This window comes from Electrophorus electricus, chromosome 18 (genome assembly GCF_041902795.1).
Source record: "Electrophorus electricus isolate QZ-2024a chromosome 18, ASM4190279v1, whole genome shotgun sequence".
In the NCBI taxonomy this organism is placed as follows: domain Eukaryota; kingdom Metazoa; phylum Chordata; class Actinopteri; order Gymnotiformes; family Gymnotidae; genus Electrophorus; species Electrophorus electricus.
In genome coordinates, this window is record NC_137514.1 from 16,950,450 (window position 1) to 17,022,538 (window position 72,089).

Sequence of the window (72,089 nt, forward strand, 5' to 3'; positions counted from 1 at the left end):
ACAATATTTCTTCCTCTGAAACTATGTATAAGCCAATTATAATGCGTGGAAACGTTGCCTCCTTGTGGTTAGAGGTGTAAAAACAGAGTTGCAGTTACTTTCAAGGGTCACATTAGAACCATGTTAAAACAACTTGTTCTCCTCTGGATAAACTCTTTTCACTTGAAATATGTGTTTTCTTAGGATATTGTAAGTTATTCAGTTTGGTTAAAAACAAGATGTCTTGCTCTGAAACGGTGTATAAGCTGATTACAATGCATGGAAGCCCTGTTTCTTTGTGGTTAGAGGTGTACAAACAGAGTTGCAATTACTTTAATTGGTCATATTACAAACAACTTGTTTCACCCCGTATCAACTCGTTTCACTTGAAATATGTGTTTTCTTCAGAGTTTGAAACAGAGTTTCAAAGTAAAGATTCTTCTTATAATGCATTCCATTTTAGTCTAAAACACAATCTCTTGCCCTGAAACAGTGTTTAGGGTGAATACAAAGCTGTTTCATAGTGTGAAAAAGGTAAAGAACAGTTTCAAAGTAAAGATTCTTCTTATAATGCATTCCCTTTTAGTCTAAAACACAATCTCTTGCCCTGAAACAGTGTTTAAGGTGAATACAAAGCTGTTTCACAGAGTGAAAAAGGTAAAGAACAGAGTTTCAAAGTAGATATTCTTCTTATAATGCATTCCCTTTTAGTCTAAAACACAATCTCTTGCCCTGAAACTGTGTTTAAGGCGAATACAAAGCTGTTTCATAGTGTGAAAAAGGTAAAGAACAGAGTTTCAAAGTAAAGATTCTTCTTATAATGCATTCCCTTTTAGTCTAAAACACAATCTCTTGCCCTGAAACTGTTTAAGGTGAATACAAAGCTGTTTTATAGTGTGAAAAAGGTGAAGAACAGAGTTACAAAGTAAAGATTCTTCTTATAATGCATTCCCTTTTAGTCTAAAACACAATCTCTTGCCCTGAAACAGTGTTGAAGGTGAATACAAAGCTGTTTCATAGTGTGAAAAAGGTAAAGAACAGAGTTTCAAAGTAAAGATTCTTCTTATAATGCATTCCCTTTTAGTCTAAAACACAATCTCTTGCCCTGAAACAGTGTTTAAGGTGAATACAAAGCTGTTTCATAGAGTGAAAAAGGTAAAGAACAGAGTTTCAAAGCAAAGATTCTTCTTATAATGCATTCCCTTTTAGTCTAAAACACAATATCTTGCCCTGAAAGAGTGTTTAAGGTGAATACAAAGCTGTTTCATAGTATGAAAAAGGTAAAGAACAGAGTTTCAAAGTAAAGATTCTTCTTATAATGGATTCCCTTTTAGTCTAAAACACAATCTCTTGCCTGAAACAGTGTTCAAGCTATTCAATTTGGTTAAATACAATATTTCTTCCTCTGAAACTATGTATAAGCCAATTATAATGCGTGGAAACGTTGCCTCCTTGTGGTTAGAGGTGTAAAAACAGAGTTGCAGTTACTTTCAAGGGTCACATTAGAACCATGTTAAAACAACTTGTTCTCCCCTGGATAAACTCTTTTCACTTGAAATATGTGTTTTCTTAGGATATTGTAAGTTATTCAGTTTGGTTAAAAACAAGATGTCTTGCTCTAAAACGGTGTATAAGCTGATTACAATGCATGGAAGCCCTGTTTCTTTGTGGTTAGAGGTGTACAAACAGAGTTGCAATTACTTTAATTGGTCATATTACAAACAACTTGTTTCACCCCGTATCAACTCGTTTCACTTGAAATATGTTTTTTCTTCAGAGTTTGAAACAGAGTTTCAAAGTAAAGATTCTTCTTATAATGCATTCCATTTTAGTCTAAAACACAATCTCTTGCCCTGAAACAGTGTTTAGGGTGAATACAAAGCTGTTTCATAGTGTGAAAAAGGTAAAGAACAGAGTTACAAAGTAAAGATTCTTCTTATAATGCATTCCGTTTTAGTCTAAAACACAATCTCTTGCCCTGAAACAGTGTTTAAGGTGAATACAAAGCTGTTTCATAGAGTGAAAAAGGTAAAGAACAGAGTTTCAAAGTAGATATTCTTCTTATAATGCATTCCCTTTTAGTCTAAAACACAATCTCTTGCCCTGAAACTGTGTTTAAGGTGAATACAAAGCTGTTTCATAGTGTGAAAAAGGTGAAGAACAGTTTCAAAGTAAAGATTCGTCTTATAATGCTTTCCGTTTTAGTCTAAAACACAATCTCTTGCCCTGAAACAGTGTTTAAGGTGAATACAAAGCTGTTTCATAGTGTAAAAAAGGTAAAGAACAGAGTTTCAAAGTAAAGATTCTTCTTATAATGCATTCCCTTTTAGTCTAAAACACAATCTCTTGCCCTGAAACTGTGTTTAAGGTGAATACAAAGCTGTTTTATAGTGTGAAAAAGGTGAAGAACAGAGTTACAAAGTAAAGATTCTTCTTATAATGCATTCCGTTTTAGTCTAAAACACAATCTCTTGCCCTGAAACAGTGTTGAAGGTGAATACAAAGCTGTTTCATAGTGTGAAAAAGGTAAAGAACAGAGTTTCAAAGTAAAGATTCTTCTTATAATGCATTCCCTTTTAGTCTAAAACACAATCTCTTGCCCTGAAACAGTGTTTAAGGTGAATACAAAGCTGTTTCATAGAGTGAAAAAGGTAAAGAACAGAGTTTCAAAGCAAAGATTCTTCTTATAATGCATTCCCTTTTAGTCTAAAACACAATATCTTGCCCTGAAAGAGTGTTTAAGGTGAATACAAAGCTGTTTCATAGTATGAAAAAGGTAAAGAACAGAGTTTCAAAGTAAAGATTCTTCTTATAATGGATTCCCTTTTAGTCTAAAACACAATCTCTTGCCTGAAACAGTGTTCAAGCTATTCAATTTGGTTAAATACAATATTTCTTCCTCTGAAACTATGTATAAGCCAATTATAATGCGTGGAAACGTTGCCTCCTTGTGGTTAGAGGTGTAAAAACAGAGTTGCAGTTACTTTCAAGGGTCACATTAGAACCATGTTAAAACAACTTGTTCTCCTCTGGATAAACTCTTTTCACTTGAAATATGTGTTTTCTTAGGATATTGTAAGTTATTCAGTTTGGTTAAAAACAAGATGTCTTGCTCTGAAACGGTGTATAAGCTGATTACAATGCATGGAAGCCCTGTTTCTTTGTGGTTAGAGGTGTACAAACAGAGTTGCAATTACTTTAATTGGTCATATTACAAACAACTTGTTTCACCCCTGTATAAACTCGTTTCACTTGAAATATGTGTTTTCTTCAGAGTTTGAAACAGAGTTTCAAAGTAAAGATCCTTCTTATAATGCATTCCCTTTTAGTCTAAAACACAATCTCTTGCCCTGAAACAGTGTTTAGGGTGAATACAAAGCTGTTTCATAGTGTGAAAAAGGTAAAGAACAGAGTTTCAAAGTAAAGATTCTTCTTATAATGCATTCCCTTTTAGTCTAAAACACAATCTCTTGCCCTGAAACAGTGTTTAAGGTGAATACAAAGCTGTTTCATAGAGTGAAAAAGGTAAAGAACAGAGTTTCAAAGTAGATATTCTTCTTATAATGCATTCCCTTTTAGTCTAAAACACAATCTCTTGCCCTGAAACTGTGTTTAAGGTGAATACAAAGCTGTTTCATATTGTGAAAAAGGTGAAGAACAGAGTTTCAAAGTAAAGATTCTTCTTATAATGCTTTCCCTTTTAGTCTAAAACACAATCTCTTGCCCTGAAACAGTGTTTAAGGTGAATACAAAGCTGTTTCATAGTGTGAAAAAGGTAAAGAACAGAGTTTCAAAGTAAAGATTCTTCTTATAATGCATTCCCTTTTAGTCTAAAACACAATCTCTTGCCCTGAAACAGTGTTTAAGGTGAATACAAAGCTGTTTCATAGTGTGAAAAAGGTAAAGAACAGAGTTTCAAAGTAAAGATTCTTCTTATAATGCATTCCCTTTTAGTCTAAAACACAATCTCTTGCCTGAAACAGTGTTTAAGCTATTCAATTTGGTTAAATACAATATTTCTTGCTCTGAAACTATGTATAAGCCAATTATAATGCGTGGAAACGTTGCCTCCTTGTGGTTAGAGGTGTAAAAACAGAGTTGCAGTTACTTTCAAGGGTCACATTAGAACCATGTTAAAACAACTTGTTCTCCCCTGGATAAACTCTTTTCACTTGAAATATGTGTTTTCTTAGGATATTGTAAGTTATTCAGTTTGGTTAAAAACAAGATGTCTTGCTCTAAAACGGTGTATAAGCTGATTACAATGCATGGAAGCCCTGTTTCTTTGTGGTTAGAGGTGTACAAACAGAGTTGCAATTACTTTAATTGGTCATATTACAAACAACTTGTTTCACCCCGTATCAACTCGTTTCACTTGAAATATGTTTTTTCTTCAGAGTTTGAAACAGAGTTTCAAAGTAAAGATTCTTCTTATAATGCATTCCATTTTAGTCTAAAACACAATCTCTTGCCCTGAAACAGTGTTTAGGGTGAATACAAAGCTGTTTCATAGTGTGAAAAAGGTAAAGAACAGTTTCAAAGTAAAGATTCTTCTTATAATGCATTCCCTTTTAGTCTAAAACACAATCTCTTGCCCTGAAACTGTGTTTAAGGTGAATACAAAGCGATTTTATAGTGTGAAAAAGGTGAAGAACAGAGTTACAAAGTAAAGATTCTTCTTATAATGCATTCCGTTTTAGTCTAAAACACAATCTCTTGCCCTGAAACAGTGTTTAAGGTGAATACAAAGCTGTTTCATAGAGTGAAAAAGGTAAAGAACAGAGTTTCAAAGTAGATATTCTTCTTATAATGCATTCCCTTTTAGTCTAAAACACAATCTCTTGCCCTGAAACTGTGTTTAAGGTGAATACAAAGCTGTTTCATAGTGTGAAAAAGGTGAAGAACAGTTTCAAAGTAAAGATTCGTCTTATAATGCTTTCCGTTTTAGTCTAAAACACAATCTCTTGCCCTGAAACAGTGTTTAAGGTGAATACAAAGCTGTTTCATAGTGTAAAAAAGGTAAAGAACAGAGTTTCAAAGTAAAGATTCTTCTTATAATGCATTCCGTTTTAGTCTAAAACACAATCTCTTGCCCTGAAACAGTGTTGAAGGTGAATACAAAGCTATTTCATAGTGTGAAAAAGGTAAAGAACAGAGTTTCAAAGTAAAGATTCTTCTTATAATGCATTCCCTTTTAGTCTAAAACACAATCTCTTGCCCTGAAACAGTGTTTAAGGTGAATACAAAGCTGTTTCATAGAGTGAAAAAGGTAAAGAACAGAGTTTCAAAGCAAAGATTCTTCTTATAATGCATTCCCTTTTAGTCTAAAACACAATATCTTGCCCTGAAAGAGTGTTTAAGGTGAATACAAACCTGTTTCATAGTATGAAAAAGGTAAAGAACAGAGTTTCAAAGTAAAGATTCTTCTTATAATGGATTCCCTTTTAGTCTAAAACACAATCTCTTGCCTGAAACAGTGTTCAAGCTATTCAATTTGGTTAAATACAATATTTCTTCCTCTGAAACTATGTATAAGCCAATTATAATGCGTGGAAACGTTGCCTCCTTGTGGTTAGAGGTGTAAAAACAGAGTTGCAGTTACTTTCAAGGGTCACATTAGAACCATGTTAAAACAACTTGTTCTCCCCTGGATAAACTCTTTTCACTTGAAATATGTGTTTTCTTAGGATATTGTAAGTTATTCAGTTTGGTTAAAAACAAGATGTCTTGCTCTAAAACGGTGTATAAGCTGATTACAATGCATGGAAGCCCTGTTTCTTTGTGGTTAGAGGTGTACAAACAGAGTTGCAATTACTTTAATTGGTCATATTACAAACAACTTGTTTCACCCCGTATCAACTCGTTTCACTTGAAATATGTTTTTTCTTCAGAGTTTGAAACAGAGTTTCAAAGTAAAGATTCTTCTTATAATGCATTCCATTTTAGTCTAAAACACAATCTCTTGCCCTGAAACAGTGTTTAGGGTGAATACAAAGCTGTTTCATAGTGTGAAAAAGGTAAAGAACAGTTTCAAAGTAAAGATTCTTCTTATAATGCATTCCCTTTTAGTCTAAAACACAATCTCTTGCCCTGAAACTGTGTTTAAGGTGAATACAAAGCGATTTTATAGTGTGAAAAAGGTGAAGAACAGAGTTACAAAGTAAAGATTCTTCTTATAATGCATTCCGTTTTAGTCTAAAACACAATCACTTGCCCTGAAACAGTGTTTAAGGTGAATACAAAGCTGTTTCATAGAGTGAAAAAGGTAAAGAACAGAGTTTCAAAGTAGATATTCTTCTTATAATGCATTCCCTTTTAGTCTAAAACACAATCTCTTGCCCTGAAACTGTGTTTAAGGTGAATACAAAGCTGTTTCATAGAGTGAAAAAGGTAAAGAACAGAGTTTCAAAGCAAAGATTCTTCTTATAATGCATTCCCTTTTAGTCTAAAACACAATATCTTGCCCTGAAAGAGTGTTTAAGGTGAATACAAAGCTGTTTCATAGTATGAAAAAGGTAAAGAACAGAGTTTCAAAGTAAAGATTCTTCTTATAATGGATTCCCTTTTAGTCTAAAACACAATCTCTTGCCTGAAACAGTGTTCAAGCTATTCAATTTGGTTAAATACAATATTTCTTCCTCTGAAACTATGTATAAGCCAATTGTAATGCGTGGAAACGTTGCCTCCTTGTGGTTAGAGGTGTAAAAACAGAGTTGCAGTTACTTTCAAGGGTCACATTAGAACCATGTTAAAACAACTTGTTCTCCTCTGGATAAACTCTTTTCACTTGAAATATGTGTTTTCTTAGGATATTGTAAGTTATTCAGTTTGGTTAAAAACAAGATGTCTTGCTCTGAAACGGTGTATAAGCTGATTACAATGCATGGAAGCCCTGTTTCTTTGTGGTTAGAGGTGTACAAACAGAGTTGCAATTACTTTAATTGGTCATATTACAAACAACTTGTTTCACCCCTGTATAAACTCGTTTCACTTGAAATATGTGTTTTCTTCAGAGTTTGAAACAGAGTTTCAAAGTAAAGATCCTTCTTATAATGCATTCCCTTTTAGTCTAAAACACAATCTCTTGCCCTGAAACAGTGTTTAGGGTGAATACAAAGCTGTTTCATAGTGTGAAAAAGGTAAAGAACAGAGTTTCAAAGTAAAGATTCTTCTTATAATGCATTCCCTTTTAGTCTAAAACACAATCTCTTGCCCTGAAACAGTGTTGAAGGTGAATACAAAGCTATTTCATAGTGTGAAAAAGGTAAAGAACAGAGTTTCAAAGTAAAGATTCTTCTTATAATGCTTTCCCTTTTAGTCTAAAACACAATCTCTTGCCCTGAAACAGTGTTTAAGGTGAATACAAAGCTGTTTCATAGAGTGAAAAAGGTAAAGAACAGAGTTTCAAAGTAAAGATTCTTCTTATAATGCATTCCCTTTTAGTCTAAAACACAATCTCTTGCCCTGAAACAGTGTTTAGGGTGAATACAAGCTGTTTCATAGTGTGAAAAAGGTAAAGAACAGAGTTTCAAAGTAAAGATTCTTCTTATAATGCATTCCCTTTTAGTCTAAAACACAATCTCTTGCCCTGAAACAGTGTTTAGGGTGAATACAAGCTGTTTCATAGTGTGAAAAAGGTAAAGAACAGAGTTTCAAAGTAAAGATTCTTCTTATAATGCATTCCCTTTTAGTCTAAAACACAATCCCTTGCCCTGAAACAGTGTTGAAGGTGAATACAAAGCTGTTTCATAGTGTGAAAAAGGTAAAGAACAGAGTTTCAAAGTAAAGATTCTTCTTATAATGCATTCCCTTTTAGTCTAAAACACAATCTCTTGCCCTGAAACAGTGTTGAAGGTGAATACAAAGCTGTTTCATAGTGTGAAAAAGGTAAAGAACAGAGTTTCAAAGTAAAGATTCTTCTTATAATGCATTCCCTTTTAGTCTAAAACACAATCTCTTGCCCTGAAACTGTGTTTAAGGTGAATACAAAGCTGTTTTATAGTGTGAAAAAGGTGAAGAACAGAGTTACAAAGTAAAGATTCTTCTTATAATGCATTCCGTTTTAGTCTAAAACACAATCTCTTGCCCTGAAACAGTGTTTAAGGTGAATACAAAGCTGTTTCATAGAGTGAAAAAGGTAAAGAACAGAGTTTCAAAGTAGATATTCTTCTTATAATGCATTCCCTTTTAGTCTAAAACACAATCTCTTGCCCTGAAACTGTGTTTAAGGTGAATACAAAGCTGTTTCATAGTGTGAAAAAGGTGAAGAACAGAGTTTCAAAGTAAAGATTCTTCTTATAATGCTTTCCCTTTTAGTCTAAAACACAATCTCTTGCCCTGAAACAGTGTTTAAGGTGAATACAAAGCTGTTTCATAGAGTGAAAAAGGTAAAGAACAGAGTTTCAAAGTAGAGATTCTTCTTATAATGCATTCCCTTTTAGTCTAAAACACAATCTCTTGCCCTGAAACAGTGTTTAAGCTATTCAATTTGGTTAAATACAATATTTCTTGCTCTGAAACTATGTATAAGCCAATTATAATGCGTGGAAACGTTGCCTCCTTGTGGTTAGAGGTGTAAAAACAGAGTTGCAGTTACTTTCAAGGGTCACATTAGAACCATGTTAAAACAACTTGTTCTCCCCTGGATAAACTCTTTTCACTTGAAATATGTGTTTTCTTAGGATATTGTAAGTTATTCAGTTTGGTTAAAAACAAGATGTCTTGCTCTGAAACGGTGTATAAGCTGATTACAATGCATGGAAGCCCTGTTTCTTTGTGGTTAGAGGTGTACAAACAGAGTTGCAATTACTTTAATTGGTCATATTACAAACAACTTGTTTCACCCCTGTATAAACTCGTTTCACTTGAAATATGTGTTTTCTTCAGAGTTTGAAACAGAGTTTCAAAGTAAAGATTCTTCTTATAATGCTTTCCCTTTTAGTCTAAAACACAATCTCTTGCCCTGAAACTGTGTTTAAGGTGAATACAAAGCTGTTTCATAGTGTGAAAAAGGTGAAGAACAGAGTTTCAAAGTAAAGATTCTTCTTATAATGCTTTCCCTTTTAGTCTAAAACACAATCTCTTACCCTGAAACAGTGTTTAGGGTGAATACAAAGCTGTTTCATAGTGTGAAAAAGGTAAAGAACAGAGTTTCAAAGTAAAGATTCTTCTTATAATGCATTCCCTTTTAGTCTAAAACACAATCTCTTGCCCTGAAACAGTGTTTAAGGTGAATACAAAGCTGTTTCATAGTGTGAAAAAGGTAAAGAACAGAGTTTCAAAGTAAAGATTCTTCTTATAATGCATTCCGTTTTAGTCTAAAACACAATCTCTTGCCCTGAAACAGTGTTTAAGGTGAATACAAAGCTGTTTCATAGAGTGAAAAAGGTAAAGAACAGAGTTTCAAAGTAAAGATTCTTCTTATAATGCTTTCCCTTTTAGTCTAAAACACAATCTCTTGCCCTGAAACAGTGTTGAAGTTGAATACAAAGCTGTTTCATAGTGTGAAAAAGGTAAAGAACAGAGTTTCAAAGTAAAGATTCTTCTTATAATGCATTCCCTTTTAGTCTAAAACACAATCTCTTGCCCTGAAACTGTGTTTAAGGTGAATACAAAGCTGTTTTATAGTGTGAAAAAGGTGAAGAACAGAGTTACAAAGTAAAGATTCTTCTTATAATGCATTCCGTTTTAGTCTAAAACACAATCTCTTGCCCTGAAACAGTGTTTAAGGTGAATACAAAGCTGTTTCATAGAGTGAAAAAGGTAAAGAACAGAGTTTCAAAGTAGATATTCTTCTTATAATGCATTCCCTTTTAGTCTAAAACACAATCTCTTGCCCTGAAACTGTGTTTAAGGTGAATACAAAGCTGTTTCATAGTGTGAAAAAGGTGAAGAACAGAGTTTCAAAGTAAAGATTCTTCTTATAATGCTTTCCCTTTTAGTCTAAAACACAATCTCTTGCCCTGAAACAGTGTTTAAGGTGAATACAAAGCTGTTTCATAGAGTGAAAAAGGTAAAGAACAGAGTTTCAAAGTAGAGATTCTTCTTATAATGCATTCCCTTTTAGTCTAAAACACAATCTCTTGCCCTGAAACAGTGTTTAAGCTATTCAATTTGGTTAAATACAATATTTCTTGCTCTGAAACTATGTATAAGCCAATTATAATGCGTGGAAACGTTGCCTCCTTGTGGTTAGAGGTGTAAAAACAGAGTTGCAGTTACTTTCAAGGGTCACATTAGAACCATGTTAAAACAACTTGTTCTCCCCTGGATAAACTCTTTTCACTTGAAATATGTGTTTTCTTAGGATATTGTAAGTTATTCAGTTTGGTTAAAAACAAGATGTCTTGCTCTGAAACGGTGTATAAGCTGATTACAATGCATGGAAGCCCTGTTTCTTTGTGGTTAGAGGTGTACAAACAGAGTTGCAATTACTTTAATTGGTCATATTACAAACAACTTGTTTCACCCCTGTATAAACTCGTTTCACTTGAAATATGTGTTTTCTTCAGAGTTTGAAACAGAGTTTCAAAGTAAAGATTCTTCTTATAATGCTTTCCCTTTTAGTCTAAAACACAATCTCTTGCCCTGAAACTGTGTTTAAGGTGAATACAAAGCTGTTTCATAGTGTGAAAAAGGTGAAGAACAGAGTTTCAAAGTAAAGATTCTTCTTATAATGCTTTCCCTTTTAGTCTAAAACACAATCTCTTACCCTGAAACAGTGTTTAGGGTGAATACAAAGCTGTTTCATAGTGTGAAAAAGGTAAAGAACAGAGTTTCAAAGTAAAGATTCTTCTTATAATGCATTCCCTTTTAGTCTAAAACACAATCTCTTGCCCTGAAACAGTGTTTAAGGTGAATACAAAGCTGTTTCATAGTGTGAAAAAGGTAAAGAACAGAGTTTCAAAGTAAAGATTCTTCTTATAATGCATTCCGTTTTAGTCTAAAACACAATCTCTTGCCCTGAAACAGTGTTTAAGGTGAATACAAAGCTGTTTCATAGAGTGAAAAAGGTAAAGAACAGAGTTTCAAAGTAAAGATTCTTCTTATAATGCTTTCCCTTTTAGTCTAAAACACAATCTCTTGCCCTGAAACAGTGTTGAAGGTGAATACAAAGCTGTTTCATAGTGTGAAAAAGGTAAAGAACAGAGTTTCAAAGTAAAGATTCTTCTTATAATGCATTCCCTTTTAGTCTAAAACACAATCTCTTGCCCTGAAACTGTGTTTAAGGTGAATACAAAGCTGTTTTATAGTGTGAAAAAGGTGAAGAACAGAGTTACAAAGTAAAGATTCTTCTTATAATGCATTCCGTTTTAGTCTAAAACACAATCTCTTGCCCTGAAACAGTGTTTAAGGTGAATACAAAGCTGTTTCATAGAGTGAAAAAGGTAAAGAACAGAGTTTCAAAGTAGATATTCTTCTTATAATGCATTCCCTTTTAGTCTAAAACACAATCTCTTGCCCTGAAACTGTGTTTAAGGTGAATACAAAGCTGTTTCATAGTGTGAAAAAGGTGAAGAACAGAGTTTCAAAGTAAAGATTCTTCTTATAATGCTTTCCCTTTTAGTCTAAAACACAATCTCTTGCCCTGAAACAGTGTTTAAGGTGAATACAAAGCTGTTTCATAGAGTGAAAAAGGTAAAGAACAGAGTTTCAAAGTAGAGATTCTTCTTATAATGCATTCCCTTTTAGTCTAAAACACAATCTCTTGCCCTGAAACAGTGTTTAAGCTATTCAATTTGGTTAAATACAATATTTCTTGCTCTGAAACTATGTATAAGCCAATTATAATGCGTGGAAACGTTGCCTCCTTGTGGTTAGAGGTGTAAAAACAGAGTTGCAGTTACTTTCAAGGGTCACATTAGAACCATGTTAAAACAACTTGTTCTCCCCTGGATAAACTCTTTTCACTTGAAATATGTGTTTTCTTAGGATATTGTAAGTTATTCAGTTTGGTTAAAAACAAGATGTCTTGCTCTGAAACGGTGTATAAGCTGATTACAATGCATGGAAGCCCTGTTTCTTTGTGGTTAGAGGTGTACAAACAGAGTTGCAATTACTTTAATTGGTCATATTACAAACAACTTGTTTCACCCCTGTATAAACTCGTTTCACTTGAAATATGTGTTTTCTTCAGAGTTTGAAACAGAGTTTCAAAGTAAAGATTCTTCTTATAATGCTTTCCCTTTTAGTCTAAAACACAATCTCTTGCCCTGAAACTGTGTTTAAGGTGAATACAAAGCTGTTTCATAGTGTGAAAAAGGTGAAGAACAGAGTTTCAAAGTAAAGATTCTTCTTATAATGCTTTCCCTTTTAGTCTAAAACACAATCTCTTACCCTGAAACAGTGTTTAGGGTGAATACAAAGCTGTTTCATAGTGTGAAAAAGGTAAAGAACAGAGTTTCAAAGTAAAGATTCTTCTTATAATGCATTCCCTTTTAGTCTAAAACACAATCTCTTGCCCTGAAACAGTGTTTAAGGTGAATACAAAGCTGTTTCATAGTGTGAAAAAGGTAAAGAACAGAGTTTCAAAGTAAAGATTCTTCTTATAATGCATTCCCTTTTAGTCTAAAACACAATCTCTTGCCTGAAACAGTGTTTAAGCTATTCACTTTGGTTAAATACAATATTTCTTGCTCTGAATCTATGTATAAGCCAATTATAATGCGTGGAAACGTTGCCTCCTTGTGGTTAGAGGTGTAAAAACAGAGTTGCAGTTACTTTCAAGGGTCACATTAGAACCATGTTAAAACAACTTGTTCTCCCCTGGATAAACTCTTTTCACTTGAAATATGTGTTTTCTTAGGATATTGTAAGTTATTCAGTTTGGTTAAAAACAAGATGTCTTGCTCTGAAACGGTGTATAAGCTGATTACAATGCATGGAAGCCCTGTTTCTTTGTGGTTAGAGGTGTACAAACAGAGTTGCAATTACTTTAATTGGTCATATTACAAACAACTTGTTTCACCCCTGTATAAACTCGTTTCACTTGAAATATGTGTTTTCTTCAGAGTTTGAAACAGAGTTTCAAAGTAAAGATTCTTCTTATAATGCATTCCCTTTTAGTCTAAAACACAATCTCTTGCCCTGAAACAGTGTTTAGGGTGAATACAAAGCTGTTTCATAGTGTGAAAAAGGTAAAGAACAGAGTTTCAAAGTACAGATTCTTCTTATAATGCATTCCCTTTTAGTCTAAAACACAATCTCTTGCCCTGAAACAGTGTTTAAGGTGAATACAAAGCTGTTTCATAGTGTGAAAAAGGTAAAGAACAGAGTTCCAAAGTAAAGATTCTTCTTATAATGCATTCCATTTTAGTCTAAAACACAATCTCTTGCCCTGAAACAGTGTTTAAGGTGAATACAAAGCTGTTTCATAGTGTGAAAAAGGTAAAGAACAGAGTTTCAAAGTAAAGATTCTTCTTATAATGCATTCCCTTTTAGTCTAAAACACAATCTCTTGCCTGAAACAGTGTTTAAGCTATTCAATTTGGTTAAATACAATATTTCTTGCTCTGAATCTATGTATAAGCCAATTATAATGCGTGGAAACGTTGCCTCCTTGTGGTTAGAGGTGTAAAAACAGAGTTGCAGTTACTTTCAAGGGTCACATTAGAACCATGTTAAAACAACTTGTTCTCCCCTGGATAAACTCTTTTCACTTGAAATATGTGTTTTCTTAGGATATTGTAAGTTATTCAGTTTGGTTAAAAACAAGATGTCTTGCTCTGAAACGGTGTATAAGCTGATTACAAAGCATGGAAGCCCTGTTTCTTTGTGGTTAGAGGTGTACAAACAGAGTTGCTATTACTTTAATTGGTCATATTACAAACAACTTGTTTCACCCCTGTATAAACTCGTTTCACTTGAAATATGTGTTTTCTTCAGAGTTTGAAACAGAGTTTCAAAGCAGATATTCTTCTTATAATGCATTCCCTTTTAGTCTAAAACACAATCTCTTGCCCTGAAACAGTGTTTAAGGTGAATACAAAGCTGTTTCATAGTGTGAAAAAGGTAAAGAACAGAGTTTCAAAGTAAAGATTCTTCTTATAATGCATTCCGTTTTAGTCTAAAACACAATCTCTAGCCCTGAAACAGTGTTTAAGCTATTCAATTTGGTTAAATACAATATTTCTTGCTCTGAAACTATGTATAAGCCAATTATAATGCGTGGAAACGTTGCCTCCTTGTGGTTAGAGGTGTAAAAACAGAGTTGCAGTTACTTTCAAGGGTCACATTAGAACCATGTTAAAACAACTTGTTCTCCCCTGGATAAACTCTTTTCACTTGAAATATGAGTTTTCTTAGGATATTGTAAGTTATTCAGTTTGGTTAAAAACAAGATGTCTTGCTCTGAAACGGTGTATAAGCTGATTACAATGCATGGAAGCCCTGTTTCTTTGTGGTTAGAGGTGTACAAACAGAGTTGCAATTACTTTAATTGGTCATATTACAAACAACTTGTTTCACCCCTGTATAAACTCGTTTCACTTGAAATATGTGTTTTCTTCAGAGTTTGAAACAGAGTTTCAAAGTAAAGATTCTTCTTATAATGCATTCCCTTTTAGTCTAAAACACAATCTCTTGCCCTGAAACAGTGTTTAAGGTGAATACAAAGCTGTTTATAGTGTGAAAAAGGTGAAGAACAGAGTTACAAAGTAAAGATTCTTCTTATAATGCATTCCGTTTTAGTCTAAAACACAATCTCTTGCCCTGAAACAGTGTTTAAGGTGAATACAAAGCTGTTTCATAGAGTGAAAAAGGTAAAGAACAGAGTTTCAAAGTAGATATTCTTCTTATAATGCATTCCCTTTTAGTCTAAAACACAATCTCTTGCCCTGAAACAGTGTTTAAGGTGAATACAAAGCTGTTTCATAGTGTGAAAAAGGTAAAGAACAGAGTTTCAAAGTAAAGATTCTTCTTATAATGCATTCCGTTTTAGTCTAAAACACAATCTCTTGCCCTGAAACAGTGTTTAAGCTATTCAATTTGGTTAAATACAATATTTCTTGCTCTGAAACTATGTATAAGCCAATTATAATGCGTGGAAACGTTGCCTCCTTGTGGTTAGAGGTGTAAAAACAGAGTTGCAGTTACTTTCAAGGGTCACATTAGAACCATGTTAAAACAACTTGTTCTCCCCTGGATAAACTCTTTTCACTTGAAATATGTGTTTTCTTAGGATATTGTAAGTTATTCAGTTTGGTTAAAAACAAGATGTCTTGCTCTGAAACGGTGTATAAGCTGATTACAATGCATGGAAGCCCTGTTTCTTTGTGGTTAGAGGTGTACAAACAGAGTTGCAATTACTTTAATTGGTCATATTACAAACAACTTGTTTCACCCCTGTATAAACTCGTTTCACTTGAAATATGTGTTTTCTTCAGAGTTTGAAACATAGTTTCAAAGTAAAGATTCTTCTTATAATGCATTCCCTATTAGTCTAAAACACAATCTCTTGCCCTGAAACTGTGTTTAAGGTGAATACAAAGCTGTTTCATAGTGTGAAAAAGGTGAAGAACAGAGTTTCAAAGTAAAGATTCTTCTTATAATGCTTTCCCTTTTAGTCTAAAACACAATCTCTTGCCCTGAAACAGTGTTTAAGGTGAATACAAAGCTGTTTCATAGAGTGAAAAAGGTAAAGAACAGAGTTTCAAAGTAGATATTCTTCTTATAATGCATTCCATTTTAGTCTAAAACACAATCTCTTGCCCTGAAACAGTGTTTAAGGTGAATACAAAGCTGTTTCATAGTGTGAAAAATGTAAAGAACAGAGTTTCAAAGTAAAGATTCTTCTTATAATGCATTCCGTTTTAGTCTAAAACACAATCTCTTGCCCTGAAACAGTGTTTAAGCTATTCAATTTGGTTAAATACAATATTTCTTGCTCTGAAACTATGTATAAGCCAATTATAATGCGTGGAAACGTTGCCTCCTTGTGGTTAGAGGTGTAAAAACAGAGTTGCAGTTACTTTCAAGGGTCACATTAGAACCATGTTAAAACAACTTGTTCTCCCCTGGATAAACTCTTTTCACTTGAAATATGTGTTTTCTTAGGATATTGTAAGTTATTCAGTTTGGTTAAAAACAAGATGTCTTGCTCTGAAACGGTGTATAAGCTGATTACAATGCATGGAAGCCCTGTTTCTTTGTGGTTAGAGGTGTACAAACAGAGTTGCAATTACTTTAATTGGTCATATTACAAACAACTTGTTTCACCCCTGTATAAACTCGTTTCACTTGAAATATGTGTTTTCTTCAGAGTTTGAAACATAGTTTCAAAGTAAAGATTCTTCTTATAATGCATTCCCTATTAGTCTAAAACACAATCTCTTGCCCTGAAACTGTGTTTAAGGTGAATACAAAGCTGTTTCATAGTGTGAAAAAGGTGAAGAACAGAGTTTCAAAGTAAAGATTCTTCTTATAATGCTTTCCCTTTTAGTCTAAAACACAATCTCTTACCCTGAAACAGTGTTTAAGGTGAATACAAAGCTGTTTCATAGTGTGAAAAAGGTAAAGAACAGAGTTTCAAAGTAAAGATTCTTCTTATAATGCATTCCCTTTTAGTCTAAAACACAATCTCTTGCCCTAAAACAGTGTTTAGGGTGAATACAAAGCTGTTTCATAGTGTGAAAAAGGTAAAGAACAGAGTATCAAAGTAAAGATTCTTCTTATAATGCATTCCCTTTTAGTCTAAAACACAATCTCTTGCCCTGAAACAGTGTTTAAGGTGAATACAAAGCTGTTTCATAGTGTGAAAAAGGTAAAGAACAGAGTTTCAAAGTAAAGATTCTTCTTATAATGCATTCCCTTTTAGTCTAAAACACAATCTCTTGCCCTGAAACAGTGTTTAAGGTGAATACAAAGCTGTTTCATAGTGTGAAAAAGGTAAAGAACAGAGTTTCAAAGTAAAGATTCTTCTTATAATGCATTCCCTTTTAGTCTAAAACACAATCTCTTGCCCTGAAACAGTGTTGAAGGTGAATACAAAGCTGTTTCATAGTGTGAAAAAGGTAAAGAACAGAGTTTCAAAGTAAAGATTCTTCTTATAATGCATTCCCTTTTAGTCTAAAACACAATCTCTTGCCCTGAAACAGTGTTGAAGGTGAATACAAAGCTGTTTCATAGTGTGAAAAAGGTAAAGAACAGAGTTTCAAAGTAAAGATTCTTCTTATAATGCATTCCCTTTTAGTCTAAAACACAATCTCTTGCCCTGAAACTGTGTTTAAGGTGAATACAAAGCTGTTTTATAGTGTGAAAAAGGTGAAGAACAGAGTTACAAAGTAAAGATTCTTCTTATAATGCATTCCGTTTTAGTCTAAAACACAATCTCTTGCCCTGAAACAGTGTTTAAGGTGAATACAAAGCTGTTTCATAGAGTGAAAAAGGTAAAGAACAGAGTTCAAAGTAGATATTCTTCTTATAATGCATTCCCTTTTAGTCTAAAACACAATCTCTTGCCCTGAAACAGTGTTTAAGGTGAATACAAAGCTGTTTCATAGTGTGAAAAAGGTGAAGAACAGAGTTTCAAAGTAAAGATTCTTCTTATAATGCATTCCCTTTTAGTCTAAAACACAATCTTTTGCCCTGAAACAGTGTTGAAGGTGAATACAAAGCTGTTTCATAGTGTGAAAAAGGTAAAGAACAGAGTTTCAAAGTAAAGATTCTTCTTATAATGCATTCCCTTTTAGTCTAAAACACAATCTCTTGCCCTGAAACAGTGTTGAAGGTGAATACAAAGCTGTTTCATAGTGTGAAAAAGGTAAAGAACAGAGTTTCAAAGTAAAGATTCTTCTTATAATGCTTTCCCTTTTAGTCTAAAACACAATCTCTTGCCCTGAAACAGTGTTTAAGGTGAATACAAAGCTGTTTCATAGAGTGAAAAAGGTAAAGAACAGAGTTTCAAAGTAAAGATTCTTCTTATAATGCATTCCCTTTTAGTCTAAAACACAATCTCTTGCCCTGAAACAGTGTTTAAGCTATTCAATTTGGTTAAATACAATATTTCTTGCTCTGAAACTATGTATAAGCCAATTATAATGCGTGGAAACGTTGCCTCCTTGTGGTTAGAGGTGTAAAAACAGAGTTGCAGTTACTTTCAAGGGTCACATTAGAACCATGTTAAAACAACTTGTTCTCCCCTGGATAAACTCTTTTCACTTGAAATATGTGTTTTCTTAGGATATTGTAAGTTATTCAGTTTGGTTAAAAACAAGATGTCTTGCTCTGAAACGGTGTATAAGCTGATTACAATGCATGGAAGCCCTGTTTCTTTGTGGTTAGAGGTGTACAAACAGAGTTGCAATTACTTTAATTGGTCATATTACAAACAACTTGTTTCACCCCTGTATAAACTCGTTTCACTTGATATATGTGTTTTCTTCAGAGTTTGAAACATAGTTTCAAAGTAAAGATTCTTCTTATAATGCATTCCCTATTAGTCTAAAACACAATCTCTTGCCCTGAAACTGTGTTTAAGGTGAATACAAAGCTGTTTCATAGTGTGAAAAAGGTGAAGAACAGAGTTTCAAAGTAAAGATTCTTCTTATAATGCTTTCCCTTTTAGTCTAAAACACAATCTCTTGCCCTGAAACTGTGTTTAAGGTGAATACAAAGCTGTTTCATAGTGTGAAAAAGGTGAAGAACAGAGTTTCAAAGTAAAGATTCTTCTTATAATGCTTTCCCTTTTAGTCTAAAACACAATCTCTTACCCTGAAACAGTGTTTAAGGTGAATACAAAGCTGTTTCATAGTGTGAAAAAGGTAAAGAACAGAGTTTCAAAGTAAAGATTCTTCTTATAATGCATTCCCTTTTAGTCTAAAACACAATCTCTTGCCCTAAAACAGTGTTTAGGGTGAATACAAAGCTGTTTCATAGTGTGAAAAAGGTAAAGAACAGAGTATCAAAGTAAAGATTCTTCTTATAATGCATTCCCTTTTAGTCTAAAACACAAATTCTTGCCCTGAAACAGTGTTTAAGGTGAATACAAAGCTGTTTCATAGTGTGAAAAAGGTAAAGAACAGAGTTTCAAAGTAAAGATTCTTCTTATAATGCATTCCCTTTTAGTCTAAAACACAATCTCTTGCCCTGAAACAGTGTTTAAGGTGAATACAAAGCTGTTTCATAGTGTGAAAAAGGTAAAGAACAGAGTTTCAAAGTAAAGATTCTTCTTATAATGCATTCCCTTTTAGTCTAAAACACAATCTCTTGCCCTGAAACAGTGTTGAAGGTGAATACAAAGCTGTTTCATAGTGTGAAAAAGGTAAAGAACAGAGTTTCAAAGTAAAGATTCTTCTTATAATGCATTCCCTTTTAGTCTAAAACACAATCTCTTGCCCTGAAACAGTGTTGAAGGTGAATACAAAGCTGTTTCATAGTGTGAAAAAGGTAAAGAACAGAGTTTCAAAGTAAAGATTCTTCTTATAATGCATTCCCTTTTAGTCTAAAACACAATCTCTTGCCCTGAAACTGTGTTTAAGGTGAATACAAAGCTGTTTTATAGTGTGAAAAAGGTGAAGAACAGAGTTACAAAGTAAAGATTCTTCTTATAATGCATTCCGTTTTAGTCTAAAACACAATCTCTTGCCCTGAAACAGTGTTTAAGGTGAATACAAAGCTGTTTCATAGAGTGAAAAAGGTAAAGAACAGAGTTCAAAGTAGATATTCTTCTTATAATGCATTCCCTTTTAGTCTAAAACACAATCTCTTGCCCTGAAACAGTGTTTAAGGTGAATACAAAGCTGTTTCATAGTGTGAAAAAGGTGAAGAACAGAGTTTCAAAGTAAAGATTCTTCTTATAATGCATTCCCTTTTAGTCTAAAACACAATCTCTTGCCCTGAAACAGTGTTGAAGGTGAATACAAAGCTGTTTCATAGTGTGAAAAAGGTAAAGAACAGAGTTTCAAAGTAAAGATTCTTCTTATAATGCATTCCCTTTTAGTCTAAAACACAATCTCTTGCCCTGAAACTGTGTTTAAGGTGAATACAAAGCTGTTTTATAGTGTGAAAAAGGTGAAGAACAGAGTTACAAAGTAAAGATTCTTCTTATAATGCATTCCATTTTAGTCTAAAACACAATCTCTTGCCCTGAAACAGTGTTTAAGGTGAATACAAAGCTGTTTCATAGAGTGAAAAAGGTAAAGAACAGAGTTTCAAAGTAAAGATTCTTCTTATAATGCATTCCCTTTTAGTCTAAAACACAATCTCTTGCCCTGAAACAGTGTTTAGGGTGAATACAAGCTGTTTCATAGTGTGAAAAAGGTAAAGAACAGAGTTTCAAAGTAAAGATTCTTCTTATAATGCATTCCCTTTTAGTCTAAAACACAATCTCTTGCCCTGAAACAGTGTTGAAGGTGAATACAAAGCTGTTTCATAGTGTGAAAAAGGTAAAGAACAGAGTTTCAAAGTAAAGATTCTTCTTATAATGCATTCCCTTTTAGTCTAAAACACAATCTCTTGCCCTGAAACAGTGTTGAAGGTGAATACAAAGCTGTTTCATAGTGTGAAAAAGGTAAAGAACAGAGTTTCAAAGTAAAGATTCTTCTTATAATGCAGTCCCTTTTAGTCTAAAACACAATCTCTTGCCCTGAAACTGTGTTTAAGGTGAATACAAAGCTGTTTTATAGTGTGAAAAAGGTGAAGAACAGAGTTACAAAGTAAAGATTCTTCTTATAATGCATTCCGTTTTAGTCTAAAACACAATCTCTTGCCCTGAAACAGTGTTTAAGGTGAATACAAAGCTGTTTCATAGAGTGAAAAAGGTAAAGAACAGAGTTTCAAAGTAGATATTCTTCTTATAATGCATTCCCTTTTAGTCTAAAACACAATCTCTTGCCCTGAAACAGTGTTTAAGGTGAATACAAAGCTGTTTCATAGTGTGAAAAAGGTAAAGAACAGAGTTTCAAAGTAAAGATTCTTCTTATAATGCATTCCGTTTTAGTCCAAAACACAATCTCTTGCCCTGAAACTGTGTTTAAGGTGAATACAAAGCTGTTTTATAGTGTGAAAAAGGTGAAGAACAGAGTTACAAAGTAAAGATTCTTCTTATAATGCATTCCGTTTTAGTCTAAAACACAATCTCTTGCCCTGAAACAGTGTTTAAGGTGAATACAAAGCAGTTTCATAGAGTGAAAAAGGTAAAGAACAGAGTTTCAAAGTAAAGATTCTTCTTATAATGCATTCCCTTTTAGTCTAAAACACAATCTCTTGCCCTGAAACAGTGTTGAAGGTGAATACAAAGCTGTTTCATAGTGTGAAAAAGGTAAAGAACAGAGTTTCAAAGTAAAGATTCTTCTTATAATGCATTCCCTTTTAGTCTAAAACACAATCTCTTGCCTGAAACAGTGTTTAAGCTATTCAATTTGGTTAAATACAATATTTCTTGCTCTGAAACTATGTATAAGCCAATTATAATGCGTGGAAACGTTGCCTCCTTGTGGTTAGAGGTGTAAAAACAGAGTTGCAGTTACTTTCAAGGGTCACATTAGAACCATGTTAAAACAACTTGTTCTCCCCTGGATAAACTCTTTTCACTTGAAATATGTGTTTTCTTAGGATATTGTAAGTTATTCAGTTTGGTTAAAAACAAGATGTCTTGCTCTGAAACGGTGTATAAGCTGATTACAAAGCATGGAAGCCCTGTTTCTTTGTGGTTAGAGGTGTACAAACAGAGTTGCAATTACTTTAATTGGTCATATTACAAACAACTTGTTTCACCCCTGTATAAACTCGTTTCACTTGAAATATGTGTTTTCTTCAGAGTTTGAAACATAGTTTCAAAGTAAAGATTCTTCTTATAATGCATTCCGTTTTAGTCTAAAACACTATCTCTTGCCCTGAAACAGTGTTTAAGGCGAATACAAAGCTGTTTCACAGTGTGAAAAAGGTAAAGAACAGAGTTTCAAAGTACAGATTCTTCTTATAATGCATTACCTTTTAGGCTAAAACACTATCTCTTGCCCTGAAACAGTGTTTAAGTTCAATACAAAGCTGTTTCATAGTGTGAAAAAGGTAAAGAACAGAGTTTCAAAGTAAAGATTCTTCTTATAATGCATTCCCTTTTAGTCTAAAACACAATCTCTTGCCCTGAAACAGTGTTTAAGGTGAATACAAAGCTGTTTCATAGTGTGAAAAAGGTAAAGAACAGAGTTTCAAAGTAGATATTCTTCTTATAATGCATTCCCTTTTAGTCTAAAACACAATCTCTTGCCCTGAAACTGTGTTTAAGGTGAATACAAAGCTGTTTCATAGTGTGAAAAAGGTGAAGAACAGAGTTTCAAAGTAAAGATTCTTCTTATAATGCTTTCCCTTTTAGTCTAAAACACAATCTCTTGCCCTGAAACAGTGTTTAAGGTGAATACAAAGCTGTTTCATAGAGTGAAAAAGGTAAAGAACAGAGTTTCAAAGTAAAGATTCTTCTTATAATGCATTCCCTTTTAGTCTAAAACACAATCTCTTGCCCTGAAACAGTGTTTAAGGTGAATACAAAGCTGTTTCATAGTGTGAAAAAGGTAAAGAACAGAGTTTCAAAGTAAAGATTCTTCTTATAATGCATTCCGTTTTAGTCCAAAACACAATCTCTTGCCCTGAAACTGTGTTTAAGGTGAATACAAAGCTGTTTTATAGTGTGAAAAAGGTGAAGAACAGAGTTACAAAGTAAAGATTCTTCTTATAATGCATTCCGTTTTAGTCTAAAACACAATCTCTTGCCCTGAAACAGTGTTTAAGGTGAATACAAAGCAGTTTCATAGAGTGAAAAAGGTAAAGAACAGAGTTTCAAAGTAAAGATTCTTCTTATAATGCATTCCCTTTTAGTCTAAAACACAATCTCTTGCCCTGAAACAGTGTTGAAGGTGAATACAAAGCTGTTTCATAGTGTGAAAAAGGTAAAGAACAGAGTTTCAAAGTAAAGATTCTTCTTATAATGCATTCCCTTTTAGTCTAAAACACAATCTCTTGCCTGAAACAGTGTTTAAGCTATTCAATTTGGTTAAATACAATATTTCTTGCTCTGAAACTATGTATAAGCCAATTATAATGCGTGGAAACGTTGCCTCCTTGTGGTTAGAGGTGTAAAAACAGAGTTGCAGTTACTTTCAAGGGTCACATTAGAACCATGTTAAAACAACTTGTTCTCCCCTGGATAAACTCTTTTCACTTGAAATATGTGTTTTCTTAGGATATTGTAAGTTATTCAGTTTGGTTAAAAACAAGATGTCTTGCTCTGAAACGGTGTATAAGCTGATTACAAAGCATGGAAGCCCTGTTTCTTTGTGGTTAGAGGTGTACAAACAGAGTTGCAATTACTTTAATTGGTCATATTACAAACAACTTGTTTCACCCCTGTATAAACTCGTTTCACTTGAAATATGTGTTTTCTTCAGAGTTTGAAACATAGTTTCAAAGTAAAGATTCTTCTTATAATGCATTCCGTTTTAGTCTAAAACACTATCTCTTGCCCTGAAACAGTGTTTAAGGCGAATACAAAGCTGTTTCACAGTGTGAAAAAGGTAAAGAACAGAGTTTCAAAGTACAGATTCTTCTTATAATGCATTACCTTTTAGGCTAAAACACTATCTCTTGCCCTGAAACAGTGTTTAAGTTCAATACAAAGCTGTTTCATAGTGTGAAAAAGGTAAAGAACAGAGTTTCAAAGTAAAGATTCTTCTTATAATGCATTCCCTTTTAGTCTAAAACACAATCTCTTGCCCTGAAACAGTGTTTAAGGTGAATACAAAGCTGTTTCATAGTGTGAAAAAGGTAAAGAACAGAGTTTCAAAGTAGATATTCTTCTTATAATGCATTCCCTTTTAGTCTAAAACACAATCTCTTGCCCTGAAACTGTGTTTAAGGTGAATACAAAGCTGTTTCATAGTGTGAAAAAGGTGAAGAACAGAGTTTCAAAGTAAAGATTCTTCTTATAATGCTTTCCCTTTTAGTCTAAAACACAATCTCTTGCCCTGAAACAGTGTTTAAGGTGAATACAAAGCTGTTTCATAGAGTGAAAAAGGTAAAGAACAGAGTTTCAAAGTAAAGATTCTTCTTATAATGCATTCCCTTTTAGTCTAAAACACAATCTCTTGCCCTGAAACAGTGTTTAAGGTGAATACAAAGCTGTTTCATAGAGTGAAAAAGGTAAAGAACAGAGTTTCAAAGTAGATATTCTTCTTATAATGCATTCCCTTTTAGTCTAAAACACAATCTCTTGCCCTGAAACAGTGTTTAAGGTGAATACAAAGCTGTTTCATAGAGTGAAAAAGGTAAAGAACAGAGTTTCAAAGTAGATATTCTTCTTATAATGCATTCCCTTTTAGTCTAAAACACAATCTCTTGCCCTGAAACAGTGTTTAAGGTGAATACAAAGCTGTTTCATAGAGTGAAAAAGGTAAAGAACAGAGTTTCAAAGTAGATATTCTTCTTATAATGCATTCCCTTTTAGTCTAAAACACAATCTCTTGCCCTGAAACAGTGTTTAAGGTGAATACAAAGCTGTTTCATAGAGTGAAAAAGGTAAAGAACAGAGTTTCAAAGTAGATATTCTTCTTATAATGCATTCCCTTTTAGTCTAAAACACAATCTCTTGCCCTGAAACTGTGTTTAAGGTGAATACAAAGCTGTTTCATAGTGTGAAAAAGGTGAAGAACAGAGTTTCAAAGTAAAGATTCTTCTTATAATGCTTTCCCTTTTAGTCTAAAACACAATCTCTTGCCCTGAAACAGTGTTTAAGGTGAATACAAAGCTGTTTCATAGAGTGAAAAAGGTAAAGAACAGAGTTTCAAAGTAAAGATTCTTCTTATAATGCATTCCCTTTTAGTCTAAAACACAATCTCTTGCCCTGAAACTGTGTTTAAGGTGAATACAAAGCTGTTTCATAGTGTGAAAAAGGTGAAGAACAGAGTTTCAAAGTAAAGATTCTTCTTATAATGCTTTCCCTTTTAGTCTAAAACACAATCTCTTGCCCTGAAACAGTGTTTAAGGTGAATACAAAGCTGTTTCATAGAGTGAAAAAGGTAAAGAACAGAGTTTCAAAGTAAAGATTCTTCTTATAATGCATTCCCTTTTAGTCTAAAACACAATCTCTTGCCCTGAAACAGTGTTTAAGCTATTCAATTTGGTTAAATACAATATTTCTTGCTCTGAAACTATGTATAAGCCAATTATAATGCGTGGAAACGTTGCCTCCTTGTGGTTAGAGGTGTAAAAACAGAGTTGCAGTTACTTTCAAGGGTCACATTAGAACCATGTTAAAACAACTTGTTCTCCCCTGGATAAACTCTTTTCACTTGAAATATGTGTTTTCTTAGGATATTGTAAGTTATTCAGTTTGGTTAAAAACAAGATGTCTTGCTCTGAAACAGTGTATAAGCTGATTACAAAGCATGGAAGCCCTGTTTCTTTGTGGTTAGAGGTGTACAAACAGAGTTGCAATTACTTTAATTGGTCATATTACAAACAACTTGTTTCACCCCTGTATAAACTCGTTTCACTTGAAATATGTGTTTTCTTCAGAGTTTGAAACATAGTTTCAAAGTAAAGATTCTTCTTATAATGCATTCCCTTTTAGTCTAAAACACAATCTCTTGCCCTGAAACTGTGTTTAAGGTGAATACAAAGCTGTTTTATAGTGTGAAAAAGGTGAAGAACAGAGTTACAAAGTAAAGATTCTTCTTATAATGCATTCCCTTTTAGTCTAAAACACAATCTCTTGCCCTAAAACAGTGTTTAGGGTGAATACAAAGCTGTTTCATAGTGTGAAAAAGGTAAAGAACAGAGTTTCAAAGTAAAGATTCTTCTTATAATGCATTCCCTTTTAGTCTAAAACACAATCTCTTGCCCTGAAACAGTGTTTAAGGTGAATACAAAGCTGTTTCATAGTGTGAAAAAGGTAAAGAACAGAGTTTCAAAGTAAAGATTCTTCTTATAATGCATTCCCTTTTAGTCTAAAACACAATCTCTTGCCCTGAAACAGTGTTTAAGGTGAATACAAAGCTGTTTCATAGTGTGAAAAAGGTAAAGAACAGAGTTTCAAAGTAAAGATTCTTCTTATAATGCATTCCCTTTTAGTCTAAAACACAATCTCTTGCCCTGAAACAGTGTTTAAGGTGAATAAAAAGCTGTTTCATAGAGTGAAAAAGGTAAAGAACAGAGTTTCAAAGTAGATATTCTTCTTATAATGCATTCCCTTTTAGTCTAAAACACAATCTCTTGCCCTGAAACTGTGTTTAAGGTGAATACAAAGCTGTTTCATAGTGTGAAAAAGGTGAAGAACAGAGTTTCAAAGTAAAGATTCTTCTTATAATGCTTTCCCTTTTAGTCTAAAACACAATCTCTTGCCCTGAAACAGTGTTTAAGGTGAATACAAAGCTGTTTCATAGAGTGAAAAAGGTAAAGAACAGAGTTTCAAAGTAAAGATTCTTCTCATAATGCATTCCCTTTTAGTCTAAAACACAATCTCTTGCCCTGAAACAGTGTTTAAGCTATTCAATTTGGTTAAATACAATATTTCTTGCTCTGAAACTATGTATAAGCCAATTATAATGCGTGGAAACGTTGCCTCCTTGTGGTTAGAGGTGTAAAAACAGAGTTGCAGTTACTTTCAAGGGTCACATTAGAACCATGTTAAAACAACTTGTTCTCCCCTGGATAAACTCTTTTCACTTGAAATATGTGTTTTCTTAGGATATTGTAAGTTATTCAGTTTGGTTAAAAACAAGATGTCTTGCTCTGAAACGGTGTATAAGCTGATTACAAAGCATGGAAGCCCTGTTTCTTTGTGGTTAGAGGTGTACAAACAGAGTTGCAATTACTTTAATTGGTCATATTACAAACAACTTGTTTCACCCCTGTATAAACTCGTTTCACTTGAAATATGTGTTTTCTTCAGAGTTTGAAACATAGTTTCAAAGTAAAGATTCTTCTTATAATGCATTCCCTTTTAGTCTAAAACACAATCTCTTGCCCTGAAACTGTGTTTAAGGTGAATACAAAGCTGTTTTATAGTGTGAAAAAGGTGAAGAACAGAGTTACAAAGTAAAGATTCTTCTTATAATGCATTCCCTTTTAGTCTAAAACACAATCTCTTGCCCTAAAACAGTGTTTAGGGTGAATACAAAGCTGTTTCATAGTGTGAAAAAGGTAAAGAACAGAGTTTCAAAGTAAAGATTCTTCTTATAATGCATTCCCTTTTAGTCTAAAACACAATCTCTTGCCCTGAAACAGTGTTTAAGGTGAATACAAAGCTGTTTCATAGTGTGAAAAAGGTAAAGAACAGAGTTTCAAAGTAAAGATTCTTCTTATAATGCATTCCCTTTTAGTCTAAAACACAATCTCTTGCCCTGAAACAGTGTTTAAGGTGAATACAAAGCTGTTTCATAGTGTGAAAAAGGTAAAGAACAGAGTTTCAAAGTAAAGATTCTTCTTATAATGCATTCCCTTTTAGTCTAAAACACAATCTCTTGCCCTGAAACAGTGTTTAAGGTGAATAAAAAGCTGTTTCATAGAGTGAAAAAGGTAAAGAACAGAGTTTCAAAGTAGATATTCTTCTTATAATGCATTCCCTTTTAGTCTAAAACACAATCTCTTGCCCTGAAACTGTGTTTAAGGTGAATACAAAGCTGTTTCATAGTGTGAAAAAGGTGAAGAACAGAGTTTCAAAGTAAAGATTCTTCTTATAATGCTTTCCCTTTTAGTCTAAAACACAATCTCTTGCCCTGAAACAGTGTTTAAGGTGAATACAAAGCTGTTTCATAGAGTGAAAAAGGTAAAGAACAGAGTTTCAAAGTAAAGATTCTTCTTATAATGCATTCCGTTTTAGTCTAAAACACTATCTCTTGCCCTGAAACAGTGTTTAAGGCGAATACAAAGCTGTTTCACAGTGTGAAAAAGGTAAAGAACAGAGTTTCAAAGTACAGATTCTTCTTATAATGCATTACCTTTTAGGCTAAAACACTATCTCTTGCCCTGAAACAGTGTTTAAGTTCAATACAAAGCTGTTTCATAGTGTGAAAAAGGTGAAGAACAGAGTTTCAAAGTAAAGATTCTTCTTATAATGCTTTCCCTTTTAGTCTAAAACACAATCTCTTGCCCTGAAACAGTGTTTAAGGTGAATAAAAAGCTGTTTCATAGAGTGAAAAAGGTAAAGAACAGAGTTTCAAAGTAGATATTCTTCTTATAATGCATTCCCTTTTAGTCTAAAACACAATCTCTTGCCCTGAAACTGTGTTTAAGGTGAATACAAAGCTGTTTCATAGTGTGAAAAAGGTGAAGAACAGAGTTTCAAAGTAAAGATTCTTCTTATAATGCTTTCCCTTTTAGTCTAAAACACAATCTCTTGCCCTGAAACAGTGTTTAAGGTGAATACAAAGCTGTTTCATAGAGTGAAAAAGGTAAAGAACAGAGTTTCAAAGTAAAGATTCTTCTCATAATGCATTCCCTTTTAGTCTAAAACACAATCTCTTGCCCTGAAACAGTGTTTAAGCTATTCAATTTGGTTAAATACAATATTTCTTGCTCTGAAACTATGTATAAGCCAATTATAATGCGTGGAAACGTTGCCTCCTTGTGGTTAGAGGTGTAAAAACAGAGTTGCAGTTACTTTCAAGGGTCACATTAGAACCATGTTAAAACAACTTGTTCTCCCCTGGATAAACTCTTTTCACTTGAAATATGTGTTTTCTTAGGATATTGTAAGTTATTCAGTTTGGTTAAAAACAAGATGTCTTGCTCTGAAACGGTGTATAAGCTGATTACAAAGCATGGAAGCCCTGTTTCTTTGTGGTTAGAGGTGTACAAACAGAGTTGCAATTACTTTAATTGGTCATATTACAAACAACTTGTTTCACCCCTGTATAAACTCGTTTCACTTGAAATATGTGTTTTCTTCAGAGTTTGAAACATAGTTTCAAAGTAAAGATTCTTCTTATAATGCATTCCCTTTTAGTCTAAAACACAATCTCTTGCCCTGAAACTGTGTTTAAGGTGAATACAAAGCTGTTTTATAGTGTGAAAAAGGTGAAGAACAGAGTTACAAAGTAAAGATTCTTCTTATAATGCATTCCCTTTTAGTCTAAAACACAATCTCTTGCCCTAAAACAGTGTTTAGGGTGAATACAAAGCTGTTTCATAGTGTGAAAAAGGTAAAGAACAGAGTTTCAAAGTAAAGATTCTTCTTATAATGCATTCCCTTTTAGTCTAAAACACAATCTCTTGCCCTGAAACAGTGTTTAAGGTGAATACAAAGCTGTTTCATAGTGTGAAAAAGGTAAAGAACAGAGTTTCAAAGTAAAGATTCTTCTTATAATGCATTCCCTTTTAGTCTAAAACACAATCTCTTGCCCTGAAACAGTGTTTAAGGTGAATACAAAGCTGTTTCATAGTGTGAAAAAGGTAAAGAACAGAGTTTCAAAGTAAAGATTCTTCTTATAATGCATTCCCTTTTAGTCTAAAACACAATCTCTTGCCCTGAAACAGTGTTTAAGGTGAATAAAAAGCTGTTTCATAGAGTGAAAAAGGTAAAGAACAGAGTTTCAAAGTAGATATTCTTCTTATAATGCATTCCCTTTTAGTCTAAAACACAATCTCTTGCCCTGAAACTGTGTTTAAGGTGAATACAAAGCTGTTTCATAGTGTGAAAAAGGTGAAGAACAGAGTTTCAAAGTAAAGATTCTTCTTATAATGCTTTCCCTTTTAGTCTAAAACACAATCTCTTGCCCTGAAACAGTGTTTAAGGTGAATACAAAGCTGTTTCATAGAGTGAAAAAGGTAAAGAACAGAGTTTCAAAGTAAAGATTCTTCTTATAATGCATTCCGTTTTAGTCTAAAACACTATCTCTTGCCCTGAAACAGTGTTTAAGGCGAATACAAAGCTGTTTCACAGTGTGAAAAAGGTAAAGAACAGAGTTTCAAAGTACAGATTCTTCTTATAATGCATTACCTTTTAGGCTAAAACACTATCTCTTGCCCTGAAACAGTGTTTAAGTTCAATACAAAGCTGTTTCATAGTGTGAAAAAGGTAAAGAACAGAGTTTCAAAGTAAAGATTCTTCTTATAATGCATTCCCTTTTAGTCTAAAACACAATCTCTTGCCCTGAAACAGTGTTTAAGGTGAATACAAAGCTGTTTCATAGAGTGAAAAAGGTAAAGAACAGAGTTTCAAAGTAAAGATTCTTCTTATAATGCATTCCCTTTTAGTCTAAAACACAATCTCTTGCCCTGAAACAGTGTTTAAGGTGAATACAAAGCTGTTTCATAGAGTGAAAAAGGTAAAGAACAGAGTTTCAAAGTAGATATTCTTCTTATAATGCATTCCCTTTTAGTCTAAAACACAATCTCTTGCCCTGAAACAGTGTTTAAGGTGAATACAAAGCTGTTTCATAGAGTGAAAAAGGTAAAGAACAGAGTTTCAAAGTAGATATTCTTCTTATAATGCATTCCCTTTTAGTCTAAAACACAATCTCTTGCCCTGAAACTGTGTTTAAGGTGAATACAAAGCTGTTTCATAGTGTGAAAAAGGTGAAGAACAGAGTTTCAAAGTAAAGATTCTTCTTATAATGCTTTCCCTTTTAGTCTAAAACACAATCTCTTGCCCTGAAACAGTGTTTAAGGTGAATACAAAGCTGTTTCATAGAGTGAAAAAGGTAAAGAACAGAGTTTCAAAGTAAAGATTCTTCTTATAATGCATTCCCTTTTAGTCTAAAACACAATCTCTTGCCCTGAAACAGTGTTTAAGGTGAATACAAAGCTGTTTCATAGAGTGAAAAAGGTAAAGAACAGAGTTTCAAAGTAGATATTCTTCTTATAATGCATTCCCTTTTAGTCTAAAACACAATCTCTTGCCCTGAAACAGTGTTTAAGGTGAATACAAAGCTGTTTCATAGAGTGAAAAAGGTAAAGAACAGAGTTTCAAAGTAGATATTCTTCTTATAATGCATTCCCTTTTAGTCTAAAACACAATCTCTTGCCCTGAAACAGTGTTTAAGGTGAATACAAAGCTGTTTCATAGAGTGAAAAAGGTAAAGAACAGAGTTTCAAAGTAGATATTCTTCTTATAATGCATTCCCTTTTAGTCTAAAACACAATCTCTTGCCCTGAAACAGTGTTTAAGGTGAATACAAAGCTGTTTCATAGAGTGAAAAAGGTAAAGAACAGAGTTTCAAAGTAGATATTCTTCTTATAATGCATTCCCTTTTAGTCTAAAACACAATCTCTTGCCCTGAAACTGTGTTTAAGGTGAATACAAAGCTGTTTCATAGTGTGAAAAAGGTGAAGAACAGAGTTTCAAAGTAAAGATTCTTCTTATAATGCTTTCCCTTTTAGTCTAAAACACAATCTCTTGCCCTGAAACAGTGTTTAAGGTGAATACAAAGCTGTTTCATAGAGTGAAAAAGGTAAAGAACAGAGTTTCAAAGTAAAGATTCTTCTTATAATGCATTCCCTTTTAGTCTAAAACACAATCTCTTGCCCTGAAACTGTGTTTAAGGTGAATACAAAGCTGTTTCATAGTGTGAAAAAGGTGAAGAACAGAGTTTCAAAGTAAAGATTCTTCTTATAATGCTTTCCCTTTTAGTCTAAAACACAATCTCTTGCCCTGAAACAGTGTTTAAGGTGAATACAAAGCTGTTTCATAGAGTGAAAAAGGTAAAGAACAGAGTTTCAAAGTAAAGATTCTTCTTATAATGCATTCCCTTTTAGTCTAAAACACAATCTCTTGCCCTGAAACAGTGTTTAAGCTATTCAATTTGGTTAAATACAATATTTCTTGCTCTGAAACTATGTATAAGCCAATTATAATGCGTGGAAACGTTGCCTCCTTGTGGTTAGAGGTGTAAAAACAGAGTTGCAGTTACTTTCAAGGGTCACATTAGAACCATGTTAAAACAACTTGTTCTCCCCTGGATAAACTCTTTTCACTTGAAATATGTGTTTTCTTAGGATATTGTAAGTTATTCAGTTTGCTTAAAAACAAGATGTCTTGCTCTGAAACAGTGTATAAGCTGATTACAAAGCATGGAAGCCCTGTTTCTTTGTGGTTAGAGGTGTACAAAAAGAGTTGCAATTACTTTAATTGGTCATATTACAAACAACTTGTTTCACCCCTGTATAAACTCGTTTCACTTGAAATATGTGTTTTCTTCAGAGTTTGAAACATAGTTTCAAAGTAAAGATTCTTCTTATAATGCATTCCCTTTTAGTCTAAAACACAATCTCTTGCCCTGAAACTGTGTTTAAGGTGAATACAAAGCTGTTTTATAGTGTGAAAAAGGTGAAGAACAGAGTTACAAAGTAAAGATTCTTCTTATAATGCATTCCCTTTTAGTCTAAAACACAATCTCTTGCCCTAAAACAGTGTTTAGGGTGAATACAAAGCTGTTTCATAGTGTGAAAAAGGTAAAGAACAGAGTTTCAAAGTAAAGATTCTTCTTATAATGCATTCCCTTTTAGTCTAAAACACAATCTCTTGCCCTGAAACAGTGTTTAAGGTGAATACAAAGCTGTTTCATAGTGTGAAAAAGGTAAAGAACAGTTTCAAAGTAAAGATTCTTCTTATAATGCATTCCCTTTTAGTCTAAAACACAATCTCTTGCCCTGAAACAGTGTTTAAGGTGAATACAAAGCTGTTTCATAGTGTGAAAAAGGTAAAGAACAGAGTTTCAAAGTAAAGATTCTTCTTATAATGCATTCCCTTTTAGTCTAAAACACAATCTCTTGCCCTGAAACAGTGTTTAAGGTGAATAAAAAGCTGTTTCATAGAGTGAAAAAGGTAAAGAACAGAGTTTCAAAGTAGATATTCTTCTTATAATGCATTCCCTTTTAGTCTAAAACACAATCTCTTGCCCTGAAACTGTGTTTAAGGTGAATACAAAGCTGTTTCATAGTGTGAAAAAGGTGAAGAACAGAGTTTCAAAGTAAAGATTCTTCTTATAATGCTTTCCCTTTTAGTCTAAAACACAATCTCTTGCCCTGAAACAGTGTTTAAGGTGAATACAAAGCTGTTTCATAGAGTGAAAAAGGTAAAGAACAGAGTTTCAAAGTAAAGATTCTTCTCATAATGCATTCCCTTTTAGTCTAAAACACAATCTCTTGCCCTGAAACAGTGTTTAAGCTATTCAATTTGGTTAAATACAATATTTCTTGCTCTGAAACTATGTATAAGCCAATTATAATGCGTGGAAACGTTGCCTCCTTGTGGTTAGAGGTGTAAAAACAGAGTTGCAGTTACTTTCAAGGGTCACATTAGAACCATGTTAAAACAACTTGTTCTCCCCTGGATAAACTCTTTTCACTTGAAATATGTGTTTTCTTAGGATATTGTAAGTTATTCAGTTTGGTTAAAAACAAGATGTCTTGCTCTGAAACGGTGTATAAGCTGATTACAAAGCATGGAAGCCCTGTTTCTTTGTGGTTAGAGGTGTACAAACAGAGTTGCAATTACTTTAATTGGTCATATTACAAACAACTTGTTTCACCCCTGTATAAACTCGTTTCACTTGAAATATGTGTTTTCTTCAGAGTTTGAAACATAGTTTCAAAGTAAAGATTCTTCTTATAATGCATTCCCTTTTAGTCTAAAACACAATCTCTTGCCCTGAAACTGTGTTTAAGGTGAATACAAAGCTGTTTTATAGTGTGAAAAAGGTGAAGAACAGAGTTACAAAGTAAAGATTCTTCTTATAATGCATTCCCTTTTAGTCTAAAACACAATCTCTTGCCCTAAAACAGTGTTTAGGGTGAATACAAAGCTGTTTCATAGTGTGAAAAAGGTAAAGAACAGAGTTTCAAAGTAAAGATTCTTCTTATAATGCATTCCCTTTTAGTCTAAAACACAATCTCTTGCCCTGAAACAGTGTTTAAGGTGAATACAAAGCTGTTTCATAGTGTGAAAAAGGTAAAGAACAGAGTTTCAAAGTAAAGATTCTTCTTATAATGCATTCCCTTTTAGTCTAAAACACAATCTCTTGCCCTGAAACAGTGTTTAAGGTGAATACAAAGCTGTTTCATAGTGTGAAAAAGGTAAAGAACAGAGTTTCAAAGTAAAGATTCTTCTTATAATGCATTCCCTTTTAGTCTAAAACACAATCTCTTGCCCTGAAACAGTGTTTAAGGTGAATAAAAAGCTGTTTCATAGAGTGAAAAAGGTAAAGAACAGAGTTTCAAAGTAGATATTCTTCTTATAATGCATTCCCTTTTAGTCTAAAACACAATCTCTTGCCCTGAAACTGTGTTTAAGGTGAATACAAAGCTGTTTCATAGTGTGAAAAAGGTGAAGAACAGAGTTTCAAAGTAAAGATTCTTCTTATAATGCTTTCCCTTTTAGTCTAAAACACAATCTCTTGCCCTGAAACAGTGTTTAAGGTGAATACAAAGCTGTTTCATAGAGTGAAAAAGGTAAAGAACAGAGTTTCAAAGTAAAGATTCTTCTTATAATGCATTCCGTTTTAGTCTAAAACACTATCTCTTGCCCTGAAACAGTGTTTAAGGCGAATACAAAGCTGTTTCACAGTGTGAAAAAGGTAAAGAACAGAGTTTCAAAGTACAGATTCTTCTTATAATGCATTACCTTTTAGGCTAAAACACTATCTCTTGCCCTGAAACAGTGTTTAAGTTCAATACAAAGCTGTTTCATAGTGTGAAAAAGGTAACGAACAGAGTTTCAAAGTAAAGATTCTTCTTATAATGCATTCCCTTTTAGTCTAAAACACAATCTCTTGCCCTGAAACAGTGTTTAAGGTGAATACAAAGCTGTTTCATAGAGTGAAAAAGGTAAAGAACAGAGTTTCAAAGTAAAGATTCTTCTTATAATGCATTCCCTTTTAGTCTAAAACACAATCTCTTGCCCTGAAACAGTGTTTAAGGTGAATACAAAGCTGTTTCATAGAGTGAAAAAGGTAAAGAACAGAGTTTCAAAGTAGATATTCTTCTTATAATGCATTCCCTTTTAGTCTAAAACACAATCTCTTGCCCTGAAACAGTGTTTAAGGTGAATACAAAGCTGTTTCATAGAGTGAAAAAGGTAAAGAACAGAGTTTCAAAGTAAAGATTCTTCTTATAATGCATTCCCTTTTAGTCTAAAACACAATCTCTTGCCCTGAAACAGTGTTTAAGCTATTCAATTTGGTTAAATACAATATTTCTTGCTCTGAAACTATGTATAAGCCAATTATAATGCGTGGAAACGTTGCCTCCTTGTGGTTAGAGGTGTAAAAACAGAGTTGCAGTTACTTTCAAGGGTCACATTAGAACCATGTTAAAACAACTTGTTCTCCCCTGGATAAACTCTTTTCACTTGAAATATGTGTTTTCTTAGGATATTGTAAGTTATTCAGTTTGGTTAAAAACAAGATGTCTTACTCTGAAACGGTGTATAAGCTGATTACAAAGCATGGAAGCCCTGTTTCTTTGTGGTTAGAGGTGTACAAACAGAGTTGCAATTACTTTAATTGGTCATATTACAAACAACTTGTTTCACCCCTGTATAAACTCGTTTCACTTGAAATATGTGTTTACTTCAGAGTTTGAAACATAGTTTCAAAGTAAAGATTCTTCTTATAATGCATTCCCTTTTAGTCTAAAACACAATCTCTTGCCCTGAAACTGTGTTTAAGGTGAATACAAAGCTGTTTTATAGTGTGAAAAAGGTGAAGAACAGAGTTACAAAGTAAAGATTCTTCTTATAATGCATTCCCTTTTAGTCTAAAACACAATCTCTTGCCCTAAAACAGTGTTTAGGGTGAATACAAAGCTGTTTCATAGTGTGAAAAAGGTAAAGAACAGAGTTTCAAAGTAAAGATTCTTCTTATAATGCATTCCCTTTTAGTCTAAAACACAATCTCTTGCCCTGAAACAGTGTTTAAGGTGAATACAAAGCTGTTTCATAGTGTGAAAAAGGTAAAGAACAGAGTTTCAAAGTAAAGATTCTTCTTATAATGCATTCCCTTTTAGTCTAAAACACAATCTCTTGCCCTGAAACAGTGTTTAAGGTGAATACAAAGCTGTTTCATAGTGTGAAAAAGGTGAAGAACAGAGTTTCAAAGTAAAGATTCTTCTTATAATGCTTTCCCTTTTAGTCTAAAACACAATCTCTTGCCCTGAAACAGTGTTTAAGGTGAATACAAAGCTGTTTCATAGAGTGAAAAAGGTAAAGAACAGAGTTTCAAAGTAAAGATTCTTCTTATAATGCATTCCCTTTTAGTCTAAAACACAATCTCTTGCCCTGAAACAGTGTTTAGGGTGAATACAAGCTGTTTCATAGTGTGAAAAAGGTAAAGAACAGAGTTTCAAAGTAAAGATTCTTCTTATAATGCATTCCCTTTTAGTCTAAAACACAATCTCTTGCCCTGAAACTGTGTTGAAGGTGAATACAAAGCTGTTTCATAGTGTGAAAAAGGTAAAGAACAGAGTTTCAAAGTAAAGATTCTTCTTATAATGCATTCCCTTTTAGTCTAAAACACAATCTCTTGCCCTGAAACAGTGTTTAAGGTGAATACAAAGCTGTTTCATAGTGTGAAAAAGGTAAAGAACAGAGTTTCAAAGTAAAGATTCTTCTTATAATGCATTCCCTTTTAGTCTAAAACACAATCTCTTGCCCTGAAACAGTGTTTAAGGTGAATACAAAGCTGTTTCAAAGTGTGAAAAAGGTAAAGAACAGAGTTTCAAAGTAAAGATTCTTCTTATAATGCATTCCCTTTTAGTCTAAAACACAATCTCTTGCCCTGAAACAGTGTTTAAGGTGAATACAAAGCTGTTTCATAGAGTGAAAAAGGTAAAGAACAGAGTTTCAAAGTAGATATTCTTCTTATAATGCATTCCCTTTTAGTCTAAAACACAATCTCTTGCCCTGAAACTGTGTTTAAGGTGAATACAAAGCTGTTTCATAGTGTGAAAAAGGTGAAGAACAGAGTTTCAAAGTAAAGATTCTTCTTATAATGCTTTCCCTTTTAGTCTAAAACACAATCTCTTGCCCTGAAACAGTGTTTAAGGTGAATACAAAGCTGTTTCATAGAGTGAAAAAGGTAAAGAACAGAGTTTCAAAGTAAAGATTCTTCTTATAATGCATTCCCTTTTAGTCTAAAACACAATCTCTTGCCCTGAAACAGTGTTTAGGGTGAATACAAGCTGTTTCATAGTGTGAAAAAGGTAAAGAACAGAGTTTCAAAGTAAAGATTCTTCTTATAATGCATTCCCTTTTAGTCTAAAACACAATCTCTTGCCCTGAAACTGTGTTGAAGGTGAATACAAAGCTGTTTCATAGTGTGAAAAAGGTAAAGAACAGAGTTTCAAAGTAAAGATTCTTCTTATAATGCATTCCCTTTTAGTCTAAAACACAATCTCTTGCCCTGAAACAGTGTTTAGGGTGAATACAAGCTGTTTCATAGTGTGAAAAAGGTAAAGAACAGAGTTTCAAAGTAAAGATTCTTCTTATAATGCATTCCCTTTTAGTCTAAAACACAATCTCTTGCCCTGAAACAGTGTTGAAGGTGAATACAAAGCTGTTTCATAGAGTGAAAAAGGTAAAGAACAGAGTTTCAAAGTAAAGATTCTTCTTATAATGCATTCCCTTTTAGTCTAAAACACAATCTCTTGCCCTGAAACAGTGTTGAAGGTGAATACAAAGCTGTTTCATAGTGTGAAAAAGGTAAAGAACAGAGTATCAAAGTAAAGATTCTTCTTATAATGCATTCCCTTTTAGTCTAAAACACAATCTCTTGCCCTGAAACTGTGTTTAAGGTGAATACAAAGCTGTTTTATAGTGTGAAAAAGGTGAAGAACAGAGTTACAAAGTAAAGATTCTTCTTATAATGCATTCCGTTTTAGTCTAAAACACAATCTCTTGCCCTGAAACAGTGTTTAAGGTGAATACAAAGCTGTTTCATAGAGTGAAAAAGGTAAAGAACAGAGTTTCAAAGTAGATATTCTTCTTATAATGCATTCCCTTTTAGTCTAAAACACAATCTCTTGCCCTGAAACAGTGTTTAAGGTGAATACAAAGCTGTTTCATAGTGTGAAAAAGGTAAAGAACAGAGTTTCAAAGTAAAGATTCTTCTTATAATGCATTCCCTTTTAGTCTAAAACACAATCTCTTGCCCTGAAACTGTGTTTAAGGTGAATACAAAGCTGTTTTATAGTGTGAAAAAGGTGAAGAACAGAGTTACAAAGTAAAGATTCTTCTTATAATGCATTCCGTTTTAGTCTAAAACACAATCTCTTGCCCTGAAACAGTGTTTAAGGTGAATACAAAGCAGTTTCATAGAGTGAAAAAGGTAAAGAACAGAGTTTCAAAGTATATATTCTTCTTATAATGCATTCCCTTTTAGTCTAAAACACAATCTCTTGCCCTGAAACAGTGTTGAAGGTGAATACAAAGCTGTTTCATAGTGTGAAAAAGGTAAAGAACAGAGTTTCAAAGTAAAGATTCTTCTTATAATGCATTCCCTTTTAGTCTAAAACACAATCTCTTGCCTGAAACAGTGTTTAAGCTATTCAATTTGGTTATATACAATATTTCTTGCTCTGAAACTATGTCTAAGCCAATTATAATGCGTGGAAACGTTGCCTCCTTGTGGTTAGAGGTGTAAAAACAGAGTTGCAGTTACTTTCAAGGGTCACATTAGAACCATGTTAAAACAACTTGTTCTCCCCTGGATAAACTCTTTTCACTTGAAATATGTGTTTTCTTAGGATATTGTAAGTTATTCAGTTTGGTTAAAAACAAGATGTCTTGCTCTGAAACGGTGTATAAGCTGATTACAAAGCATGGAAGCCCTGTTTCTTTGTGGTTAGAGGTGTACAAACAGAGTTGCAATTACTTTAATTGGTCATATTACAAACAACTTGTTTCACCCCTGTATAAACTCGTTTCACTTGAAATATGTGTTTTCTTCAGAGTTTGAAACATAGTTTCAAAGTAAAGATTCTTCTTATAATGCATTCCCTTTTAGTCTAAAACACAATCTCTTGCCCTGAAACAGTGTTTAAGGTGAATACAAAGCTGTTTCATAGAGTGAAAAAGGTAAAGAACAGAGTTTCAAAGTAGATATTCTTCTTATAATGCATTCCCTTTTAGTCTAAAACACAATCTCTTGCCCTGAAACAGTGTTTAAGGTGAATACAAAGCTGTTTCATAGAGTGAAAAAGGTAAAGAACAGAGTTTCAAAGTAGATATTCTTCTTATAATGCATTCCCTTTTAGTCTAAAACACAATCTCTTGCCCTGAAACAGTGTTTAAGGTGAATACAAAGCTGTTTCATAGAGTGAAAAAGGTAAAGAACAGAGTTTCAAAGTAGATATTCTTCTTATAATGCATTCCCTTTTAGTCTAAAACACAATCTCTTGCCCTGAAACTGTGTTTAAGGTGAATACAAAGCTGTTTCATAGTGTGAAAAAGGTGAAGAACAGAGTTTCAAAGTAAAGATTCTTCTTATAATGCTTTCCCTTTTAGTCTAAAACACAATCTCTTGCCCTGAAACAGTGTTTAAGGTGAATACAAAGCTGTTTCATAGAGTGAAAAAGGTAAAGAACAGAGTTTCAAAGTAAAGATTCTTCTTATAATGCATTCCCTTTTAGTCTAAAACACAATCTCTTGCCCTGAAACAGTGTTTAAGCTATTCAATTTGGTTAAATACAATATTTCTTGCTCTGAAACTATGTATAAGCCAATTATAATGCGTGGAAACGTTGCCTCCTTGTGGTTAGAGGTGTAAAAACAGAGTTGCAGTTACTTTCAAGGGTCACATTAGAACCATGTTAAAACAACTTGTTCTCCCCTGGATAAACTCTTTTCACTTGAAATATGTGTTTTCTTAGGATATTGTAAGTTATTCAGTTTGGTTAAAAACAAGATGTCTTGCTCTGAAACGGTGTATAAGCTGATTACAAAGCATGGAAGCCCTGTTTCTTTGTGGTTAGAGGTGTACAAACAGAGTTGCAATTACTTTAATTGGTCATATTACAAACAACTTGTTTCACCCCTGTATAAACTCGTTTCACTTGAAATATGTGTTTTCTTCAGAGTTTGAAACATAGTTTCAAAGTAAAGATTCTTCTTATAATGCATTCCGTTTTAGTCTAAAACACTATCTCTTGCCCTGAAACAGTGTTTAAGGTGAATACAAAGCTGTTTCATAGTGTGAAAAAGGTAAAGAACAGAGTTTCAAAGTAGATATTCTTCTTATAATGCATTCCCTTTTAGTCTAAAACACAATCTCTTGCCCTGAAACTGTGTTTAAGGTGAATACAAAGCTGTTTCATAGTGTGAAAAAGGTGAAGAACAGAGTTTCAAAGTAAAGATTCTTCTTATAATGCTTTCCCTTTTAGTCTAAAACACAATCTCTTGCCCTGAAACAGTGTTTAAGGTGAATACAAAGCTGTTTCATAGAGTGAAAAAGGTAAAGAACAGAGTTTCAAAGTAAAGATTCTTCTTATAATGCATTCCCTTTTAGTCTAAAACACAATCTCTTGCCCTGAAACAGTGTTTAAGGTGAATACAAAGCTGTTTCATAGAGTGAAAAAGGTAAAGAACAGAGTTTCAAAGTAGATATTCTTCTTATAATGCATTCCCTTTTAGTCTAAAACACAATCTCTTGCCCTGAAACAGTGTTTAAGGTGAATACAAAGCTGTTTCATAGAGTGAAAAAGGTAAAGAACAGAGTTTCAAAGTAGATATTCTTCTTATAATGCATTCCCTTTTAGTCTAAAACACAATCTCTTGCCCTGAAACAGTGTTTAAGGTGAATACAAAGCTGTTTCATAGAGTGAAAAAGGTAAAGAACAGAGTTTCAAAGTAGATATTCTTCTTATAATGCATTCCCTTTTAGTCTAAAACACAATCTCTTGCCCTGAAACTGTGTTTAAGGTGAATACAAAGCTGTTTCATAGTGTGAAAAAGGTGAAGAACAGAGTTTCAAAGTAAAGATTCTTCTTATAATGCTTTCCCTTTTAGTCTAAAACACAATCTCTTGCCCTGAAACAGTGTTTAAGGTGAATACAAAGCTGTTTCATAGAGTGAAAAAGGTAAAGAACAGAGTTTCAAAGTAAAGATTCTTCTCATAATGCATTCCCTTTTAGTCTAAAACACAATCTCTTGCCCTGAAACAGTGTTTAAGCTATTCAATTTGGTTAAATACAATATTTCTTGCTCTGAAACTATGTATAAGCCAATTATAATGCGTGGAAACGTTGCCTCCTTGTGGTTAGAGGTGTAAAAACAGAGTTGCAGTTACTTTCAAGGGTCACATTAGAACCATGTTAAAACAACTTGTTCTCCCCTGGATAAACTCTTTTCACTTGAAATATGTGTTTTCTTAGGATATTGTAAGTTATTCAGTTTGGTTAAAAACAAGATGTCTTGCTCTGAAACGGTGTATAAGCTGATTACAAAGCATGGAAGCCCTGTTTCTTTGTGGTTAGAGGTGTACAAACAGAGTTGCAATTACTTTAATTGGTCATATTACAAACAACTTGTTTCACCCCTGTATAAACTCGTTTCACTTGAAATATGTGTTTTCTTCAGAGTTTGAAACATAGTTTCAAAGTAAAGATTCTTCTTATAATGCATTCCCTTTTAGTCTAAAACACAATCTCTTGCCCTGAAACTGTGTTTAAGGTGAATACAAAGCTGTTTTATAGTGTGAAAAAGGTGAAGAACAGAGTTACAAAGTAAAGATTCTTCTTATAATGCATTCCCTTTTAGTCTAAAACACAATCTCTTGCCCTAAAACAGTGTTTAGGGTGAATACAAAGCTGTTTCATAGTGTGAAAAAGGTAAAGAACAGAGTTTCAAAGTAAAGATTCTTCTTATAATGCATTCCCTTTTAGTCTAAAACACAATCTCTTGCCCTGAAACAGTGTTTAAGGTGAATACAAAGCTGTTTCATAGTGTGAAAAAGGTAAAGAACAGAGTTTCAAAGTAAAGATTCTTCTTATAATGCATTCCCTTTTAGTCTAAAACACAATCTCTTGCCCTGAAACAGTGTTTAAGGTGAATACAAAGCTGTTTCATAGTGTGAAAAAGGTAAAGAACAGAGTTTCAAAGTAAAGATTCTTCTTATAATGCATTCCCTTTTAGTCTAAAACACAATCTCTTGCCCTGAAACAGTGTTTAAGGTGAATAAAAAGCTGTTTCATAGAGTGAAAAAGGTAAAGAACAGAGTTTCAAAGTAGATATTCTTCTTATAATGCATTCCCTTTTAGTCTAAAACACAATCTCTTGCCCTGAAACTGTGTTTAAGGTGAATACAAAGCTGTTTCATAGTGTGAAAAAGGTGAAGAACAGAGTTTCAAAGTAAAGATTCTTCTTATAATGCTTTCCCTTTTAGTCTAAAACACAATCTCTTGCCCTGAAACAGTGTTTAAGGTGAATACAAAGCTGTTTCATAGAGTGAAAAAGGTAAAGAACAGAGTTTCAAAGTAAAGATTCTTCTTATAATGCATTCCGTTTTAGTCTAAAACACTATCTCTTGCCCTGAAACAGTGTTTAAGGCGAATACAAAGCTGTTTCACAGTGTGAAAAAGGTAAAGAACAGAGTTTCAAAGTACAGATTCTTCTTATAATGCATTACCTTTTAGGCTAAAACACTATCTCTTGCCCTGAAACAGTGTTTAAGTTCAATACAAAGCTGTTTCATAGTGTGAAAAAGGTAACGAACAGAGTTTCAAAGTAAAGATTCTTCTTATAATGCATTCCCTTTTAGTCTAAAACACAATCTCTTGCCCTGAAACAGTGTTTAAGGTGAATACAAAGCTGTTTCATAGAGTGAAAAAGGTAAAGAACAGAGTTTCAAAGTAAAGATTCTTCTTATAATGCATTCCCTTTTAGTCTAAAACACAATCTCTTGCCCTGAAACAGTGTTTAAGGTGAATACAAAGCTGTTTCATAGAGTGAAAAAGGTAAAGAACAGAGTTTCAAAGTAGATATTCTTCTTATAATGCATTCCCTTTTAGTCTAAAACACAATCTCTTGCCCTGAAACAGTGTTTAAGGTGAATACAAAGCTGTTTCATAGAGTGAAAAAGGTAAAGAACAGAGTTTCAAAGTAAAGATTCTTCTTATAATGCATTCCCTTTTAGTCTAAAACACAATCTCTTGCCCTGAAACAGTGTTTAAGCTATTCAATTTGGTTAAATACAATATTTCTTGCTCTGAAACTATGTATAAGCCAATTATAATGCGTGGAAACGTTGCCTCCTTGTGGTTAGAGGTGTAAAAACAGAGTTGCAGTTACTTTCAAGGGTCACATTAGAACCATGTTAAAACAACTTGTTCTCCCCTGGATAAACTCTTTTCACTTGAAATATGTGTTTTCTTAGGATATTGTAAGTTATTCAGTTTGGTTAAAAACAAGATGTCTTACTCTGAAACGGTGTATAAGCTGATTACAAAGCATGGAAGCCCTGTTTCTTTGTGGTTAGAGGTGTACAAACAGAGTTGCAATTACTTTAATTGGTCATATTACAAACAACTTGTTTCACCCCTGTATAAACTCGTTTCACTTGAAATATGTGTTTACTTCAGAGTTTGAAACATAGTTTCAAAGTAAAGATTCTTCTTATAATGCATTCCCTTTTAGTCTAAAACACAATCTCTTGCCCTGAAACTGTGTTTAAGGTGAATACAAAGCTGTTTTATAGTGTGAAAAAGGTGAAGAACAGAGTTACAAAGTAAAGATTCTTCTTATAATGCATTCCCTTTTAGTCTAAAACACAATCTCTTGCCCTAAAACAGTGTTTAGGGTGAATACAAAGCTGTTTCATAGTGTGAAAAAGGTAAAGAACAGAGTTTCAAAGTAAAGATTCTTCTTATAATGCATTCCCTTTTAGTCTAAAACACAATCTCTTGCCCTGAAACAGTGTTTAAGGTGAATACAAAGCTGTTTCATAGTGTGAAAAAGGTAAAGAACAGAGTTTCAAAGTAAAGATTCTTCTTATAATGCATTCCCTTTTAGTCTAAAACACAATCTCTTGCCCTGAAACAGTGTTTAAGGTGAATACAAAGCTGTTTCATAGTGTGAAAAAGGTGAAGAACAGAGTTTCAAAGTAAAGATTCTTCTTATAATGCTTTCCCTTTTAGTCTAAAACACAATCTCTTGCCCTGAAACAGTGTTTAAGGTGAATACAAAGCTGTTTCATAGAGTGAAAAAGGTAAAGAACAGAGTTTCAAAGTAAAGATTCTTCTTATAATGCATTCCCTTTTAGTCTAAAACACAATCTCTTGCCCTGAAACAGTGTTTAGGGTGAATACAAGCTGTTTCATAGTGTGAAAAAGGTAAAGAACAGAGTTTCAAAGTAAAGATTCTTCTTATAATGCATTCCCTTTTAGTCTAAAACACAATCTCTTGCCCTGAAACTGTGTTGAAGGTGAATACAAAGCTGTTTCATAGTGTGAAAAAGGTAAAGAACAGAGTTTCAAAGTAAAGATTCTTCTTATAATGCATTCCCTTTTAGTCTAAAACACAATCTCTTGCCCTGAAACAGTGTTTAAGGTGAATACAAAGCTGTTTCATAGTGTGAAAAAGGTAAAGAACAGAGTTTCAAAGTAAAGATTCTTCTTATAATGCATTCCCTTTTAGTCTAAAACACAATCTCTTGCCCTGAAACAGTGTTTAAGGTGAATACAAAGCTGTTTCAAAGTGTGAAAAAGGTAAAGAACAGAGTTTCAAAGTAAAGATTCTTCTTATAATGCATTCCCTTTTAGTCTAAAACACAATCTCTTGCCCTGAAACAGTGTTTAAGGTGAATACAAAGCTGTTTCATAGAGTGAAAAAGGTAAAGAACAGAGTTTCAAAGTAGATATTCTTCTTATAATGCATTCCCTTTTAGTCTAAAACACAATCTCTTGCCCTGAAACTGTGTTTAAGGTGAATACAAAGCTGTTTCATAGTGTGAAAAAGGTGAAGAACAGAGTTTCAAAGTAAAGATTCTTCTTATAATGCTTTCCCTTTTAGTCTAAAACACAATCTCTTGCCCTGAAACAGTGTTTAAGGTGAATACAAAGCTGTTTCATAGAGTGAAAAAGGTAAAGAACAGAGTTTCAAAGTAAAGATTCTTCTTATAATGCATTCCCTTTTAGTCTAAAACACAATCTCTTGCCCTGAAACAGTGTTTAGGGTGAATACAAGCTGTTTCATAGTGTGAAAAAGGTAAAGAACAGAGTTTCAAAGTAAAGATTCTTCTTATAATGCATTCCCTTTTAGTCTAAAACACAATCTCTTGCCCTGAAACTGTGTTGAAGGTGAATACAAAGCTGTTTCATAGTGTGAAAAAGGTAAAGAACAGAGTTTCAAAGTAAAGATTCTTCTTATAATGCATTCCCTTTTAGTCTAAAACACAATCTCTTGCCCTGAAACAGTGTTTAAGCTATTCAATTTGGTTAAATACAATATTTCTTGCTCTGAAACTATGTATAAGCCAATTATAATGCGTGGAAACGTTGCCTCCTTGTGGTTAGAGGTGTAAAAACAGAGTTGCAGTTACTTTCAAGGGTCACATTAGAACCATGTTAAAACAACTTGTTCTCCCCTGGATAAACTCTTTTCACTTGAAATATGTGTTTTCTTAGGATATTGTAAGTTATTCAGTTTGGTTAAAAACAAGATGTCTTACTCTGAAACGGTGTATAAGCTGATTACAAAGCATGGAAGCCCTGTTTCTTTGTGGTTAGAGGTGTACAAACAGAGTTGCAATTACTTTAATTGGTCATATTACAAACAACTTGTTTCACCCCTGTATAAACTCGTTTCACTTGAAATATGTGTTTACTTCAGAGTTTGAAACATAGTTTCAAAGTAAAGATTCTTCTTATAATGCATTCCCTTTTAGTCTAAAACACAATCTCTTGCCCTGAAACTGTGTTTAAGGTGAATACAAAGCTGTTTTATAGTGTGAAAAAGGTGAAGAACAGAGTTACAAAGTAAAGATTCTTCTTATAATGCATTCCCTTTTAGTCTAAAACACAATCTCTTGCCCTAAAACAGTGTTTAGGGTGAATACAAAGCTGTTTCATAGTGTGAAAAAGGTAAAGAACAGAGTTTCAAAGTAAAGATTCTTCTTATAATGCATTCCCTTTTAGTCTAAAACACAATCTCTTGCCCTGAAACAGTGTTTAAGGTGAATACAAAGCTGTTTCATAGTGTGAAAAAGGTAAAGAACAGAGTTTCAAAGTAAAGATTCTTCTTATAATGCATTCCCTTTTAGTCTAAAACACAATCTCTTGCCCTGAAACAGTGTTTAAGGTGAATACAAAGCTGTTTCATAGTGTGAAAAAGGTGAAGAACAGAGTTTCAAAGTAAAGATTCTTCTTATAATGCTTTCCCTTTTAGTCTAAAACACAATCTCTTGCCCTGAAACAGTGTTTAAGGTGAATACAAAGCTGTTTCATAGAGTGAAAAAGGTAAAGAACAGAGTTTCAAAGTAAAGATTCTTCTTATAATGCATTCCCTTTTAGTCTAAAACACAATCTCTTGCCCTGAAACAGTGTTTAGGGTGAATACAAGCTGTTTCATAGTGTGAAAAAGGTAAAGAACAGAGTTTCAAAGTAAAGATTCTTCTTATAATGCATTCCCTTTTAGTCTAAAACACAATCTCTTGCCCTGAAACTGTGTTGAAGGTGAATACAAAGCTGTTTCATAGTGTGAAAAAGGTAAAGAACAGAGTTTCAAAGTAAAGATTCTTCTTATAATGCATTCCCTTTTAGTCTAAAACACAATCTCTTGCCCTGAAACAGTGTTTAAGGTGAATACAAAGCTGTTTCATAGTGTGAAAAAGGTAAAGAACAGAGTTTCAAAGTAAAGATTCTTCTTATAATGCATTCCCTTTTAGTCTAAAACACAATCTCTTGCCCTGAAACAGTGTTTAAGGTGAATACAAAGCTGTTTCAAAGTGTGAAAAAGGTAAAGAACAGAGTTTCAAAGTAAAGATTCTTCTTATAATGCATTCCCTTTTAGTCTAAAACACAATCTCTTGCCCTGAAACAGTGTTTAAGGTGAATACAAAGCTGTTTCATAGAGTGAAAAAGGTAAAGAACAGAGTTTCAAAGTAGATATTCTTCTTATAATGCATTCCCTTTTAGTCTAAAACACAATCTCTTGCCCTGAAACTGTGTTTAAGGTGAATACAAAGCTGTTTCATAGTGTGAAAAAGGTGAAGAACAGAGTTTCAAAGTAAAGATTCTTCTTATAATGCTTTCCCTTTTAGTCTAAAACACAATCTCTTGCCCTGAAACAGTGTTTAAGGTGAATACAAAGCTGTTTCATAGAGTGAAAAAGGTAAAGAACAGAGTTTCAAAGTAAAGATTCTTCTTATAATGCATTCCCTTTTAGTCTAAAACACAATCTCTTGCCCTGAAACAGTGTTTAGGGTGAATACAAGCTGTTTCATAGTGTGAAAAAGGTAAAGAACAGAGTTTCAAAGTAAAGATTCTTCTTATAATGCATTCCCTTTTAGTCTAAAACACAATCTCTTGCCCTGAAACTGTGTTGAAGGTGAATACAAAGCTGTTTCATAGTGTGAAAAAGGTAAAGAACAGAGTTTCAAAGTAAAGATTCTTCTTATAATGCATTCCCTTTTAGTCTAAAACACAATCTCTTGCCCTGAAACAGTGTTTAAGCTATTCAATTTGGTTAAATACAATATTTCTTGCTCTGAAACTATGTATAAGCCAATTATAATGCGTGGAAACGTTGCCTCCTTGTGGTTAGAGGTGTAAAAACAGAGTTGTAGTTACTTTCAAGGGTCACATTAGAACCATGTTAAAACAACTTGTTCTCCCCTGGATAAACTCTTTTCACTTGAAATATGTGTTTTCTTAGGATATTGTAAGTTATTCAGTTTGGTTAAAAACAAGATGTCTTACTCTGAAACGGTGTATAAGCTGATTACAAAGCATGGAAGCCCTGTTTCTTTGTGGTTAGAGGTGTACAAACAGAGTTGCAATTACTTTAATTGGTCATATTACAAACAACTTGTTTCACCCCTGTATAAACTCGTTTCACTTGAAATATGTGTTTACTTCAGAGTTTGAAACATAGTTTCAAAGTAAAGATTCTTCTTATAATGCATTCCCTTTTAGTCTAAAACACAATCTCTTGCCCTGAAACTGTGTTTAAGGTGAATACAAAGCTGTTTTATAGTGTGAAAAAGGTGAAGAACAGAGTTACAAAGTAAAGATTCTTCTTATAATGCATTCCCTTTTAGTCTAAAACACAATCTCTTGCCCTAAAACAGTGTTTAGGGTGAATACAAAGCTGTTTCATAGTGTGAAAAAGGTAAAGAACAGAGTTTCAAAGTAAAGATTCTTCTTATAATGCATTCCCTTTTAGTCTAAAACACAATCTCTTGCCCTGAAACAGTGTTTAAGGTGAATACAAAGCTGTTTCATAGTGTGAAAAAGGTAAAGAACAGAGTTTCAAAGTAAAGATTCTTCTTATAATGCATTCCCTTTTAGTCTAAAACACAATCTCTTGCCCTGAAACAGTGTTTAAGGTGAATACAAAGCTGTTTCATAGTGTGAAAAAGGTGAAGAACAGAGTTTCAAAGTAAAGATTCTTCTTATAATGCTTTCCCTTTTAGTCTAAAACACAATCTCTTGCCCTGAAACAGTGTTTAAGGTGAATACAAAGCTGTTTCATAGAGTGAAAAAGGTAAAGAACAGAGTTTCAAAGTAAAGATTCTTCTTATAATGCATTCCCTTTTAGTCTAAAACACAATCTCTTGCCCTGAAACAGTGTTTAGGGTGAATACAAGCTGTTTCATAGTGTGAAAAAGGTAAAGAACAGAGTTTCAAAGTAAAGATTCTTCTTATAATGCATTCCCTTTTAGTCTAAAACACAATCTCTTGCCCTGAAACTGTGTTGAAGGTGAATACAAAGCTGTTTCATAGTGTGAAAAAGGTAAAGAACAGAGTTTCAAAGTAAAGATTCTTCTTATAATGCATTCCCTTTTAGTCTAAAACACAATCTCTTGCCCTGAAACAGTGTTTAAGGTGAATACAAAGCTGTTTCATAGTGTGAAAAAGGTAAAGAACAGAGTTTCAAAGTAAAGATTCTTCTTATAATGCATTCCCTTTTAGTCTAAAACACAATCTCTTGCCCTGAAACAGTGTTTAAGGTGAATACAAAGCTGTTTCAAAGTGTGAAAAAGGTAAAGAACAGAGTTTCAAAGTAAAGATTCTTCTTATAATGCATTCCCTTTTAGTCTAAAACACAATCTCTTGCCCTGAAACAGTGTTTAAGGTGAATACAAAGCTGTTTCATAGAGTGAAAAAGGTAAAGAACAGAGTTTCAAAGTAGATATTCTTCTTATAATGCATTCCCTTTTAGTCTAAAACACAATCTCTTGCCCTGAAACTGTGTTTAAGGTGAATACAAAGCTGTTTCATAGTGTGAAAAAGGTGAAGAACAGAGTTTCAAAGTAAAGATTCTTCTTATAATGCTTTCCCTTTTAGTCTAAAACACAATCTCTTGCCCTGAAACAGTGTTTAAGGTGAATACAAAGCTGTTTCATAGAGTGAAAAAGGTAAAGAACAGAGTTTCAAAGTAAAGATTCTTCTTATAATGCATTCCCTTTTAGTCTAAAACACAATCTCTTGCCCTGAAACAGTGTTTAGGGTGAATACAAGCTGTTTCATAGTGTGAAAAAGGTAAAGAACAGAGTTTCAAAGTAAAGATTCTTCTTATAATGCATTCCCTTTTAGTCTAAAACACAATCTCTTGCCCTGAAACTGTGTTGAAGGTGAATACAAAGCTGTTTCATAGTGTGAAAAAGGTAAAGAACAGAGTTTCAAAGTAAAGATTCTTCTTATAATGCATTCCCTTTTAGTCTAAAACACAATCTCTTGCCTGAAACAGTGTTTAAGCTATTCAATTTGGTTATATACAATATTTCTTGCTCTGAAACTATGTCTAAGCCAATTATAATGCGTGGAAACGTTGCCTCCTTGTGGTTAGAGGTGTAAAAACAGAGTTGCAGTTACTTTCAAGGGTCACATTAGAACCATGTTAAAACAACTTGTTCTCCCCTGGATAAACTCTTTTCACTTGAAATATGTGTTTTCTTAGGATATTGTAAGTTATTCAGTTTGGTTAAAAACAAGATGTCTTGCTCTGAAACGGTGTATAAGCTGATTACAAAGCATGGAAGCCCTGTTTCTTTGTGGTTAGAGGTGTACAAACAGAGTTGCAATTACTTTAATTGGTCATATTACAAACAACTTGTTTCACCCCTGTATAAACTCGTTTCACTTGAAATATGTGTTTTCTTCAGAGTTTGAAACATAGTTTCAAAGTAAAGATTCTTCTTATAATGCATTCCGTTTTAGTCTAAAACACTATCTCTTGCCCTGAAACAGTGTTTAAGGCGAATACAAAGCTGTTTCACAGTGTGAAAAAGGTAAAGAACAGAGTTTCAAAGTACAGATTCTTCTTATAATGCATTACCTTTTAGGCTAAAACACTATCTCTTGCCCTGAAACAGTGTTTAAGTTCAATACAAAGCTGTTTCATAGTGTGAAAAAGGTAAAGAACAGAGTTTCAAAGTAAAGATTCTTCTTATAATGCATTCCCTTTTAGTCTAAAACACAATCTCTTGCCCTGAAACAGTGTTTAAGGTGAATACAAAGCTGTTTCATAGTGTGAAAAAGGTAAAGAACAGAGTTTCAAAGTAGATATTCTTCTTATAATGCATTCCCTTTTAGTCTAAAACACAATCTCTTGCCCTGAAACTGTGTTTAAGGTGAATACAAAGCTGTTTCATAGTGTGAAAAAGGTGAAGAACAGAGTTTCAAAGTAAAGATTCTTCTTATAATGCTTTCCCTTTTAGTCTAAAACACAATCTCTTGCCCTGAAACAGTGTTTAAGGTGAATACAAAGCTGTTTCATAGAGTGAAAAAGGTAAAGAACAGAGTTTCAAAGTAAAGATTCTTCTTATAATGCATTCCCTTTTAGTCTAAAACACAATCTCTTGCCCTGAAACAGTGTTTAAGGTGAATACAAAGCTGTTTCATAGAGTGAAAAAGGTAAAGAACAGAGTTTCAAAGTAGATATTCTTCTTATAATGCATTCCCTTTTAGTCTAAAACACAATCTCTTGCCCTGAAACAGTGTTTAAGGTGAATACAAAGCTGTTTCATAGAGTGAAAAAGGTAAAGAACAGAGTTTCAAAGTAGATATTCTTCTTATAATGCATTCCCTTTTAGTCTAAAACACAATCTCTTGCCCTGAAACAGTGTTTAAGGTGAATACAAAGCTGTTTCATAGAGTGAAAAAGGTAAAGAACAGAGTTTCAAAGTAGATATTCTTCTTATAATGCATTCCCTTTTAGTCTAAAACACAATCTCTTGCCCTGAAACTGTGTTTAAGGTGAATACAAAGCTGTTTCATAGTGTGAAAAAGGTGAAGAACAGAGTTTCAAAGTAAAGATTCTTCTTATAATGCTTTCCCTTTTAGTCTAAAACACAATCTCTTGCCCTGAAACAGTGTTTAAGGTGAATACAAAGCTGTTTCATAGAGTGAAAAAGGTAAAGAACAGAGTTTCAAAGTAAAGATTCTTCTTATAATGCATTCCCTTTTAGTCTAAAACACAATCTCTTGCCCTGAAACAGTGTTTAAGCTATTCAATTTGGTTAAATACAATATTTCTTGCTCTGAAACTATGTATAAGCCAATTATAATGCGTGGAAACGTTGCCTCCTTGTGGTTAGAGGTGTAAAAACAGAGTTGCAGTTACTTTCAAGGGTCACATTAGAACCATGTTAAAACAACTTGTTCTCCCCTGGATAAACTCTTTTCACTTGAAATATGTGTTTTCTTAGGATATTGTAAGTTATTCAGTTTGGTTAAAAACAAGATGTCTTGCTCTGAAACGGTGTATAAGCTGATTACAAAGCATGGAAGCCCTGTTTCTTTGTGGTTAGAGGTGTACAAACAGAGTTGCAATTACTTTAATTGGTCATATTACAAACAACTTGTTTCACCCCTGTATAAACTCGTTTCACTTGAAATATGTGTTTTCTTCAGAGTTTGAAACATAGTTTCAAAGTAAAGATTCTTCTTATAATGCATTCCGTTTTAGTCTAAAACACTATCTCTTGCCCTGAAACAGTGTTTAAGGTGAATACAAAGCTGTTTCATAGTGTGAAAAAGGTAAAGAACAGAGTTTCAAAGTAGATATTCTTCTTATAATGCATTCCCTTTTAGTCTAAAACACAATCTCTTGCCCTGAAACTGTGTTTAAGGTGAATACAAAGCTGTTTCATAGTGTGAAAAAGGTGAAGAACAGAGTTTCAAAGTAAAGATTCTTCTTATAATGCTTTCCCTTTTAGTCTAAAACACAATCTCTTGCCCTGAAACAGTGTTTAAGGTGAATACAAAGCTGTTTCATAGAGTGAAAAAGGTAAAGAACAGAGTTTCAAAGTAAAGATTCTTCTTATAATGCATTCCCTTTTAGTCTAAAACACAATCTCTTGCCCTGAAACAGTGTTTAAGGTGAATACAAAGCTGTTTCATAGAGTGAAAAAGGTAAAGAACAGAGTTTCAAAGTAGATATTCTTCTTATAATGCATTCCCTTTTAGTCTAAAACACAATCTCTTGCCCTGAAACAGTGTTTAAGGTGAATACAAAGCTGTTTCATAGAGTGAAAAAGGTAAAGAACAGAGTTTCAAAGTAGATATTCTTCTTATAATGCATTCCCTTTTAGTCTAAAACACAATCTCTTGCCCTGAAACAGTGTTTAAGGTGAATACAAAGCTGTTTCATAGAGTGAAAAAGGTAAAGAACAGAGTTTCAAAGTAGATATTCTTCTTATAATGCATTCCCTTTTAGTCTAAAACACAATCTCTTGCCCTGAAACTGTGTTTAAGGTGAATACAAAGCTGTTTCATAGTGTGAAAAAGGTGAAGAACAGAGTTTCAAAGTAAAGATTCTTCTTATAATGCTTTCCCTTTTAGTCTAAAACACAATCTCTTGCCCTGAAACAGTGTTTAAGGTGAATACAAAGCTGTTTCATAGAGTGAAAAAGGTAAAGAACAGAGTTTCAAAGTAAAGATTCTTCTCATAATGCATTCCCTTTTAGTCTAAAACACAATCTCTTGCCCTGAAACAGTGTTTAAGCTATTCAATTTGGTTAAATACAATATTTCTTGCTCTGAAACTATGTATAAGCCAATTATAATGCGTGGAAACGTTGCCTCCTTGTGGTTAGAGGTGTAAAAACAGAGTTGCAGTTACTTTCAAGGGTCACATTAGAACCATGTTAAAACAACTTGTTCTCCCCTGGATAAACTCTTTTCACTTGAAATATGTGTTTTCTTAGGATATTGTAAGTTATTCAGTTTGGTTAAAAACAAGATGTCTTGCTCTGAAACGGTGTATAAGCTGATTACAAAGCATGGAAGCCCTGTTTCTTTGTGGTTAGAGGTGTACAAACAGAGTTGCAATTACTTTAATTGGTCATATTACAAACAACTTGTTTCACCCCTGTATAAACTCGTTTCACTTGAAATATGTGTTTTCTTCAGAGTTTGAAACATAGTTTCAAAGTAAAGATTCTTCTTATAATGCATTCCCTTTTAGTCTAAAACACAATCTCTTGCCCTGAAACTGTGTTTAAGGTGAATACAAAGCTGTTTTATAGTGTGAAAAAGGTGAAGAACAGAGTTACAAAGTAAAGATTCTTCTTATAATGCATTCCCTTTTAGTCTAAAACACAATCTCTTGCCCTAAAACAGTGTTTAGGGTGAATACAAAGCTGTTTCATAGTGTGAAAAAGGTAAAGAACAGAGTTTCAAAGTAAAGATTCTTCTTATAATGCATTCCCTTTTAGTCTAAAACACAATCTCTTGCCCTGAAACAGTGTTTAAGGTGAATACAAAGCTGTTTCATAGTGTGAAAAAGGTAAAGAACAGAGTTTCAAAGTAAAGATTCTTCTTATAATGCATTCCCTTTTAGTCTAAAACACAATCTCTTGCCCTGAAACAGTGTTTAAGGTGAATACAAAGCTGTTTCATAGTGTGAAAAAGGTAAAGAACAGAGTTTCAAAGTAAAGATTCTTCTTATAATGCATTCCCTTTTAGTCTAAAACACAATCTCTTGCCCTGAAACAGTGTTTAAGGTGAATAAAAAGCTGTTTCATAGAGTGAAAAAGGTAAAGAACAGAGTTTCAAAGTAGATATTCTTCTTATAATGCATTCCCTTTTAGTCTAAAACACAATCTCTTGCCCTGAAACTGTGTTTAAGGTGAATACAAAGCTGTTTCATAGTGTGAAAAAGGTGAAGAACAGAGTTTCAAAGTAAAGATTCTTCTTATAATGCTTTCCCTTTTAGTCTAAAACACAATCTCTTGCCCTGAAACAGTGTTTAAGGTGAATACAAAGCTGTTTCATAGAGTGAAAAAGGTAAAGAACAGAGTTTCAAAGTAAAGATTCTTCTTATAATGCATTCCGTTTTAGTCTAAAACACTATCTCTTGCCCTGAAACAGTGTTTAAGGCGAATACAAAGCTGTTTCACAGTGTGAAAAAGGTAAAGAACAGAGTTTCAAAGTACAGATTCTTCTTATAATGCATTACCTTTTAGGCTAAAACACTATCTCTTGCCCTGAAACAGTGTTTAAGTTCAATACAAAGCTGTTTCATAGTGTGAAAAAGGTAACGAACAGAGTTTCAAAGTAAAGATTCTTCTTATAATGCATTCCCTTTTAGTCTAAAACACAATCTCTTGCCCTGAAACAGTGTTTAAGGTGAATACAAAGCTGTTTCATAGAGTGAAAAAGGTAAAGAACAGAGTTTCAAAGTAGATATTCTTCTTATAATGCATTCCCTTTTAGTCTAAAACACAATCTCTTGCCCTGAAACTGTGTTTAAGGTGAATACAAAGCTGTTTCATAGTGTGAAAAAGGTGAAGAACAGAGTTTCAAAGTAAAGATTCTTCTTATAATGCTTTCCCTTTTAGTCTAAAACACAATCTCTTGCCCTGAAACAGTGTTTAAGGTGAATACAAAGCTGTTTCATAGAGTGAAAAAGGTAAAGAACAGAGTTTCAAAGTAAAGATTCTTCTTATAATGCATTCCCTTTTAGTCTAAAACACAATCTCTTGCCCTGAAACAGTGTTTAGGGTGAATACAAGCTGTTTCATAGTGTGAAAAAGGTAAAGAACAGAGTTTCAAAGTAAAGATTCTTCTTATAATGCATTCCCTTTTAGTCTAAAACACAATCTCTTGCCCTGAAACTGTGTTGAAGGTGAATACAAAGCTGTTTCATAGTGTGAAAAAGGTAAAGAACAGAGTTTCAAAGTAAAGATTCTTCTTATAATGCATTCCCTTTTAGTCTAAAACACAATCTCTTGCCCTGAAACAGTGTTTAGGGTGAATACAAGCTGTTTCATAGTGTGAAAAAGGTAAAGAACAGAGTTTCAAAGTAAAGATTCTTCTTATAATGCATTCCCTTTTAGTCTAAAACACAATCTCTTGCCCTGAAACAGTGTTGAAGGTGAATACAAAGCTGTTTCATAGAGTGAAAAAGGTAAAGAACAGAGTTTCAAAGTAAAGATTCTTCTTATAATGCATTCCCTTTTAGTCTAAAACACAATCTCTTGCCCTGAAACAGTGTTGAAGGTGAATACAAAGCTGTTTCATAGTGTGAAAAAGGTAAAGAACAGAGTATCAAAGTAAAGATTCTTCTTATAATGCATTCCCTTTTAGTCTAAAACACAATCTCTTGCCCTGAAACTGTGTTTAAGGTGAATACAAAGCTGTTTTATAGTGTGAAAAAGGTGAAGAACAGAGTTACAAAGTAAAGATTCTTCTTATAATGCATTCCGTTTTAGTCTAAAACACAATCTCTTGCCCTGAAACAGTGTTTAAGGTGAATACAAAGCTGTTTCATAGAGTGAAAAAGGTAAAGAACAGAGTTTCAAAGTAGATATTCTTCTTATAATGCATTCCCTTTTAGTCTAAAACACAATCTCTTGCCCTGAAACAGTGTTTAAGGTGAATACAAAGCTGTTTCATAGTGTGAAAAAGGTAAAGAACAGAGTTTCAAAGTAAAGATTCTTCTTATAATGCATTCCCTTTTAGTCTAAAACACAATCTCTTGCCCTGAAACTGTGTTTAAGGTGAATACAAAGCTGTTTTATAGTGTGAAAAAGGTGAAGAACAGAGTTACAAAGTAAAGATTCTTCTTATAATGCATTCCGTTTTAGTCTAAAACACAATCTCTTGCCCTGAAACAGTGTTTAAGGTGAATACAAAGCAGTTTCATAGAGTGAAAAAGGTAAAGAACAGAGTTTCAAAGTATATATTCTTCTTATAATGCATTCCCTTTTAGTCTAAAACACAATCTCTTGCCCTGAAACAGTGTTGAAGGTGAATACAAAGCTGTTTCATAGTGTGAAAAAGGTAAAGAACAGAGTTTCAAAGTAAAGATTCTTCTTATAATGCATTCCCTTTTAGTCTAAAACACAATCTCTTGCCTGAAACAGTGTTTAAGCTATTCAATTTGGTTATATACAATATTTCTTGCTCTGAAACTATGTCTAAGCCAATTATAATGCGTGGAAACGTTGCCTCCTTGTGGTTAGAGGTGTAAAAACAGAGTTGCAGTTACTTTCAAGGGTCACATTAGAACCATGTTAAAACAACTTGTTCTCCCCTGGATAAACTCTTTTCACTTGAAATATGTGTTTTCTTAGGATATTGTAAGTTATTCAGTTTGGTTAAAAACAAGATGTCTTGCTCTGAAACGGTGTATAAGCTGATTACAAAGCATGGAAGCCCTGTTTCTTTGTGGTTAGAGGTGTACAAACAGAGTTGCAATTACTTTAATTGGTCATATTACAAACAACTTGTTTCACCCCTGTATAAACTCGTTTCACTTGAAATATGTGTTTTCTTCAGAGTTTGAAACATAGTTTCAAAGTAAAGATTCTTCTTATAATGCATTCCGTTTTAGTCTAAAACACTATCTCTTGCCCTGAAACAGTGTTTAAGGCGAATACAAAGCTGTTTCACAGTGTGAAAAAGGTAAAGAACAGAGTTTCAAAGTACAGATTCTTCTTATAATGCATTACCTTTTAGGCTAAAACACTATCTCTTGCCCTGAAACAGTGTTTAAGTTCAATACAAAGCTGTTTCATAGTGTGAAAAAGGTAAAGAACAGAGTTTCAAAGTAAAGATTCTTCTTATAATGCATTCCCTTTTAGTCTAAAACACAATCTCTTGCCCTGAAACAGTGTTTAAGGTGAATACAAAGCTGTTTCATAGTGTGAAAAAGGTAAAGAACAGAGTTTCAAAGTAGATATTCTTCTTATAATGCATTCCCTTTTAGTCTAAAACACAATCTCTTGCCCTGAAACTGTGTTTAAGGTGAATACAAAGCTGTTTCATAGTGTGAAAAAGGTGAAGAACAGAGTTTCAAAGTAAAGATTCTTCTTATAATGCTTTCCCTTTTAGTCTAAAACACAATCTCTTGCCCTGAAACAGTGTTTAAGGTGAATACAAAGCTGTTTCATAGAGTGAAAAAGGTAAAGAACAGAGTTTCAAAGTAAAGATTCTTCTTATAATGCATTCCCTTTTAGTCTAAAACACAATCTCTTGCCCTGAAACAGTGTTTAAGGTGAATACAAAGCTGTTTCATAGAGTGAAAAAGGTAAAGAACAGAGTTTCAAAGTAGATATTCTTCTTATAATGCATTCCCTTTTAGTCTAAAACACAATCTCTTGCCCTGAAACAGTGTTTAAGGTGAATACAAAGCTGTTTCATAGAGTGAAAAAGGTAAAGAACAGAGTTTCAAAGTAGATATTCTTCTTATAATGCATTCCCTTTTAGTCTAAAACACAATCTCTTGCCCTGAAACAGTGTTTAAGGTGAATACAAAGCTGTTTCATAGAGTGAAAAAGGTAAAGAACAGAGTTTCAAAGTAGATATTCTTCTTATAATGCATTCCCTTTTAGTCTAAAACACAATCTCTTGCCCTGAAACTGTGTTTAAGGTGAATACAAAGCTGTTTCATAGTGTGAAAAAGGTGAAGAACAGAGTTTCAAAGTAAAGATTCTTCTTATAATGCTTTCCCTTTTAGTCTAAAACACAATCTCTTGCCCTGAAACAGTGTTTAAGGTGAATACAAAGCTGTTTCATACAGTGAAAAAGGTAAAGAACAGAGTTTCAAAGTAAAGATTCTTCTTATAATGCATTCCCTTTTAGTCTAAAACACAATCTCTTGCCCTGAAACAGTGTTTAAGCTATTCAATTTGGTTAAATACAATATTTCTTGCTCTGAAACTATGTATAAGCCAATTATAATGCGTGGAAACGTTGCCTCCTTGTGGTTAGAGGTGTAAAAACAGAGTTGCAGTTACTTTCAAGGGTCACATTAGAACCATGTTAAAACAACTTGTTCTCCCCTGGATAAACTCTTTTCACTTGAAATATGTGTTTTCTTAGGATATTGTAAGTTATTCAGTTTGGTTAAAAACAAGATGTCTTGCTCTGAAACGGTGTATAAGCTGATTACAAAGCATGGAAGCCCTGTTTCTTTGTGGTTAGAGGTGTACAAACAGAGTTGCAATTACTTTAATTGGTCATATTACAAACAACTTGTTTCACCCCTGTATAAACTCGTTTCACTTGAAATATGTGTTTTCTTCAGAGTTTGAAACATAGTTTCAAAGTAAAGATTCTTCTTATAATGCATTCCGTTTTAGTCTAAAACACTATCTCTTGCCCTGAAACAGTGTTTAAGGTGAATACAAAGCTGTTTCATAGTGTGAAAAAGGTAAAGAACAGAGTTTCAAAGTAGATATTCTTCTTATAATGCATTCCCTTTTAGTCTAAAACACAATCTCTTGCCCTGAAACTGTGTTTAAGGTGAATACAAAGCTGTTTCATAGTGTGAAAAAGGTGAAGAACAGAGTTTCAAAGTAAAGATTCTTCTTATAATGCTTTCCCTTTTAGTCTAAAACACAATCTCTTGCCCTGAAACAGTGTTTAAGGTGAATACAAAGCTGTTTCATAGAGTGAAAAAGGTAAAGAACAGAGTTTCAAAGTAAAGATTCTTCTTATAATGCATTCCCTTTTAGTCTAAAACACAATCTCTTGCCCTGAAACAGTGTTTAAGGTGAATACAAAGCTGTTTCATAGAGTGAAAAAGGTAAAGAACAGAGTTTCAAAGTAGATATTCTTCTTATAATGCATTCCCTTTTAGTCTAAAACACAATCTCTTGCCCTGAAACAGTGTTTAAGGTGAATACAAAGCTGTTTCATAGAGTGAAAAAGGTAAAGAACAGAGTTTCAAAGTAGATATTCTTCTTATAATGCATTCCCTTTTAGTCTAAAACACAATCTCTTGCCCTGAAACAGTGTTTAAGGTGAATACAAAGCTGTTTCATAGAGTGAAAAAGGTAAAGAACAGAGTTTCAAAGTAGATATTCTTCTTATAATGCATTCCCTTTTAGTCTAAAACACAATCTCTTGCCCTGAAACTGTGTTTAAGGTGAATACAAAGCTGTTTCATAGTGTGAAAAAGGTGAAGAACAGAGTTTCAAAGTAAAGATTCTTCTTATAATGCTTTCCCTTTTAATCTAAAACACAATCTCTTGCCCTGAAACAGTGTTTAAGGTGAATACAAAGCTGTTTCATAGTGTGAAAAAGGTAAAGAACAGAGTTTCAAAGTAGATATTCTTCTTATAATGCATTCCCTTTTAGTCTAAAACACAATCTCTTGCCCTGAAACTGTGTTTAAGGTGAATACAAAGCTGTTTCATAGAGTGAAAAAGGTAAAGAACAGAGTTTCAAAGTAAAGATTCTTCTTATAATGCATTCCCTTTTAGTCTAAAACACAATCTCTTGCCCTGAAACAGTGTTTAAGCTATTCAATTTGGTTAAATACAATATTTCTTGCTCTGAAACTATGTATAAGCCAATTATAATGCGTGGAAACGTTGCCTCCTTGTGGTTAGAGGTGTAAAAACAGAGTTGCAGTTACTTTCAAGGGTCACATTAGAACCATGTTAAAACAACTTGTTCTCCCCTGGATAAACTCTTTTCACTTGAAATATGTGTTTTCTTAGGATATTGTAAGTTATTCAGTTTGGTTAAAAACAAGATGTCTTGCTCTGAAACGGTGTATAAGCTGATTACAAAGCATGGAAGCCCTGTTTCTTTGTGGTTAGAGGTGTACAAACAGAGTTGCAATTACTTTAATTGGTCATATTACAAACAACTTGTTTCACCCCTGTATAAACTCGTTTCACTTGAAATATGTGTTTTCTTCAGAGTTTGAAACATAGTTTCAAAGTAAAGATTCTTCTTATAATGCATTCCGTTTTAGTCTAAAACACTATCTCTTGCCCTGAAACAGTGTTTAAGGTGAATACAAAGCTGTTTCATAGTGTGAAAAAGGTAAAGAACAGAGTTTCAAAGTAGATATTCTTCTTATAATGCATTCCCTTTTAGTCTAAAACACAATCTCTTGCCCTGAAACTGTGTTTAAGGTGAATACAAAGCTGTTTCATAGTGTGAAAAAGGTGAAGAACAGAGTTTCAAAGTAAAGATTCTTCTTATAATGCTTTCCCTTTTAGTCTAAAACACAATCTCTTGCCCTGAAACAGTGTTTAAGGTGAATACAAAGCTGTTTCATAGAGTGAAAAAGGTAAAGAACAGAGTTTCAAAGTAAAGATTCTTCTTATAATGCATTCCCTTTTAGTCTAAAACACAATCTCTTGCCCTGAAACAGTGTTTAAGGTGAATACAAAGCTGTTTCATAGAGTGAAAAAGGTAAAGAACAGAGTTTCAAAGTAGATATTCTTCTTATAATGCATTCCCTTTTAGTCTAAAACACAATCTCTTGCCCTGAAACAGTGTTTAAGGTGAATACAAAGCTGTTTCATAGAGTGAAAAAGGTAAAGAACAGAGTTTCAAAGTAGATATTCTTCTTATAATGCATTCCCTTTTAGTCTAAAACACAATCTCTTGCCCTGAAACAGTGTTTAAGGTGAATACAAAGCTGTTTCATAGAGTGAAAAAGGTAAAGAACAGAGTTTCAAAGTAGATATTCTTCTTATAATGCATTCCCTTTTAGTCTAAAACACAATCTCTTGCCCTGAAACTGTGTTTAAGGTGAATACAAAGCTGTTTCATAGTGTGAAAAAGGTGAAGAACAGAGTTTCAAAGTAAAGATTCTTCTTATAATGCTTTCCCTTTTAGTCTAAAACACAATCTCTTGCCCTGAAACAGTGTTTAAGGTGAATACAAAGCTGTTTCATAGAGTGAAAAAGGTAAAGAACAGAGTTTCAAAGTAAAGATTCTTCTTATAATGCATTCCCTTTTAGTCTAAAACACAATCTCTTGCCCTGAAACAGTGTTTAAGCTATTCAATTTGGTTAAATACAATATTTCTTGCTCTGAAACTATGTATAAGCCAATTATAATGCGTGGAAACGTTGCCTCCTTGTGGTTAGAGGTGTAAAAACAGAGTTGCAGTTACTTTCAAGGGTCACATTAGAACCATGTTAAAACAACTTGTTCTCCCCTGGATAAACTCTTTTCACTTGAAATATGTGTTTTCTTAGGATATTGTAAGTTATTCAGTTTGGTTAAAAACAAGATGTCTTACTCTGAAACGGTGTATAAGCTGATTACAAAGCATGGAAGCCCTGTTTCTTTGTGGTTAGAGGTGTACAAACAGAGTTGCAATTACTTTAATTGGTCATATTACAAACAACTTGTTTCACCCCTGTATAAACTCGTTTCACTTGAAATATGTGTTTTCTTCAGAGTTTGAAACATAGTTTCAAAGTAAAGATTCTTCTTATAATGCATTCCCTTTTAGTCTAAAACACAATCTCTTGCCCTGAAACTGTGTTTAAGGTGAATACAAAGCTGTTTTATAGTGTGAAAAAGGTGAAGAACAGAGTTACAAAGTAAAGATTCTTCTTATAATGCATTCCCTTTTAGTCTAAAACACAATCTCTTGCCCTAAAACAGTGTTTAGGGTGAATACAAAGCTGTTTCATAGTGTGAAAAAGGTAAAGAACAGAGTTTCAAAGTAAAGATTCTTCTTATAATGCATTCCCTTTTAGTCTAAAACACAATCTCTTGCCCTGAAACAGTGTTTAAGGTGAATACAAAGCTGTTTCATAGTGTGAAAAAGGTAAAGAACAGAGTTTCAAAGTAAAGATTCTTCTTATAATGCATTCCCTTTTAGTCTAAAACACAATCTCTTGCCCTGAAACAGTGTTTAAGGTGAATACAAAGCTGTTTCATAGTGTGAAAAAGGTAAAGAACAGAGTTTCAAAGTAAAGATTCTTCTTATAATGCATTCCCTTTTAGTCTAAAACACAATCTCTTGCCCTGAAACAGTGTTTAAGGTGAATAAAAAGCTGTTTCATAGAGTGAAAAAGGTAAAGAACAGAGTTTCAAAGTAGATATTCTTCTTATAATGCATTCCCTTTTAGTCTAAAACACAATCTCTTGCCCTGAAACTGTGTTTAAGGTGAATACAAAGCTGTTTCATAGTGTGAAAAAGGTGAAGAACAGAGTTTCAAAGTAAAGATTCTTCTTATAATGCTTTCCCTTTTAGTCTAAAACACAATCTCTTGCCCTGAAACAGTGTTTAAGGTGAATACAAAGCTGTTTCATAGAGTGAAAAAGGTAAAGAACAGAGTTTCAAAGTAAAGATTCTTCTTATAATGCATTCCGTTTTAGTCTAAAACACTATCTCTTGCCCTGAAACAGTGTTTAAGGCGAATACAAAGCTGTTTCACAGTGTGAAAAAGGTAAAGAACAGAGTTTCAAAGTAGATATTCTTCTTATAATGCATTACCTTTTAGGCTAAAACACTATCTCTTGCCCTGAAACAGTGTTTAAGTTCAATACAAAGCTGTTTCATAGAGTGAAAAAGGTAAAGAACAGAGTTTCAAAGTAGATATTCTTCTTATAATGCATTCCCTTTTAGTCTAAAACACAATCTCTTGCCCTGAAACTGTGTTTAAGGTGAATACAAAGCTGTTTCATAGTGTGAAAAAGGTGAAGAACAGAGTTTCAAAGTAAAGATTCTTCTTATAATGCTTTCCCTTTTAGTCTAAAACACAATCTCTTGCCCTGAAACAGTGTTTAAGGTGAATACAAAGCTGTTTCATAGAGTGAAAAAGGTAAAGAACAGAGTTTCAAAGTAAAGATTCTTCTTATAATGCATTCCCTTTTAGTCTAAAACACAATCTCTTGCCCTGAAACAGTGTTTAAGCTATTCAATTTGGTTAAATACAATATTTCTTGCTCTGAAACTATGTATAAGCCAATTATAATGCGTGGAAACGTTGCCTCCTTGTGGTTAGAGGTGTAAAAACAGAGTTGCAGTTACTTTCAAGGGTCACATTAGAACCATGTTAAAACAACTTGTTCTCCCCTGGATAAACTCTTTTCACTTGAAATATGTGTTTTCTTAGGATATTGTAAGTTATTCAGTTTGGTTAAAAACAAGATGTCTTGCTCTGAAACGGTGTATAAGCTGATTACAAAGCATGGAAGCCCTGTTTCTTTGTGGTTAGAGGTGTACAAACAGAGTTGCAATTACTTTAATTGGTCATATTACAAACAACTTGTTTCACCCCTGTATAAACTCGTTTCACTTGAAATATGTGTTTTCTTCAGAGTTTGAAAAATAGTTTCAAAGTAAAGATTCTTCTTATAATGCATTCCGTTTTAGTCTAAAACACTATCTCTTGCCCTGAAACTGTGTTTAAGGTGAATACAAAGCTGTTTCATAGTGTGAAAAAGGTGAAGAACAGAGTTTCAAAGTAAAGATTCTTCTTATAATGCTTTCCCTTTTAGTCTAAAACACAATCTCTTGCCCTGAAACAGTGTTTAAGGTGAATACAAAGCTGTTTCATAGAGTGAAAAAGGTAAAGAACAGAGTTTCAAAGTAAAGATTCTTCTTATAATGCATTCCCTTTTAGTCTAAAACACAATCTCTTGCCCTGAAACAGTGTTTAAGGTGAATACAAAGCTGTTTCATAGAGTGAAAAAGGTAAAGAACAGAGTTTCAAAGTAGATATTCTTCTTATAATGCATTCCCTTTTAGTCTAAAACACAATCTCTTGCCCTGAAACAGTGTTTAAGGTGAATACAAAGCTGTTTCATAGAGTGAAAAAGGTAAAGAACAGAGTTTCAAAGTAGATATTCTTCTTATAATGCATTCCCTTTTAGTCTAAAACACAATCTTTTGCCCTGAAACAGTGTTTAAGGTGAATACAAAGCTGTTTCATAGAGTGAAAAAGGTAAAGAACAGAGTTTCAAAGTAGATATTCTTCTTATAATGCATTCCCTTTTAGTCTAAAACACAATCTCTTGCCCTGAAACTGTGTTTAAGGTGAATACAAAGCTGTTTCATAGTGTGAAAAAGGTGAAGAACAGAGTTTCAAAGTAAAGATTCTTCTTATAATGCTTTCCCTTTTAGTCTAAAACACAATCTCTTGCCCTGAAACAGTGTTTAAGGTGAATACAAAGCTGTTTCATAGAGTGAAAAAGGTAAAGAACAGAGTTTCAAAGTAAAGATTCTTCTTATAATGCATTCCCTTTTAGTCTAAAACACAATCTCTTGCCCTGAAACAGTGTTTAAGCTATTCAATTTGGTTAAATACAATATTTCTTGCTCTGAAACTATGTATAAGCCAATTATAATGCGTGGAAACGTTGCCTCCTTGTGGTTAGAGGTGTAAAAACAGAGTTGCAGTTACTTTCAAGGGTCACATTAGAACCATGTTAAAACAACTTGTTCTCCCCTGGATAAACTCTTTTCACTTGAAATATGTGTTTTCTTAGGATATTGTAAGTTATTCAGTTTGGTTAAAAACAAGATGTCTTACTCTGAAACGGTGTATAAGCTGATTACAAAGCATGGAAGCCCTGTTTCTTTGTGGTTAGAGGTGTACAAACAGAGTTGCAATTACTTTAATTGGTCATATTACAAACAACTTGTTTCATCCCTGTATAAACTCGTTTCACTTGAAATATGTGTTTTCTTCAGAGTTTGAAACATAGTTTCAAAGTAAAGATTCTTCTTATAATGCATTCCCTTTTAGTCTAAAACACAATCTCTTGCCCTGAAACTGTGTTTAAGGTGAATACAAAGCTGTTTTATAGTGTGAAAAAGGTGAAGAACAGAGTTACAAAGTAAAGATTCTTCTTATAATGCATTCCCTTTTAGTCTAAAACACAATCTCTTGCCCTAAAACAGTGTTTAGGGTGAATACAAAGCTGTTTCATAGTGTGAAAAAGGTAAAGAACAGAGTTTCAAAGTAAAGATTCTTCTTATAATGCATTCCCTTTTAGTCTAAAACACAATCTCTTGCCCTGAAACAGTGTTTAAGGTGAATACAAAGCTGTTTCATAGTGTGAAAAAGGTAAAGAACAGAGTTTCAAAGTAAAGATTCTTCTTATAATGCATTCCCTTTTAGTCTAAAACACAATCTCTTGCCCTGAAACAGTGTTTAAGGTGAATACAAAGCTGTTTCATAGTGTGAAAAAGGTAAAGAACAGAGTTTCAAAGTAAAGATTCTTCTTATAATGCATTCCCTTTTAGTCTAAAACACAATCTCTTGCCCTGAAACAGTGTTTAAGGTGAATAAAAAGCTGTTTCATAGAGTGAAAAAGGTAAAGAACAGAGTTTCAAAGTAGATATTCTTCTTATAATGCATTCCCTTTTAGTCTAAAACACAATCTCTTGCCCTGAAACTGTGTTTAAGGTGAATACAAAGCTGTTTCATAGTGTGAAAAAGGTGAAGAACAGAGTTTCAAAGTAAAGATTCTTCTTATAATGCTTTCCCTTTTAGTCTAAAACACAATCTCTTGCCCTGAAACAGTGTTTAAGGTGAATACAAAGCTGTTTCATAGAGTGAAAAAGGTAAAGAACAGAGTTTCAAAGTAAAGATTCTTCTTATAATGCATTCCGTTTTAGTCTAAAACACTATCTCTTGCCCTGAAACAGTGTTTAAGGCGAATACAAAGCTGTTTCACAGTGTGAAAAAGGTAAAGAACAGAGTTTCAAAGTAGATATTCTTCTTATAATGCATTACCTTTTAGGCTAAAACACTATCTCTTGCCCTGAAACAGTGTTTAAGTTCAATACAAAGCTGTTTCATAGAGTGAAAAAGGTAAAGAACAGAGTTTCAAAGTAGATATTCTTCTTATAATGCATTCCCTTTTAGTCTAAAACACAATCTCTTGCCCTGAAACTGTGTTTAAGGTGAATACAAAGCTGTTTCATAGTGTGAAAAAGGTGAAGAACAGAGTTTCAAAGTAAAGATTCTTCTTATAATGCTTTCCCTTTTAGTCTAAAACACAATCTCTTGCCCTGAAACAGTGTTTAAGGTGAATACAAAGCTGTTTCATAGAGTGAAAAAGGTAAAGAACAGAGTTTCAAAGTAAAGATTCTTCTTATAATGCATTCCCTTTTAGTCTAAAACACAATCTCTTGCCCTGAAACAGTGTTTAAGCTATTCAATTTGGTTAAATACAATATTTCTTGCTCTGAAACTATGTATAAGCCAATTATAATGCGTGGAAACGTTGCCTCCTTGTGGTTAGAGGTGTAAAAACAGAGTTGCAGTTACTTTCAAGGGTCACATTAGAACCATGTTAAAACAACTTGTTCTCCCCTGGATAAACTCTTTTCACTTGAAATATGTGTTTTCTTAGGATATTGTAAGTTATTCAGTTTGGTTAAAAACAAGATGTCTTGCTCTGAAACGGTGTATAAGCTGATTACAAAGCATGGAAGCCCTGTTTCTTTGTGGTTAGAGGTGTACAAACAGAGTTGCAATTACTTTAATTGGTCATATTACAAACAACTTGTTTCACCCCTGTATAAACTCGTTTCACTTGAAATATGTGTTTACTTCAGAGTTTGAAACATAGTTTCAAAGTAAAGATTCTTCTTATAATGCATTCCGTTTTAGTCTAAAACACTATCTCTTGCCCTGAAACAGTGTTTAAGGTGAATACAAAGCTGTTTCATAGTGTGAAAAAGGTAAAGAACAGAGTTTCAAAGTAGATATTCTTCTTATAATGCATTCCCTTTTAGTCTAAAACACAATCTCTTGCCCTGAAACTGTGTTTAAGGTGAATACAAAGCTGTTTCATAGTGTGAAAAAGGTGAAGAACAGAGTTTCAAAGTAAAGATTCTTCTTATAATGCTTTCCCTTTTAGTCTAAAACACAATCTCTTGCCCTGAAACAGTGTTTAAGGTGAATACAAAGCTGTTTCATAGAGTGAAAAAGGTAAAGAACAGAGTTTCAAAGTAAAGATTCTTCTTATAATGCATTCCCTTTTAGTCTAAAACACAATCTCTTGCCCTGAAACAGTGTTTAAGGTGAATACAAAGCTGTTTCATAGAGTGAAAAAGGTAAAGAACAGAGTTTCAAAGTAGATATTCTTCTTATAATGCATTCCCTTTTAGTCTAAAACACAATCTCTTGCCCTGAAACAGTGTTTAAGGTGAATACAAAGCTGTTTCATAGAGTGAAAAAGGTAAAGAACAGAGTTTCAAAGTAGATATTCTTATAATGCATTCCCTTTTAGTCTAAAACACAATCTCTTGCCCTGAAACAGTGTTTAAGGTGAATACAAAGCTGTTTCATAGAGTGAAAAAGGTAAAGAACAGAGTTTCAAAGTAGATATTCTTCTTATAATGCATTCCCTTTTAGTCTAAAACACAATCTCTTGCCCTGAAACTGTGTTTAAGGTGAATACAAAGCTGTTTCATAGTGTGAAAAAGGTGAAGAACAGAGTTTCAAAGTAAAGATTCTTCTTATAATGCTTTCCCTTTTAGTCTAAAACACAATCTCTTGCCCTGAAACAGTGTTTAAGGTGAATACAAAGCTGTTTCATAGAGTGAAAAAGGTAAAGAACAGAGTTTCAAAGTAAAGATTCTTCTTATAATGCATTCCCTTTTAGTCTAAAACACAATCTCTTGCCCTGAAACAGTGTTTAAGCTATTCAATTTGGTTAAATACAATATTTCTTGCTCTGAAACTATGTATAAGCCAATTATAATGCGTGGAAACGTTGCCTCCTTGTGGTTAGAGGTGTAAAAACAGAGTTGCAGTTACTTTCAAGGGTCACATTAGAACCATGTTAAAACAACTTGTTCTCCCCTGGATAAACTCTTTTCACTTGAAATATGTGTTTTCTTAGGATATTGTAAGTTATTCAGTTTGGTTAAAAACAAGATGTCTTGCTCTGAAACGGTGTATAAGCTGATTACAAAGCATGGAAGCCCTGTTTCTTTGTGGTTAGAGGTGTACAAACAGAGTTGCAATTACTTTAATTGGTCATATTACAAACAACTTGTTTCACCCCTGTATAAACTCGTTTCACTTGAAATATGTGTTTTCTTCAGAGTTTGAAACATAGTTTCAAAGTAAAGATTCTTCTTATAATGCATTCCGTTTTAGTCTAAAACACTATCTCTTGCCCTGAAACAGTGTTTAAGGTGAATACAAAGCTGTTTCATAGTGTGAAAAAGGTAAAGAACAGAGTTTCAAAGTAGATATTCTTCTTATAATGCATTCCCTTTTAGTCTAAAACACAATCTCTTGCCCTGAAACTGTGTTTAAGGTGAATACAAAGCTGTTTCATAGTGTGAAAAAGGTGAAGAACAGAGTTTCAAAGTAAAGATTCTTCTTATAATGCTTTCCCTTTTAGTCTAAAACACAATCTCTTGCCCTGAAACAGTGTTTAAGGTGAATACAAAGCTGTTTCATAGAGTGAAAAAGGTAAAGAACAGAGTTTCAAAGTAAAGATTCTTCTTATAATGCATTCCCTTTTAGTCTAAAACACAATCTCTTGCCCTGAAACAGTGTTTAAGGTGAATACAAAGCTGTTTCATAGAGTGAAAAAGGTAAAGAACAGAGTTTCAAAGTAAAGATTCTTCTTATAATGCATTCCCTTTTAGTCTAAAACACAATCTCTTGCCCTGAAACAGTGTTTAAGGTGAATACAAAGCTGTTTCATAGAGTGAAAAAGGTAAAGAACAGAGTTTCAAAGTAGATATTCTTCTTATAATGCATTCCCTTTTAGTCTAAAACACAATCTCTTGCCCTGAAACAGTGTTTAAGGTGAATACAAAGCTGTTTCATAGAGTGAAAAAGGTAAAGAACAGAGTTTCAAAGTAGATATTCTTCTTATAATGCATTCCCTTTTAGTCTAAAACACAATCTCTTGCCCTGAAACTGTGTTTAAGGTGAATACAAAGCTGTTTCATAGTGTGAAAAAGGTGAAGAACAGAGTTTCAAAGTAAAGATTCTTCTTATAATGCTTTCCCTTTTAGTCTAAAACACAATCTCTTGCCCTGAAACAGTGTTTAAGGTGAATACAAAGCTGTTTCATAGAGTGAAAAAGGTAAAGAACAGAGTTTCAAAGTAAAGATTCTTCTTATAATGCATTCCCTTTTAGTCTAAAACACAATCTCTTGCCCTGAAACAGTGTTTAAGCTATTCAATTTGGTTAAATACAATATTTCTTGCTCTGAAACTATGTATAAGCCAATTATAATGCGTGGAAACGTTGCCTCCTTGTGGTTAGAGGTGTAAAAACAGAGTTGCAGTTACTTTCAAGGGTCACATTAGAACCATGTTAAAACAACTTGTTCTCCCCTGGATAAACTCTTTTCACTTGAAATATGTGTTTTCTTAGGATATTGTAAGTTATTCAGTTTGGTTAAAAACAAGATGTCTTACTCTGAAACGGTGTATAAGCTGATTACAAAGCATGGAAGCCCTGTTTCTTTGTGGTTAGAGGTGTACAAACAGAGTTGCAATTACTTTAATTGGTCATATTACAAACAACTTGTTTCACCCCTGTATAAACTCGTTTCACTTGAAATATGTGTTTTCTTCAGAGTTTGAAACATAGTTTCAAAGTAAAGATTCTTCTTATAATGCATTCCCTTTTAGTCTAAAACACAATCTCTTGCCCTGAAACTGTGTTTAAGGTGAATACAAAGCTGTTTTATAGTGTGAAAAAGGTGAAGAACAGAGTTACAAAGTAAAGATTCTTCTTATAATGCATTCCCTTTTAGTCTAAAACACAATCTCTTGCCCTAAAACAGTGTTTAGGGTGAATACAAAGCTGTTTCATAGTGTGAAAAAGGTAAAGAACAGAGTTTCAAAGTAAAGATTCTTCTTATAATGCATTCCCTTTTAGTCTAAAACACAATCTCTTGCCCTGAAACAGTGTTTAAGGTGAATACAAAGCTGTTTCATAGTGTGAAAAAGGTAAAGAACAGAGTTTCAAAGTAAAGATTCTTCTTATAATGCATTCCCTTTTAGTCTAAAACACAATCTCTTGCCCTGAAACAGTGTTTAAGGTGAATACAAAGCTGTTTCATAGTGTGAAAAAGGTAAAGAACAGAGTTTCAAAGTAAAGATTCTTCTTATAATGCATTCCCTTTTAGTCTAAAACACAATCTCTTGCCCTGAAACAGTGTTTAAGGTGAATAAAAAGCTGTTTCATAGAGTGAAAAAGGTAAAGAACAGAGTTTCAAAGTAGATATTCTTCTTATAATGCATTCCCTTTTAGTCTAAAACACAATCTCTTGCCCTGAAACTGTGTTTAAGGTGAATACAAAGCTGTTTCATAGTGTGAAAAAGGTGAAGAACAGAGTTTCAAAGTAAAGATTCTTCTTATAATGCTTTCCCTTTTAGTCTAAAACACAATCTCTTGCCCTGAAACAGTGTTTAAGGTGAATACAAAGCTGTTTCATAGAGTGAAAAAGGTAAAGAACAGAGTTTCAAAGTAAAGATTCTTCTTATAATGCATTCCGTTTTAGTCTAAAACACTATCTCTTGCCCTGAAACAGTGTTTAAGGCGAATACAAAGCTGTTTCACAGTGTGAAAAAGGTAAAGAACAGAGTTTCAAAGTAGATATTCTTCTTATAATGCATTACCTTTTAGGCTAAAACACTATCTCTTGCCCTGAAACAGTGTTTAAGTTCAATACAAAGCTGTTTCATAGAGTGAAAAAGGTAAAGAACAGAGTTTCAAAGTAGATATTCTTCTTATAATGCATTCCCTTTTAGTCTAAAACACAATCTCTTGCCCTGAAACTGTGTTTAAGGTGAATACAAAGCTGTTTCATAGTGTGAAAAAGGTGAAGAACAGAGTTTCAAAGTAAAGATTCTTCTTATAATGCTTTCCCTTTTAGTCTAAAACACAATCTCTTGCCCTGAAACAGTGTTTAAGGTGAATACAAAGCTGTTTCATAGAGTGAAAAAGGTAAAGAACAGAGTTTCAAAGTAAAGATTCTTCTTATAATGCATTCCCTTTTAGTCTAAAACACAATCTCTTGCCCTGAAACAGTGTTTAAGCTATTCAATTTGGTTAAATACAATATTTCTTGCTCTGAAACTATGTATAAGCCAATTATAATGCGTGGAAACGTTGCCTCCTTGTGGTTAGAGGTGTAAAAACAGAGTTGCAGTTACTTTCAAGGGTCACATTAGAACCATGTTAAAACAACTTGTTCTCCCCTGGATAAACTCTTTTCACTTGAAATATGTGTTTTCTTAGGATATTGTAAGTTATTCAGTTTGGTTAAAAACAAGATGTCTTGCTCTGAAACGGTGTATAAGCTGATTACAAAGCATGGAAGCCCTGTTTCTTTGTGGTTAGAGGTGTACAAACAGAGTTGCAATTACTTTAATTGGTCATATTACAAACAACTTGTTTCACCCCTGTATAAACTCGTTTCACTTGAAATATGTGTTTTCTTCAGAGTTTGAAACATAGTTTCAAAGTAAAGATTCTTCTTATAATGCATTCCGTTTTAGTCTAAAACACTATCTCTTGCCCTGAAACAGTGTTTAAGGTGAATACAAAGCTGTTTCATAGTGTGAAAAAGGTAAAGAACAGAGTTTCAAAGTAGATATTCTTCTTATAATGCATTCCCTTTTAGTCTAAAACACAATCTCTTGCCCTGAAACTGTGTTTAAGGTGAATACAAAGCTGTTTCATAGTGTGAAAAAGGTGAAGAACAGAGTTTCAAAGTAAAGATTCTTCTTATAATGCTTTCCCTTTTAGTCTAAAACACAATCTCTTGCCCTGAAACAGTGTTTAAGGTGAATACAAAGCTGTTTCATAGAGTGAAAAAG